General features: G+C 31.7%; 3 protein-coding genes and 1 non-coding gene across 4 annotated transcripts in view; 2 read left to right on the top strand and 2 right to left on the bottom strand.

The window, feature by feature from the left end:
- LOC18031701 (leucine-rich repeat receptor-like tyrosine-protein kinase PXC3) overlaps nucleotides 1–1310 on the bottom strand; it is a 3366-nt gene extending 2056 nt beyond the window's left edge. Inside the window, exon 1 of the mRNA XM_006421348.2 lies at nucleotides 2–1310. Within this exon, the coding sequence (XP_006421411.2) occupies nucleotides 2–1090 (1089 nt within the window). The 5' untranslated portion in view covers nucleotides 1091–1310. The remainder of the gene's footprint in view (nucleotide 1) is intronic.
- Nucleotides 1311–22444: 21134 nt separating this feature from the next.
- LOC18031342 lies at nucleotides 22445–24685 on the bottom strand. The gene is made up of 3 exons (XM_006421346.2): nucleotides 24538–24685; nucleotides 23938–24435; nucleotides 22445–23212 (listed from the first exon to the last, which is right to left on the bottom strand). Exons 1-3 carry the CDS (start codon nucleotides 24638–24640, stop codon nucleotides 22692–22694), a joined length of 1122 nt encoding a protein of 373 aa, XP_006421409.1. The 5' UTR covers nucleotides 24641–24685; the 3' UTR covers nucleotides 22445–22691.
- Nucleotides 24686–28525: 3840 nt separating this feature from the next.
- LOC112100092 (L10-interacting MYB domain-containing protein-like) lies at nucleotides 28526–29555 on the top strand. The gene is made up of 3 exons (XM_024187940.1): nucleotides 28526–28828; nucleotides 28965–29225; nucleotides 29328–29555. Exons 1-3 carry the CDS (start codon nucleotides 28526–28528, stop codon nucleotides 29553–29555), a joined length of 792 nt encoding a protein of 263 aa, XP_024043708.1.
- A 15295-nt stretch (nucleotides 29556–44850) lies between these two features.
- On the top strand, nucleotides 44851–44957 carry LOC112095512. Its single transcript, XR_002903888.1, has one exon. It is a non-coding gene; the product is annotated as a small nucleolar RNA R71 (small nucleolar RNA).
- The last annotated feature ends 24121 nt before the right edge of the window (nucleotides 44958–69078 follow it).

Below are 69078 nucleotides of genomic sequence, written 5' to 3'. Positions count from 1 at the left end.
CATTGAATCTGTTATTACTTAGATCAAGCTTGTTCAGATTCTTGCATGCAAGAATAGATTTTGGAATCTCACCAAACAAGCTGTTTTCATAAAGGATCAGCTCTTGTAGATTTATTAGTTGCCCAAGCTCCGGAGGAATTACACCAGTAAACCCGTTTGAAGCTAGATTTAGGAGAGTGAGATTGGAACACTGAGAAAACTCCGGCACAATCTCACCTGAGAGATTGTTATTGTCTGCTTCAAAGTATGTAAGGCCGCTAACATTTCCAATAGCCCTGGGAATAACTCCGACGAGATCATTGTTCCCAATCCGTATATTGGAAAGGCCTTTGCAATGACCAACTAATTCAGGAATATCACCAGTAAGTCTGTTCTGAGTGAGAACCAAAACTTCAAGCTTCCCTGAAGCAAAAATGCTCTTTGGAATTGGCCCTTCGAGCTGGTTCGAATGAAGGTTCAGCAATTCAAGTTCAGAAATAGAACCTAGATTATCCGGAATTTCACCAACCACTTGATTTTCATAGGCGGTAAACACTCTCAAATTGGTCAAATTACCCACCCAAAAAGGAATAGAACCATTCAGCTTATTGCTAGAAACTTGAAAATCCTCCAACTTTTCAAGACTCTTAAGCTCATCAGGTATCTCTCCCCCCAGCAAATTATTGGAGAGATTAAAAAATCTAAGGTTTTTGAGACTACCCAATTCTCTAGGGATGACACCTCCAAACTTATTCAATGACAAATCAAGAAACTCAAGCTCAGATAAGTTCCCAAAAGCAGATGGTATTGTACCAGAAAAGGCATTGTTAGAAAGATCAAGCCGCTTCAATGCTTTAAGCTCAGAGACTAAAGTGATGTTACCTCGAAGCTGAAGTCTGGAAAGATCAAGCTTCACCACAAAAGCTTGATTCAAGTCACAATCAATGCCCTTCCAGCTGCAGAAGTTTGTGCCGTTGACACCCCAACCAGGTACAACAAGCTCCTTGTTGATTGCCAGCAATGTAGGTTCATCATTTAACTGAGCAAACACAAGCTGAGATTTTGATAAAACCCCAAGGAGTAAAATAGACAAGAAGCATAAAAATGCCATTATTGAATGTCTTTTTGCGGCTGGGATGATTATACTACTTCAAGGCAGAGAGCTCAAAGGGCCATAACGACCCTTCAATTTTGTTTATTTGATCAAAGAATCAGAAGTTCATACCAAATCACTCAAGTTTGGTCACAAAACACATTTCAGATTTCTAAACCAATCCCTTAATTGCAACCCCATTAAAGATTTTGATCAGAAGACAGAGAGACCCACGTCAAAGGAAGAGAAAATAAGAAGCAAAGAAACAAGAAAAAACAAACAAAAGAGCCCACAAAAAATGAGTGCATTACAGAACATGGGTGGTTGCATATTTGCATGCAGACAAATCAGCCATCTTTTTAATGAGACACAACAACAGCAAGAAGAAGAAGAATGACTCACAAAGGCAGGACTTGAGTAATGTGACTGAATGAATGAATAGGGGTAACACTGTGACAGAGAGCAAAAGAAAGTGAAGCTAAAGAAAAGGGAAAAAGCAAAAGAAAAATAAAAACAGTACAAATAGTACTCAGTGTCTGTGGATGTATGCGTGATGTTGAGTTGGTGTAACACAGATGCTGTTGATTGGTGGGTCTGAAAAAGAATGAGGGAGAATTCTGGTTTTGTAAAGGCTGTTCACGAGAAATGTGCAGTGATGAGTGAATGAAGTGAAGCCAAGCCCTGCACTACGCACTCACTGCATCAAATTCTCTCTCTCTCTCTTTCTAATGAGACTGCAAAGTTTTTATGATGTATATAAAAAATGGTACTCCCAAGAATACTAATATGCTTTTAAAAGTATTCACACCAAAAAAAAAAATAGCATTCAAGGACCGTCCCCACAATTTTTGGTACCATAATAGTGGGCATAATTAGAGGACGAGAGAAAAAAAGAAAAAAAAAATCATGGCATGAGTAATAAATTGAGTTTGAATAGCTCAACATTACTTTAAGAGCATGTTGTGAGTTGTTCACTGAGTTGTTACTACATTACCATACTCCCACAGCTTTGACACTGTTGGATAATAATCAGGTATTATTCACTTTTTAATTATACGACGATGTTTAGATAGTGAGATACATAATTTTATAAGTTATCATAATTAAATCCTTAAAAACATTCATATTTTGCACCGTATCCTATGCACATAATATTTATTGAACAAAGCAAATTTTATTACTCTAAATATTTAAAAAAAATTCTTAAAAAATCTAAACATAAGAAAAAAAAATTACATTTTAGTTTTATTTTTTAGCTTAATCATAATTTTATAGACAGTCCCAAAAAGAAATTTTACTAGTAAAACCTTTTTTTGATTAAGAGCATAGTTTCCACGCTTTTTTTTCTGTAGTTATTTTTTTTTCTCAAAAGATGACCAAGGTGAACAAAATATAAATTAATTTTTTTTTTTTAAATATGAACAAGGTGACAATTTTCCTAATTTTTTAAAGCCAGTCCCCCTAGAAATAATGCCCACAAGCTATTACATTCATAGAATCATATCAATCCATTGTAAAAATTTATTAGTATTTGGACCATCTTCAATCTTTCCCTCACAATAACTTGATTCAGAAACAGAACAATTTATCCCCACAGATGCAGTTACCAAGGGTATGTACATAAAAACCTAGGATTCCTTCTATTGTGGGGTACATGGGCAGATGTTATTACATATGATGATGTATTATTTTGCAATAAAAATATCTTTCTCTTTTTTCTTTTTTTCTTTTTTGTTTTTTTAAATTTTTGAATCTATTTTTATAATATAATGATAAGTTGATAACCATCAATTCTTATATGAATCAAATTTTCTATTAATAGCGAATACAAATATTATAAACTTTCCAGACAAAACTAAACCAGCTTGCTAATTAAATGGCAGAATTTCTGGGATATGCCTTTTTCTTTTTTCCCTGAGCTGTCACATTCAGAGAAGGTCCTTGTGCAAGAAAATTAAAAAGATCTTGCTCCCAAAAAAATAAATAAATAAAAACAAAATAAAGCAAGATGATTAGATACATCCTGGTTTTATCTCTAATTTTCGGACAAATAACTATTTGTTGGTCTTAATCTGTCGATATTTTGTACGTTGCTTAATTAACTTGTCATTGTGTGATGTAAAGAGATATATGTTAGCTTTATGTACAAGGTGATAGCCGCCACATATCCTTATTCTTGTCTTATGATGTTATGCAAAACGTATACTTGTATTTATGTATCATAACGATACATATGTGTGTGTGTGTATAATTCAAAGAAAAAAAATCATATATATAAAATTAAGCATCAACTTGTAACAAAAGAAATATGTTAATGATGGACAGCTAGACCTTCAATTAACTTACAATTTAATCTTACAATGCAAGCGTTTATCTATTCTCTGTTAAATTGTCAAAATGAGTTAAAAAAATGACACAATTATTATCTATAACAAAAAAAAAAAATCATAATTTATATCAAATTAGTATTCTTCAAGAGCTGTTTCAATATATGTAAATTGATACTCAGATAATATCATGTAAACTGACACCCATATAATGTTATATAGCGGTCACTCAATTATCAAAATTTTATATTCGAGAAAATTGAGAAATATTTTTTTACCAGCTTTGTATTGTGTTTAATTATAACTACTTATTAATTGGATGGTTCTCGCCTCTTCATTTTAAATGAGAATTAGATATTAGAATCTCTTTACGAGACAATCAAGGTATTTCTTTCAATACAAAGGAGTAGACAAAAAATAGATCATCTAAGCTTAGAAATTTGGACTCCATACATTTTAGTTTGGGCTCATTCTACTAAATGGTATAAACTTAACACAAACGTTATGTATTCAAATCGATACACACAAAATCACACTCAAAAATCAAAAATAGAGAGTTTAGTGGTTTCCAGCACATCTTCAGAAATTTGAAGTCCTTATCTCACAGCCACAATACAATACTGGTCATTAATCTCGGGGCACAGGGCTTAAACTATCAAAGCACATATTGGGAAAAGACAGTACTTAAAATAAAAGGGAGGCAGAAAAGCTATAGTAAAAACAATACCCAAAATGACAGGACACTCCAAAATATACACAATGGAGGAACAGCAGAGAGTTACACAATGCTGAGTGGCAGAGTCTTGTGTATACCTCCATGTATATATTACTTAAGGTTGTTTTAATCTCTTTTGCAGAATCTTGTCGCCCTAGAAGTGCTAATTTGTTTGGCTCTGTGTCCTAATTTTTAAAGCTCTCTTGGAATGCACACTTTGTCCTTTAATTGTTCTTCCCCTTTTACTCTTTCCATTATTATTTAATTTAAGATTATATATAGTAATGTTATTGTGTGGTATCTTTCTTTAACTTTAAATGGATTATCAAGTTTTCTACTCTCGTCAAGTCAAAAAAGGACCTGAATAATAATAATAATAATAATACGATATAATAAATTAGGAGAATGCCTTTCAATGTATTGTGTATCATTTTTATGGTGAATATGATTTCATTTATGCATTTATGCGCATCTCTCAATTTTCTTTTGAAATATTAACTTACAACGTTTATAACTAATTATATTGTAAATAAGAATGTGATGGTGTAATTTAAATATTTAAACTAAAAAAAGTTGGATCTACCTCCATACTTACCATAACAATTCAATAGAAAAAGTGCAATTCACCATGAGTATCCAATACCTTTCATAATTATGGGCTAAAAGTTCAAAGATATCTTTCAAAGTTTTTTTAATAATTCCAAATAAAAGATGTTCACCCTATTTTCAAAGGAAAGAAATGTCCATTTCTAGAATAAAATTCATTATATGAAATTATTAAAACTTCATAACATCCTTATTATTATTTCGAATAAATTTTTATCTTTCCCTTAAGTTTTCTTACAAATGTCGTCCGATTCATAGAATCGCTTTTCTTTTTCGTCACTTTAATTAAAACAATTTCTACTCTGATTACTTCTAGCAAAAAGAAAAGAAAAAAAAATCATATCTAGCATCTATTTTCCATAAGATCATAAAAATTGAAAAATTCTCATCACCATGAGCAAAAATAACCCAATAATTGAAACAAGAATTTCCATCAAATGTGACTTCATTTGTTACTTAGTGAATTATTGAAGAACTCATGTCTCCAGTCTTCACATCTTGAAGTCCTTTCCTTTGCTTAAACGGAGGAAAAAAAAACAATGAAAAGGGAACCAAAATTGAATTATTTCATATGGTCTGTAGGACCCTCAGTAATGGGTAATGCTTGTGGCTTCTCACAGACAAGTAGGGTCTGGACTGGATATGTCTGTGTGACAGTCAACTGACCCCCACCATATTCTTCAAGAATATATCATATAAAAATATAAAAATTATAATAATATTAAATATATAGAATGTTTATATTATTCACATTCAATTTTGAAAAATACTTCATCTATAAGGACTTTTAGTTAAAAAAGAACAAAGACAACATTATGAATGATTGAATGCCTTAGCACCTTTCACTTATGACTAGAATGAAAGCATTGCATACAACAATACTTGATGAATTGATCAATCTAACAAAAGGAAAAAAAGAGCTCAATTTTCAAATATGGAGATAATGATTGTAATTGACTTTCCAATTTTACTTTGCACTAACTTTAATCTTTACGTAATAACCAATTTAAATCTTATTAATTAAATTAGAGTAAAAAAATAAACTGATGAGGCAGAAATTATGCAGGAATTCAAGGATTTTGATGGATAGGTGGAGTACAATCATGTTGCATTCCATTACAATGTGGCATCAATTCGAAACACTGAAGGATTCCAATGATAAAAATTTTTGAGTTGCGTGAGAATTTAACAATATCTTCAGACAAGAAAACTTTTTTATTAGCCGACCGTCTTACAAATTTATGTCAAAATTTTAAATAAAGATAATCTTACTTTTGTGCCAGTTTATCTTCTATTTTTAAATATAAAAGATAAGTATTGTTAAATTTTATTTATTTATTTTATAATATTTTAAGAGCGAAAAAAATAAAACAAACACCTTGAGGGAGTAGATTCTTTTTAAGAAACAATAAATATAAAAATTTTAGTATGTTCATGGGTTTTGAGAATTATAAGTATATGAATAATGATCTTTTTTTTTTTATCTAAGCAAATAGGGATGACATTGGGGAGGGAAGGGGAGGGGCCCAACATCCCCGTACCCATCCTGATGTTTTGGATATGTCCTTATTCCCTCCTTGTCTTCGTCAGAATTGCTTGAGAGGATTCTCGTCTCCTCCGTGAATAATAACAAGAGATCCTTGAGGATCCCCGACACCCGAATAATTAATATCTTTTTAGTTTTCAAACTTAATTTAATCATATTAACTTAAAAATATATGAAATAAAATGAGAATGATCTTGAATGAGCCTTATTTCATTCTACTCCTTCAAACTTTTGGTATGTATATATAATATTCAAATAATGATTTTCAAAACAAAAATCAAATAATGTGATTTTTATACAATATTGACGTGATTGTCATCCACGAGTAATGATACCTGCTAATCATCGACTATGGCGCAACAAAGCTGCATGTGTGGTTACTAGTTGACATTGCGATGAGATAGGCTACTTGACCATTGACAACGTGACGTACTACTGGGCTATGATAAGATGAAGACGAGTTGGGTACTTGCTACTGCACGGATAATTTGGAAAGGACGAGTAAGACTGTGAGAGAGTGATTTGCAGTTTGATTTATGAGTTATGAGCTTGTGTGATTGTAGTTAAGTATAAATTATATTAAACATTTTATATTAATTAATATTTATATTATTTGTATAAATATTTTGATATTTTTTATTTACACCAATATTTAATATTTTATAGTTTAAAACTTATTATTTATTCACTAATAATTATAGAAAAATAAAATAAAAAATTAAAATTAAAATAGGGAAATGGAGAGGGGATGGAGATTCCACTTCATCCCCATCCCTTCCCCAAATAAGTAATTGGGTAAAAAATCACCATCATCACTTTCCCGAATAAGAAATTTGGGTATAAAATCGTCCTTGTATCCTCCCCAAATGGAAAAAATCTCTGTCCCCATAGGAATTTCTGTCATTCCTATAAGCAAATCTAAATTTTACAAGATATTTTCATACATATGGCGTATGTATTTTTCTCAGTATATTAACAGAATTTTCTAAATGTTTTTATTTTCGTTTATGAACCACTAACTATATGATTGTATTCATTTAAATAAGATGTCAAATATCATGAGAATCCTGACCCGTATAGTAAAGCGAAGCTCGAATTTAACATGTTTTTTGTTGGTTGGCTTGATTTTAATATAGATTAGAGAAAATATTCATTTCTTAATAATGCTCTGATTAGGTTAGGATGCTATGCCATTGCCACCTAAAGTAACAGTGAAAGTTGATAAAGGAGAAATGAATGCAAGTGATGATAGCATCATTAGTATCATTTTCAACATTGACTGCGCAGAAAAGGCTCAAAGGGAATTGCCTGTTTGTAAAGCCAATCCCTCCAACTATGCAACAACAATAAACAACTAAGCTACTAATTAAAGTTAAGTACTGTTGTCAATACCCACCAACCATTGTGATTACTGAATTAATTAGGTTGATGATATCTTGATTACTATGCTGCTTTTTTTTCTTAGGAGAAAATAATATGAACTATATAACATGACTAATATTAAAAGAATTAATTTGTATAAATTTCAACAATGTATGTAATTATACAAGAGATTCGAGATGAATTAGAATGAAATTAATTAAAAGGGGGTCTCTTTGTCTTTGACAATATTAAGTGAAATGGCACCTTCATTCCATCGATAAGATCCTGCAATTGTACTAAATAAGATCCAAAACCCACATTGAGACTTTCCTTTAACTTTATTTTAACTTTCCAAAGACATGACTCCACTCTCCCACACTCAACCAATGGCATGTGGATGGGTGATGGTTGTGGGGAAGCCACTTTTGGTGATTGTCATCCTTGTAACCACAAAAAAGAAAAGAATAGAAAGTTAAATGACTGAAAGAAGCTAATTTGAAAAATTGAATAAAAAAAGGAAAAAGGAGGGAATTTTGACTGTAGAATCTCTATTGATTGTGATTGGGTTCTCTCTTTACTAGACATGCATCATGAGCCTTGTATCATGTATTGTCTCACCTGTAACTGGCATCGAGGGGCCTTTCTCTCTAGCCTTTGTATTTTCTTCTCTTATAACTTTTTTTTTCTTTCTTTAAAAGATTTTTATTTTTTCTCTTTCCACAAATCACCTGTTTCATGTGATATGATATCTTGTGTACAACGTGAAACTCTTCATAAATAATTTCAAATTAGACGTTTGATGAAAAATATTGAAATATCATTGTTCCTTTTCTTACATCAGAACTCTTTTATCAAACATAAACACTTTACTTTCTATCATTGTGTAACATTTGTGTTTAGTTGTGTTATGGATGAACGTGGCGACGAAAATGACCCTTTAAACTGTGAGTATTAGGGATTGTCAAAACGTATGGGCGGGCTTATATGTTTGGGGCTAGACCAGGCTGGGCCTAGTCAATGGGCTTAATTTTTTAATTCCTTTTTCTAAATACACCCATTATTAATTCTAAATGCACTCTTGTAAGCTAAAATCATAAGATTTAATGTAAAAATTAAAAAAAAAGTTAAATTTATTCTGTTCCTCTAACAAATTATTAAAACATTTAAATTTTATTTATAAAATCTGTGCTTATAAAATGCCTGGCTCGGCTCATCTGCCATTGAGTATTGCTATTAATTGTATAGACCAGCAGTAGCCCAGGCCCATTTATATTTGTTCTCCTAAAACCAAAAGGACAGCCTGCACCAACTTTATTTTTATTACAAAAGTTAGAGCATTGTCAACTCGAGCCGCATGTGTGTTTGTGTTTCTACATACATACATACACATGTACATAATCCTTCTCTAATTTATTTTGTTAAGGTGAGAATGCATACTAATATTAAAAAATATAAATTTTAATAAATTAGAGACAATAATTTTTTTTTTTATCTTCTAGTGACATCCTATCTTTATTAAAATAAGGATACTCACTAAAGAATTATAATTAATATATATATATCCCACTTAAGACCACTTAATTCCATAAATACCCTTATAATAATTAATCATATCGAAAATATATCAGTTTTGCTTTGCTGGTCTCTCTGTTCCTGGTTCCTCTATTAACTCTTTGATTAGTTTGATATCGAAAATCAAACAGCTAGAATACAATGTTATACTCCCAATAGAAAAAGAAATGTGAAAATTAGCTCTTTCAACAGACTTCCTTGACAATAAATGAATTGAAGGCCTTCCCTTGGTGCCATATCTTAGATATGCACCAATGAGTAATGTGATTAATGCTATGCTTGCAAATTAGAATAAGTTTAGAAACAAGGTCTTTATCCTAAATGACGTGGCACTTGTAGTAATCATATAAATGATCTTATAAATCAAGTGTACGTCGTAGTGGTAGTTATTAATTTGTGAATATAATTTTGTATTGAAACTTTTCATGCGTAGCATCATTGTAATGTCAATAATTTGAAAATAAAAACACAAAAACTACATAATATTAACAATAATTTGAACCACAAACTATTAAATTTGAAGATAATGAAATTAACGAAAATATATGTCGTAAGTAACAAAAATATATCATAATAATTTAGACTATATAAAATAGCATGTATAAAATAGCTGGATCTCTTATTTTCATTTGAGGCATTATGTATTAATATTTGTTTCTTATTTGCCACATCTGATTTTTTTTCTTTATGTATTTTAAGTTTTTCAAAAGGTAGGAGTGAGCAAAGTTTAAATCATTTTTTTTTTTAAATTCTCTACTTTCCTATGATTTGAATTTGGATGACTAGCCAAATAAAAGTACTTGAAATCTATTCAACTAAACCCCTAAGGTCTTGTCACATCTAAAATTGGCTTATCCTTCTTAATTTACTAATTTTATCACTGAAAAAGTAGAATATGGTGGTAACTAGATGATTCATGGGATCGTATATAATAGGGTAATTTTTACCCCGCACCCAAATGTTTTGACATACAGCACAGCGCACCCAATTCTTTTGCCTATGAGCACCGCGCACCTATTTCTGTTTATTTTTCAGTTAACTGTAACGGATTAGGGTAAAATTGGAATAACGCATGAAAATTTTAAAGTAAAAAAATAGATAAACTCGTTGTTTGCGCCAAAATAATTTCACATCATTGAGCTTATGTTCACTGCGTTTGCGTGTGAGACCAAGAAGCATGGCCACACCTCCATTGATGCCAAAATCGAGGAGGTGGGTGAAGAAGGATTGGCGCGAAAATCATTCACATATGATGTACAAGGAAATTATTTCAGCCTTTAAATACTTTTTTATTATAGCAGCGTCAACTATTGCTCTGTTTCGAAGATCTGCTCAATTTCTAAGACAATAGTTGGTTTGAGAGTTTAAGGAAAGTGAATCTACTGAGCGTGCTATTGAAGAAGTGGAGGTCAGTTTAATTTCTTGCTCAATTATTTTAATTTATTCCATTTTGTTTGCATGTCAATTATTTAGACATTTTTAGCTGGATTTTGCTTATCTATAAAACTTGAATCATTGTTAATCAAATCAGCTATAATTTATGCCTCAATGTGGTTTGTGAGTTTAAGTTATGTTGCCTTATACCTGAATAATGTGGTGTTTGCGTTATTGATTTCAATTTCTATTGATGATTTTGAGTATACATATTAGTGGATGAAAGTTTTTAATTAGGATGATTGGTCACGCATATATGTCATAGCAACTGTATTTTTTTGGGTTATGATTGTACTGTAGATCAGTAGTAGTAGTGATTTTTAGGTTTATATTAGTGATTTGGATATAAACGGTAGTGCTTTTGTTGTAAATGATAGTGATGAAGATCCAGTGTTACTGAATTTGATGTAAAAGTTAGTGGTTTTTGGCTAAATATCTTAGATAAATATGATGCTTATGCAATCAAATCCAATACTTATGCAATTTACACCATGTTTATGATAAGTAATTAAAAAATAAATGACTATTCCAGGTGAAAAATGGATGATGATGATATTACAACTGTTCTTTGTACATTCAAGGGCAAGACATATAATGTTGGTGTAATTGATCCAGATAAGTTTAGTAAAGTTTCTGTAATTAACAAGGTTTTGGTTAGAGTGTATGGAAGAAAGATGAGGCCTGATGAGAAGTTTACACTAAGTGTTTGGGTACCATGGGTCTATAAGGAAGTAGAGATTATGTCTGATCATGACTTAATATTCCAGTTGAGAGAGCATAATAAGATGTCGTTCTATTGCATGCAATTGTTTATTGAAGAAATCCATGTACTTCATGAGTTTATACCTAGAAGGGCTTTGTTTCAGCACTCACTAGAAGGAAGCTTACAAGGGTATGCTGAAACAAACTTTCCAGCCACTACTGACCTGAACAAACCTTATACACATGCTACATCCACCAACACAAATCCTTATGAAAATGACAGTAATGACCATTCAAACCATGAAACTCCTGTGAAGAACACCAGAAACATAATGATGCATAACGTTGCACTTGATAGCATCCAATCACAGACTAAACCACATGTACCAGCATATCAGTCCACACCAAAATTTGTTACCAAACCAGATACCAACCCTGACCTATATCAAGACTTTTTGGATACCTATTTCAGATCATCACCACAACAGAAAACACCATCAGCTGCCCAAACCAATGCCGAAAATAGTGATAGTGATAACATATCTTCATTTGGTACAGATAAGACTCCTACTGAGCAGCTTCAACAAAACTTTGCCATCTCTTCTGAGTTGTCCCCTTTTTTGCACCAACATGGTTCAATCCAGCAACATGGACAGAATGCATCCCAAAATGAACCTATACCTTTTTCACCAACCTGAGTTCTCATCTCAACCAATAACTCAAAACCCTCAGTCACAAGTTACTATAGAAGGCCAAAACATAACAAAGAACCAGCAGACTGAATCTAACAAAAGCAAGATTGGCAATCAAGCAGGGCCATCAGGAGCAAATGAAGTCATTGGCAAGAGCATGAATGAGGTCATATCTGTAGCTCCATGGGTGGGTGAACAGGGAAGAAAAGTAATGTCAGCCGCTGGATTAACCTTCAGCAGAGAGGATGAAGTCGGCAACTATACTGGAAAAAAGCATTTGGATAAAGGGAAGGCACCAGCCTTCCCTTTGTAAAGGGTAAAATTATAGTTTTCTATTGATATAAATTAATATTGGTTTTGGAAATGGTATTTATAATTTGTAACTTGTTTTGTAGTGATTCTTTTACTATGATGGAAACATTGGCAGCAAACTTATTAACAAATAGTGGAGGCAACATTATCACTTTTTGACACCTTCTACAATGCCACATCAACCCTTCCAGCCACAAGGTTAAGGTTATTTAGATGCTGATTTCATCAGGATGAAGTGGCCAAGTAATGACCAGGCATGTCGTCGTTTTCTTTTTCTTTTTTATTTTGGAGCTGAAATTGGTGGAAGTTTGTTGGACATTAAGCTTGGGCATTATATAGCTGGAAGTCGTGATGACCTACTATAAGTATGATTGGAAGGGTTTATGACATTTTGAAAGTTGTTGGGATTAAGATACATATAGGACTGATATCAACCAAACCAACACTTTTTTTTTTGTTTTTTGGTCACATGTATGTAAACACCAGACTTGATGTTACTAACATTGTAAGTTGCTGCCAATATGCATTTATAGATAAAATAACTTATTGCTATTATTGATATCATATTTGATTAAATGTTACATGTCAAGAAACGAATGCATTTTGTTGATTATAAGATTAATATTGGCCATTGTTCTAGCATTCCTTACAGTACAATACAAGCAATACAAGTATAGTTATCACTATAATGGTGATTTGATACTTCTTATTTTTATGAAGTAAACCTTCAATGTTGATGAACCTGTTGTGGAAGTCCTCAATGTTAAATTGTTGAATCTCACTTGCACTGTCTACAGCTTCTTCTTCAAACCTTTGTAATTCTGCTTGAATTTCTATAGCCTCATCTGTAGATGGTTTCCATCATCTAAAGAAACCACAAGATGGATCATTAGGCACGTGTAATATAGTTTGTTGGGGTTTGTTTTTTATTCTGACACTTTGATTTCTGCCCTTCTTCGACAGTAGCATACTGTGTTATAGAACTTGATGATGCCCCCATTGATTTTAGGTAAATTCCTTCTTCTGTTATAGATTGATGAACTTGATGCATTCCTTGAAGTGAACATTTTCTTCAAATTTCCAATGTCGTGTCCGTTATATTCTTTTTGAAATACAGCACAACGTATCTGAACTTCAAGTTGTTGTGCTTGTTTTGTGTGTGAATGAAGCTGCTGTTGAAGTTGTATTGTTTCGGTGGGTAAAACCAAATGTTGTACTACTGTAAGTTGTTGCTGAGTAAAAAAAATGATGGAGTTTCCAGGTGAGTCAATGAAAATCACTGAGGTGTGAAGATGGTGGGTATTTATGTGTGTTAAACATCACAGCTTGTGGTGATGCATCAGCTCAAATTTATCAATTTTTTTTATTGCTCTTGTAACCATATAGCCGTTATTATTGTTGCTCAGATTTTATAGCCGTTGGCTTTTTGATGTGCATGGTAATAAACCAATATGCTAAGGGCAGTATAGTCAATATAATTTAACAGTTATTCAAAGCCTTCATGTGTAAACACACCTTTAAATAATGGCCAGTGGTAAATTTCTTAGTTCAATGACTCAACTGGATGCATTTGAATTCAACGCAAGGGTATATTTGTCATTTAATCAAAATATAGACTGATCCATTACAGTTAACTGAAAAATAAACAGAAATGGGTGCGCGGTGCTCATAGGCAAAAGAATTGGGTGCGTTGTGCTGTATGTCAAAACATTTGAGTGCGGGGTAAAAATTACCCTATATAATATTGAACTGATAAGGGTGGGAATACTTTCATCTCACAATTTGTTGTCAATCCATCCCATTCCTAAAAATGTATTATTTTTCAAAATTGAAAATACAGAAAAAGTTTAAACAAGTAATCAATTAGATCCTCTTCTTTATATAAGTCACTTGACCGATGATGATCACTACTATTGTTTTAACCTAATTTTAAGTTGACATTTTAGCTTTATCACAAAAGATGACTAAAAGTAAATTTTTTTTTAAAATTTATCAAACATAAAAATTAGCTTTTAACTTTTCAAAATTACTTTTGAACCTCACAAAAGTAATTTCAAACAAGCCCTCAGAATTCTATTGGGATTCCAAACTTTATAAGGGCTAGTTTGTTAATGTTGTAGTTCTTAAAATAATTATTGTTAGTTGTGCTAAGAAATAATCAGTTGTGAAGAGAATTTATTAAGTGTCTGATAAGTTTTATTTCTAAAAGTGCCTTGAGTTTTAAAATTAATTATATGTGTTTGGTAAATTTTATCATTAAATTATTGCTAGAATACAAATGATTAAAATAGATATAATATCAAGTGAAATTTACTTCAAAAATATGCAAACATGTATACTTAATATTTTTATATGTATCTATAACATTTGATATCTTAAAAATTAGTACTTTTACTTTATTATTTTTCTTCTCAAATGAATTCATCCTCATCCTCATCATCATCATCATCATCATCATCATCATCATCATCATCATCATCATCATCATCATCATCATCATCATCATCATCATCATCATCATAATAATAATAATAATAATAATAATAATAATAATAATAATAATAATAATAATAATAATAATAATAATAATAAAACAACTTCTACCATTAAATAACATCAATTTTGTATAATTATAGTTTAATGAGACGATCCTTTGAAAATCATGAAAAAGTATATTGATAAGGTTCATCATAATTTTTTTTGAATATTTATAAATCAAAGAACAAAAAAATGAAACAAATATTAACCTAACTGGTGATCTTGCAGTGGTGGTATTTGTAGTGTTAGAGGAGTTTTGATGGAACATAAAATAAGAAGACGAAGACTTGGGTTAAAGAGCATGCATAAAGATAAATACATCAAACTAAATATAAATTTGGGTTATATAAAATATGTAAGGATTGTTGTACAAATTTTATTGTATTCGCAAGCGCACTAATCTATTGTAAAATAGATTTTGTGGTGACGAGTGTCGATCCCACGAGGAAGTAGATTTAATTATGAGTAGGGTTAATTTTTTAGGTGTAAATGTGAGTTGGTTGGAAGTGAGTTTGTTTTTTTTCTTAAGATTTAAAATAAAATAGTGGGAATGAATTAAAGATAAAAACAATGCAAATGAAATGCTTGAGTTTTTGGATTCACACTCAACATTCATCATGAGCTTAATATTTCTTTTTCAGTTTCGATTAATTCATAAGAGAGATATGTTCACTCGTCATAATCCTCACTTTAATAAATATGGTATCAAGCGCTCAGTATACCAGAGATAATGATCTTCTACTAAGTGTGGTGTCAAGAATACGATGTGCCATACGATAATAATCCTTTTGTTGATAAGGTGGTGAGACTATCAACTAAATAGCTTAGATATATTCTCTATCGACATTGAATCAAGACGACCCACAAAATACTGAAGGTGAATTTTCTCTCGAATTAATATGGTACTAAGTACTCAATGTGCCAGACAATAATGATCCTTCACTAGGGAGCCGGTATACTGTGCAAAATCTAGACATGATACCACTTGTCTGTCAATAATGAGTTCAAAACATGCACACAAATCAGAGAGGATAAGAAAATAAACTTACCTAATTAAGTCCATGGATCATGTGAGGCTTCACTTTCAACCTAAGCTAGCCACTCATAATTGAATTAGGGGTAAAATGATAATTTTACTAAAATAAGTAAAAAATACAAGATGGAGTGAGAATTACAAAAAAGACCTCTAAAATGGATTCAGGGGTCTCAAATTAAGGGGGAGGGAGTCCTCTATTTATAGATACAATAAATAAATTATGGTCATTGGATGAAAATAATTTGGACGCTCAGGATTGCGCCATGTGGCAAGTTTCGATTGGTTGGAACACATCATCAATCAACACCACTTCAGCATTTCGGTCTAATAAGATGCTGCCACGTCATCGGCTAATGCCACATCATTAGTTAACGCCATATAATTAGTCAATGCCACATCATTAGTCCAAGAGGATGCTACCACGTCATTGGTCAATACCACATTATCGTACTATATATGTGAACAGTGCCATATTTGTGAACAGTACCAAATTCCCTTTTATGCTCCTCTTAAAGTTTTCGACTGTCCTGAGTTAAAAAATGCCATTTGTTTCACTATTTGACTTCTAATTAGTCGTAAAATGGTCAAAATACCCATGAAATACATAAAATCTATAAATTATAAAAAAAACATACCTAATAAAAGCTTAGAAGATTTTAACACGTGAATGTGAAAATGTTAGTGAGACTTGGAGCATAAAATGACAATTTTACCTTGTACAAATATGCATTCTCCAATAGTCAACAAGGATAAATGTGGAATTGTATTAAAATAAAACTAATTCTCAAAGTAAATTTTGAAAAGTTACCCACTCTCTCTACTTTTCAAAATTTGCTTAACAACATTTGATAATAAATATACCCTTATTTCACATTTTATGAAAAGGGAAAAAGCCTCAAAGGGGCTCAAATTGGTGCCTATTGATAGCATCATGCATCCGTGGCTTGACTATAACACTTATAAAAATTTTTATATAGAAGTGAAATAATAAAATGATTAGTAATCTTTTGTCATCAGATTATATATTTGTTTTAATTCCTACGAATATATCAATTTATCAATTTTAAATTAATTTATTTGTTTTACTTTTTATTTTCAAATCTTATGTTCGATGTCTAAAATTTATATTTTATTTTGTACTTAATGTTAATTTACTAATTTTATGTATATTTGTAGGTTTTTGTTTTATTTACCACTAATGCATTAATTTACTAATTGTTTTATTAATTTACTTATTTTACTTTCCATTTACAAGTCTTATACTTTATTTTCAATTTTATGTATTATTTTACAATTATTGTTAATTTACAAGTTTTATATTAAATTTACAAATCTTATGTTTCATGTACAGAATTTATGTTTAATTAAGGCATTTTTATCATGGCATCACACACACACACACACATCACACACACCCGTATATATTTTTGCAAAATTGACAGTCGGAGGAAAATTTATTTCGAAAATATAGGTGTATAAAGCTTCCTCGTTAATTAAGAAAGTTCACAGAAGAAGTTTTGATTCCTCATTAAGAAAGCTTATAGATGTTTGGTTTCATCATGAATTCATGATAACTTTACATGGAGATGGAGATGGAGTCGTTTGATCTCTTATCTTAATTTGAGGTATCATGCATTAATATTTGTTTACTATTTGTCACGTCTGACTTTTTATTTAATGTATTTAAGTTTTTTGAAAGTTGGAGGGTGAACAAAGCTTAAACTAATTTTTTTAACCTTCTACTTCCTCAGGATTCGTGTTTGGATGACCCACCAAATAAAACTGCTTGCAAATCACTCAACCAAGGCCTTAAGGGCTTGTCATAAATGATATTGGCTTCTCTTGCTTTACTACTTGAGATATTTTAATGATACCATTAGAAATTTAGAATATAGTGGTAACCACATGATTCATAGGGGAAAAAAATATTGAACTGAAAAAGGTGGGAATATTTTCATTGCACAATTTTATACATTCAATCCCATTTAAAAAATGTATTTATTAAAGATTCACAATATTATTTTCTAAATTAAAATTTAAAATAAAAAAATTTAAATGATTAATCAACTAGACCCTCTTCTTTATATAATTCACTTGACAATTGTTGATCACTAGTCTTGTTAACCTAATTTTAATTTTACTTTTTACCTTGATCACATAAATTGACTAAATTACCCAAAATATGTGCTTTTGTGTCCTATGTTTAAACAATTAACAGGAATTTAATTTATTAATTATTTAAATTTCTTCTTTATTTGAAATTATAAAAAATAATGTGAATTTTTTATTAATTCTTTTTTTTAAAGTGAGGTGTGTTTATAAAAAATTGTGTTTAAATTTTTCATAAACACACCTCAAATTGTGTAAACACAATTTCTAAAGGGAGGTATGTTTACGAAGAAGAACTTTTTTTTTTTTAAAGTTAGATGTGTTATAAATTTTTTCTTTTTTCAATTGAATTATGTTTAGCCTCTAATATTTATGTCAATACATTCAGTGGACTAACGTGTGCATGCATGTGAACCTAAAAGAGACCATATTATCACAGACCACTCAAATTTGCCACTAACGGAGGCTAAATTGGCGCACATGGGTATGCTCAATAAAAGTTCACCTAAAGGCAGAGTGTGCTTAGAAGTAAGGAGTGCTCAACAATGGGTCACCTCATACAATTAGCGAGTTGTGGTGCATTCAGCAATCGGACAACCCAAAGTGAATAATCTTGGCTCGATTCTAGAATTTTCTACAACTCGTAACTATCTTGATAAATCTACAGATATGTATTCTAGAACCTAGGTGATATTTAGGCAACTTGCATGGAAGACTCTAGAACTAGGCAAGCCTCTCTATAAATAGGCCATGGCACTTGCCATTTTACTCAACACCACACCACACACAACACACACCAAGCACAAGCAACTCAAACACTTGTAAACTCTCTAGTATTCTCTCTTGCGAGTAATAAAATTTACTTTGGCTACATTACTCGCTTCTCTTTAGCTTTCTCACAAGCATCTTTACTTAGCTAGCTTGAGAAGTTCACTAGGCTTACTTATCAACTTTTGTGCTAGAAGTTGTCTAAGTGCCACACGAGTTGCTACACAATAAACTCATCCTGTGATAATATGCTAACACATCGAAATGATGGAATTCAACTATAAAATTATATCTAAGGACCATTTGTAGTCTAGTAGGATAGTTGTAGCTATTGTTTTAGATACAGCTCTAATGTCTTTAATAAACACTTACTACTGCAATTTAAAGGTAAGTTAATTTTGTCCCACATTTATATGATAAAAAACTTATAATATTTTATTATTTTATAAAAATTATTATTTAAAAGTTATATTTACCATACATTATCAATTTTTATTTAATAATTACAGTTTTTTCTGATGGTAGTTGTAACTTAAAAACCACAGCACCTCGTGCCAAACAGGATCTTAAAAGATTTGTTGCTTATATTTGCATCGAATAATGGTTTTGATAATTGTATATTTGATGGTTTTGATTCTTGATAATTGTGTATTTTACGACCATCTTGATCAATGACATAAGTGCACAAATGATTTTTATCCTTGCTATCTACATATCACGTAATGATCTAATTCCTTTCATATACGCATCGTATCCTTGCCATATATATATATATATATATATATATGTATATATGAATGTCCATATGTCAAAATGAAATTTATTGGTAAGAGCCTTCACGTGATTCTTTATCTTTAGACGCTTCCAATAGTCGTGCAAACTGCTAAGGAAGAGGAAGCTAATAATAGCGTTTTCCTAATAATGCTATCCATTTCCGTGATTTAATTTATTTTTCTTTCTAAATATTAATCTTGTGGTGTGTTGATATATTTAGATATTGCTACTTTGCAGTATAAGTTTTACTTTTGACTTCGTTCAAATTGAATTAATTTTCAATGGCATGTATTTCTTTTTAATTTTAAAGTTTAATGTTGAAAACTTAAAAAATGTATTAAACGGTATAGTCGCGTACAATAGATAACCGTTTCGTGCCTAGCACTCTAGACTATAAAATTTGAAACAACCTTTTTAGGAGCATCAAGATATATCTTTTTTCTGAAAATAAATAAATAAATAAGGCCGATATTAAGACTAAACTTATAAATAGCTGACAGAATTTGAAACTATCTCAGCATGTTAAAATGATGTGCCTTTAAAACTAGTCATTTTAAATGTATGAATCCTCTTAGCATCAAATTTGAGTGTCCCATCAAGCGAATTCTTTAGACCTATCAATTGACACGTCATAATTGGTCGCAAACATGCTAACTAACATAAGTTTTTTTTTTTTTTTTAATATTTTAAACGCTCATTCGTTCTTTAGTTAAAGAAATTGTGGTTTCTTTTTTTCTTTTTTTTTTCAAATCTCTTCTTTTTCTTTTTTCTTTTTTCCTTTTTGGTCAAAATGTACTTTGTTTACCAAAACAATGTTGTTAATTTAAATCTGGAACTAGCTACGTTACAGAAACTGTACGTAACAGAAACTGAATGACAAGCGAATAAATTAGATTCTGCCACGTGTAGGTATGCGTGACATTTTGACCAGTAATGATCCGGTTAAAAGAAAACCACCGAACTTCTAATACTTGGGTAAGGATTAATTTCAAATTTACCCCAATTATTATTATTAATCAGTAGCACACACTTGCTTTAATGTAAGCCATCAACCCCACCCCGAAATAGTCAAATTGTTGTCCTACGCGGTTAAGTTCAATTACTGGCCATTTCTAACTAGCTCAAAAACATTATTGCCCTTAATTAAACATTAGGTCAATGAAAAAAAATAAACATAGATTTATTTTTATAAAAACTAAGATTTATGCAAATAGATAGAAATTTATTTTTTAAACTAAAATTTAGACAAATTAGTAGTGTAATTAATGAATAAAATTATATTTTATGTCATATGAATATAGGGGTAAATTTTATTGCATGCTCAAATATACCGATTACTGTTAATCAACTCTTGGTAAAACATTTTTCTTTTATTTTCATTCCTCTTTTTATGCTTCTTTTTTTAATTTCTTCTTCAACTCTTTAAGGCATTTTTTTCGATTAATCTCTCGAAAAACCACTTTGGTGTTCAAATTAGAATAATACACTCATATCAGAGATGTTTTTTTTCAACTCTAATAGTGGTGGGTAGAGGTTTCAATAGCACTATAACGGTGATTTTTGTGCAGGTTTTACAAGGAAAAGTTTTGTAGGGTGACTTGTTATTGGGGAATTTTTTTTCTTGTCTACTTGTTTTTATTTTTTGTTGTTTTTATGATAGCTTCGGGCGTTCATAAGGGAAATTATTTGAATTATATTGATTTTGGTGAAGAAGTTGCCTTGTGTTTTGGCTTATAGCTTACTAGTAAAATTGATTTATCTTCATTAATTGTTAAGTCGGATTCGTTATTTGTGATGTGTCAAAGTAGGATTTTCAAGTTCATTGTGTCTCAAGAATTTAACATTGTACTTTGAGTAGTTCAAATTCTTTTGTAAGGATGTAAGATTTTTCATTCAACTTGTAATCTTTAAGTTTTTTAATGATATAAATTGTAATGTTTCCATTAAAAAAAAACTCTTGGTAATTCAAAACCCATGAAAAATATTTTTGATATACCATGTATGCAATTATAAGAAACTATTTTATTTGTAAATTTGAATTAGATTTCTCTCATCAACTATCATATTTTTCAATATCAAACTAAAAAATTCACGCTAGTTTAAATAAATGGATGCTGAAATATGAAGTATTTTTAATACTGACATATTTATATAAGTAATACTATCAAAGGATATTTTAGAGAAAAAAATATGTTGACTAAAAATAAACTCTAGTGGGTTAGTAAACAAGTTCATTTTTTTAAATAGTAAATGAGTTAAATTTGATTTTAGAACTTTTTTGTTAAAAAAAATCTTACAACTAAATAAAAATAAATTTGATTTCACTAAATAAAAAAATTTGATTATTGAATAAAAAATTAATTTGATTACTAAATGAAAAACAAAATTGATTTTACTAAATATTAGTATATATTTTATTGTAAAAATTGACAAGTTATAAGAGATATTTTACCTGATCAATTTAATTTTATTGAGGCATGATAGTTTTAATTCAATAGTAGAAAAGTTAACGGGTTGGGTATGCGGTTTTAAATAAAAAGTTAATGGGTGCATATTTATATTTGTCAAAATATTTGGGGGTTCATGGAAATGAACCCTTCTAAATGTTAAAAACGGTTGCCGGTGATTAACTTCTATTCTGGCCTTTAATCCCAACCATCCAATTTCAGTGTCTAGATCTAACGAATCAAAAATGCATCGCTGTTACGTACAGTTTCTGTAACGTAGCCAGCTCCTTTAAATCTACTTTCTAAGGTGGGCGGAAAAAGAACCCCGAGGCAGGTTTGCATAAAGAAACCAGAGTAGATCTATTTTCAATTCATTCTCACTATCAAAGAGACAAAGGGAATCACTTCTATAGAATTAAATTGTAACCCAGCAAATAAATAAATCCATTACATTTCATTGATTCTTCTCTATATATTATCATTTATTATTATTCACCAATATTAATGTGTTGCCACACAGCACCGTCAAGAAAGAAGAATATTTAAATTGAAGACTCACATGGCCTCTTTTTTCCAGGAGGTTAGATCCCCATTTTTCTCCGTTGCACACACAAACTTACAAAACACTTCAACTCAAAGATTTTTTGTGTAATAAATTATCTAATAACCAAATTAAAATCTATCGGAGAGGAAGAACACTAACATCATCCAAAACAGGTCCACACATATGCCCATAATCATTCAACTTGGTGTGATAATTAGAACTGTAGAAAGTAATCCTTGTCCTGGAAGTTAGAGCCTGGAATGTGAGACTTGCATTCTTGGATCCTCCTTTTCCTACAGAATTATAAGGAACTTTTATGGTTTTATCCGCAGCGAATGCTTCGACAACCATCGAGCCGTGGCAACCGTTCTTGGCCTCTCCAATGATGAATGTAAGCTCGTAAGATTTGTGAGGAATTGTTCGGATGATTTGAGCAATGGCACTTTCTCTTCCTGCAACAAGCTCAATGGCTGAGAATCCCGAGGGAACAAAGAAGTGCTTCTTGTCAATGTATTTTACGGGCTTCAGGGATTCGATGATCCATCCTGGAAGTGGTGAGATTAGATCTTCTTGCTTTGGCGGGAGAAGGACACCAGTTGAATAGTTCTTGAATGTGTGAGGGCCAGTTTCAAAGCCTCCATTTTTGACTAGGTTACCTGCACATGAATATGGACAAAATTATTCTACTGTACATGAGTTTGATGTATATACTAAATTATATCAATATATCACCAAAAAAAAGTTATCAACATTATCTTTTTAAAAATTTAAACAATATTCTCATGTGTTTTAGATGTAGATTAATTTGAAAAACTCTATAATTCATAAATATCAACCTTTTTATCATACATCATCAATAATGAGAAAAAATGATCAAAATCCATCTTCAAGAATATATTTAGATTCAATACTGAGCCATACTTTGTGTTGAGTTATTTATAATATTGTGATCGTTTGTTATTGGATAAGAATTAATATACAGTTAAGTCTTAACTATACACTATTATAAATACACATGAGATAGAAGAATATTAAAAATTAGCACAACTCAAACTCAACATTAGATCCAAAATTTTCATTATTACAAATTTTAACTTTTTATTTATTTTTATTTATCCGTCATGTTGAAGGAAAAAAAAAATCTAATATTGATCAATAAAATATTCTAGCTTAAATTAGTGAAGAGACGACAACGATTGAATGTTAAGCATTGCTTATGGATTTTGATGCATTTTAAAACATGAAGGAGGAAATGATATATTTTGACAAATAAAACAAGGGTTCTAATCATTTAAAAAATAATGCACACACGTTGCATGACCTTTTAAAATCTTAGGCGAGCTCAAATGAGGAGAATTTAATTGCAAAGAAATAAACTCACCTTTGGTATACTTAAGAGGCAAAATCTCTTTGATGGCAACGGCATCCAAGAGAGGTCCACAAGTGGGATCCTCCTGAATACCAGGATTATGAAACGTCACCTTGACAACATCAGAAGTTGCCTTAAAAGCCCATGCATACGTGTCGCCTCCATTGCTGCTAAAAACAGTCTGAACTGAGAGGTCACCCGACTGACCGGGAACCGAGACTCTAAGCACTTCGTCCTGGGCACAAGTCCTAGTGGTTCCAAACGTGAGGGAGTAGATTGAGCCCCGCTTCACCCTCACATTCTGAGAAATGGAAGCCTCATTGCCTAGCCTCACTGCATGAACACCGCGAGGGACGGCAAAATAGAAGCCGCCGGGCTGCGGCCCGCCTGAGATGTACTCCACCAAGCCGCTGATTTCCCACTTGGGAAGTGAGTACTTTCCGATTATCACTGTTTTGTTGAGGTTTGATTTCTTCGGTGAGAGTTCAAAGTTTCCATTTGGAAGAAGTGCTGCAGATAAAAATAAATGTTACTATTTAGTACAAATAATGTGACAAAATAATATTTATTAAATGAAAATATAAAATGATAAAAATCGGAGTGATTGCTTACTATCAAGCCACCGAGATGGACGAGTTCCTGGAGTAGTAGCAGAGCCACCGTTGCCTAGTGATGAGAAAATGAGTGCAAAGCAAAGAGAGAGAAACCAAGGCATCTTTTCTATATTGATGAAGCAACTAGGATGAATACAGTATTTATAGAATGAAAACACTCAACGGGAGCATGTACGTGTATGATTTTTTTATATATTAAAGTGGGAGACAAAAAGAAAGGAAGAAAGAAGATAAGGAGCCACGTTATAGGGCCACCAAATTAGCCGTGAGATGTGCCACTTGGTCTCCCCATTTCCCATAATTTCAATTAATTCTTGTTTTTCCACTCGAAGGTCTTCGATTCAAGTGTTGGAGGAGCCCCACATGAAGCTTCATTGGTTGCCGTGATTTGCTCCTATAGTCTTAGTTCTACAATTTTTCTAGGTACAAAACTTAATCAAGACTCTGTTGTTACATATGAATCATACTTGTACGGACATGTTAGTACTAATCATTCATTCTCATTATGAATCCAATAAGTACAAGTTCGTGCTAATGTTGACTTCCATTGATAGGGCATGTGATATGCTCAATCTCATATAAAGTTTTGATATTGAATGATGAAGGAAGTATTACATGGCTTGTTGGATTTGGCGAAAATATTTACATTTGAAATTGACGAGGAGACCAAGAAAGAGAGGTGCCATGCGTTGAATCCTAAGATTGGAATTTAGATTATTATCATTTTTTATTATACTTAAATGGTTTTATCTTAAGAGATTATTAATATTTATAATGATCAATCTATTTAAAGGAACATAAATCAATTTTATTATGCTACAACTTAAATTTTATTCTCATCTTAAGATATATCTATCCCATTAAAACACACACACATGTTTATTTATTTATAAATGAGTCTGGATATATAAAATATAGAAATTTTCAAACTATTCAAGACTAATTAACCTACACATATAAATATTCTTAAAGCAAATATGGAAGCGATCAACAATAATCACGAAGAACGACGGTTATTTATTTCCACCTAAGGACTTTTATATTTCTAGAATTTGATATTTCTAGTCTTGGGACTAGGGATGACAACTGGATCGCTCCATAATGGATATCCACAATATCCATCCAAAATTTTTTGGATCTTGAAATGGATATTTTAAAATTATATCCAGATGGATATGGATAATTATTTTTACCCAATGGATATCTGTTTAACCCAACACAAGTTTAAAAAGTTTTAATTTTATAAAATTAAAAATAAAAATATAATAAACAAAAAATTGTAAAAATATTAAAAATAAATAAATACAAAATTGTCCTCAACTAAAATATTTATTGTCAAATATACCCCCACAGCAAAATTATAGAAAAATATTTTAAGTTTTGAAAATTTAGAAAAATTCACAGTTGACATTGTTCCACCGCCGGAACCACCGTTATTCCGTCGCCGGCAGTAAAACTTCATCCAATGTTGACACCGCTGACATAAAAATATTGGAAACTACATGATCTATACAAATATGGAAGCGATCAACAGTAATCACGAAGAACGACGGTGCACGCGCTGCAAACGTGCGACGACCATGTGGTGGCCGCGGATCTTTGCGATGCGCGTGCGCCTCCATCATTTGTTATTTTCTAAATCAAACACCACCTTTAGATAGATTGTTGAATTTCCGATCTGTTGGTGTGGGATGTGTCGACTAACAGTGACTTTATGGTGGCGACGCCGGAAAAGACAACGGCGCTGGCGACGGACTGAGTTGCAATTTTTTTTCAAATTTTCTAAAATAATTTTAATTAACTTTTAAAATTAATGATTTTAGGAAATGGAAAATAAAAAAAGATTTTTTAATGTAATAAATTATTAATTACTTTTTACTTTATTATTATGTTATATTATTTTTTAAAATTTAAAAATACCAATTTAATATTTATAGATATCCATGGACATCCATGAATATCCATATTTTTGTAGATAAAATCCATATCCATATCCAATATTTAAATATTGGATATGGATATGGACAAATCTATCATGGATAATCATGGATTTATACATGGGTGGACAATATCCATATCCAACTGGATATTTGCCATCCTACTTGGGACCATATCCTTGTCTAAGTGATGGGACAATTTGTTGACAACATAAAAAAAACATAGTCAATTATTCAAACTATTCAGAATCCACTACATTTTAGTAATTTTTTTAAGGAAATTTTCTATTATTGACTTGACTAAAAAAAGAATAATATAATTACTGTGTTCTTGTTATTATATAAACTCTCATTCAATTTTTCATGGGTTCTTATTATTTATTTTATTAGTTTTTATAATTATGCTGAAATATCAAATTTAAGATATTTTATCTGGAAAACAAAACGACTTGATATGTATTTTCAAACATGGAATAAAAAATATTTTATAAATTTATACATTAGACTTATTTAAATGCCCCCAAAGTCGTAGTCTGAGTAGTTTTCAAACTTTACTTGATTGGCCACCTAAGTGTTTGTTTGATATAATTTATTTAATGGTCATAAGTGCTTATTTAATCTCATAAGTACTTTTTAAAATTTTTTATGGTGTTTGGTTATTTTTTTAGTAGAGGTTTTTAGCTTAAATAAGCTAATTTACCTCTACTAGAAAAAACTCAAAATTTGAGGTTTTGGGAGTAGAGGTTAGAGATCTTTTCTAAAAAATATGTAATATAAAAATATCCTTAAAATATTTCATTAATTAGATAATACCCTATTTTGTATAAAACTTGCCCAACGGAAATTGTTGCCGCCATATAAACATATTGCTGCCACCACTTCACTTTCTCTCTCTCTCTCTCTCTCTCTCTCTCTCTCTTTTAAATAGCCAGCAATTTAATTTTGCAAACCCTACACATACCCAATACTTGAGAGAGCAATCAAAGTGATTTTTGGTGAGGAGCATGCCAGGTAATGCTTCCTGCTACTTTTTCATTTTTGTCTTTATTATATTATTCAATATGTGGTACCGTTTCATGTTTCTTTTAAATATGGTCTTAGTTTCATCTTTGTCCTTATTATATTATTCAAACGTTTTCCATGTGAGTCATTGCATCCAAAGAAATTATAGAACACTGTCTTATTTTTTGTCACCACCTATAATATAATTTTAGTTATGATTTCTTTATAAACAATTAATTGATCATGCACTTGATATGTATTTAAAACTCATGACCAATTTATTATAATATTCAATATGTTTATTGCCATTTTTCATCTTTTTTTAGTATATTATTCAATATTATTCATGCCACACTTGCTACTCTTTTATCTTTTTTTAAGGAAAATTATCCACTGTTCACCCGTTTTTTCACAGTTTTTCAAAAATACATGGATCCTTTTTTTTTTTTTTTTTTTGCAGCTCTCCACCTGAAGTTAATATTTTTTCTCATTGGTCCACTCTCGTTATAACACCAGTAGAACTTTGTTGACATCATAAGGGTAAAATTATCATTTCACAACGACACAATGGTGGAAATGTGCAAAACAATATAACTTCAAGTGGAGTTCAGCAAAAAAAAATAAATTAAGAATTGTGTATTTTTGAAGAAATACGAAAAAACAGGTGGTCGGTGGATAATTTATCTTTTACATTTGAGGGTAAAAAAGTCATTTACACAATATTCCATTAGTTTTCTTAACGATCACTAAACGAAAGTGGAAAAGTGAAAAGAATGTAACTTCAGTGGATTCCAGCAAAAAAAAAAAAAAGAATTATGTATTTTTGAAGAAGTTAGAAAAAATGGGCGGGCATTGGATAATTTCCCTTCTTTTTATTATATTATTCATTGTAAATTATTGGCACCATTTGCTACTATTTCATCTTTCTTTTTATTGTATTATTCAATAATACAAGCCAATTATTATTTTACATTTGAAATTCATTTCATCTTTGTTTTATTTGTGCGTTATTTTTTTAATAATATTATTAGATTTCCTTTGTCTAGAATGGCAACTACTACAGAAGACAAGAGAAAAAAATTAAAGGCATATTGGGATGATGTTACCAGCGATGCTTTTGTTAAGATCTGCGTGAATGAAACTTTGGCTGGGAATCGACTAAATAGTCACTTTAATAAGATTGGGTGGAAAAATATTATTGCTAAGTTTCATTCAATGACCGATAGAGATTATGAACAAAAACAATTGAAAAACAAGTGGGATATCCTAAAAAAAGATTGGCAACTTTGGACAAACTTGTTGAGAAATGAAACTGGTTTAGGATGGGATCCTGTAAAACATCAATTACTGGTAGTGATGAATGGAGGGAGAGAAAATTAAAGGTGCAAATTTCTAATATTTTATTTTATTTTATAGCGTAATAAGAAATGATTTTGAGAGCAACTTAGACACACTTTTAACATATAATGCTTTTGCATTATTACAGGAGATACCTGAAGCAATTAAATTTCGTTCTAAAGGCTTGAAAAATGTTGACCAACTAGAAATTTTGTTCAAATATGTTGCTGCTGCAGGGGAAGGATCATGGGCGCCATCTATTGGTTTTGTACCAAATGATGGTGAGGGTGGACCATTTAATGAATATGTTGGTGAAGATAATAATATGTATTTTCAAGAAGAGAATGTCAATATTGAACCAAATAATTTTGGTGGACTAGAAAATATTGAGACTGACATTAATACTCTTGTAATATCTACACATGATAATGGAAGGAAACGAAAATTACCAATTCGAAAGCGAGATGGAGCTGCAATTAGATTGTCTAAACAATTGGATCACTAATGTCAGGCAGTAGAGAGTGGACCATCTATAGCTATAAGAAATGGTGAAAATGGTTGTAGCATTGCAGAAGTAATGGAAGTGCTACATAGTATGCCTGAAATTAAGATAAAAAGTGAGCTATATTTGAATGCCACTAAAATTTTTCTTAAGAAGGAGAATAGGGAGATGTTTGTTGCAATCAAGAATCGCGATGTTCAAATTGAGTGGTTGAAGTTCATGAAAGACTCTTCCTAGTTTTATTTTATGGCATGTTCTTATATTCAAGACTAATGTTTACTTTATCTTATTTTATCTATGCTCTTATATTAAGAATTTTATTTTGAATTAACTGGGTTATTTTTATTTTATTTGGTTTTGAGCTACGTTAGATTTATTTTTATTTTTTCTTTTCTTTTCAAATAATGATGATTTTTAATATATATGTGTTTACAGATATGGAATTATCAGAAAATGATGATGATGGTGAGCATAATACATTGATGAAAGTGATGCTGAGTACAAATTATTGCAAAAGGTACAAACTAGAGTTGCATTGTATGTCAATCATTTTATTAAGTATAGTTTAAAGGAACCATGTAGAACATCCCATCATTTAGGTCATTCTTTTGTACTAGAGGTGCTAAATGGACATAAAGATAAATGTCACCAACAAGTTAGAATGGAAAAACATGTATTTATAAAATTATGTCAAGTTTTGAGTAAATCATATGGTCTTAAAAGAGGCAAGAATATATTTATAATTGAGTCAATAGCTATGTTTTTTATTACATTAGGTTATGCATTTAGGAATAGAATGGTTCAAGAAAGATTTCAACATTGAGGTGAAACTATATTGAGGTTGTTTGGAATAGTGTTAGATGCTGTTTGTCATATGGCCATTGATTTTTTGAAACCATCAGACCCACAATTTAAAAAAATTCCCAAAAAAATTAGGAATGATGAACGATATTAGCCATATTTTAAAGATTGTATTAGGGCAATTGATGGGACACATATACCAGTCATAGTGCCTATATCGAAGCAAATACCGTATATTGGAAGAAAAAGGATTCCTACCGAAAATGTGATGGCTGCATATGAATTTAATATGTGTTTTACATTTGCATGGGCTGTATGGGAAGACACTACCCATGATACTCGTATATTTTTAAAGGCCTTATGCGGAAAGAATTTGCACTTTCCTCATCCACCTACATGTTAGTTATAATATATTATTTATGATACATTTCTATATAAGTTTGTTTAATTTTTTTTCAATTATAGAATTTCTATTTTGCAAGTAAGTATTACCTAGTAGATTCTGGATACCCTCACATGATAGGTTATTTAGGTCCTTATAAAGGTGAACGATATAATCTTCTAGATTTTCGACGTGGAAGTCAACTAAGAGGAAAAAAAGAAATATTTAATTATGCCCACTCTTCCTTGAGATGCACAATTGAGAGGAATTTTGGTGTTCAGAAAAATAGATGGAAAATTTTGCGACAAATGCCTAGTTTCCTTTTTAGTAAGCAATTGAAAATTGTGATTACTTCAATGGTTCTTCACAATTTTATAAGGAAATATGCAAATAATGACCAAGAATTTCAACCTTTTGATAATGATGACGAATTGCTTCCAACAAGTAAAAGTGAGAATCAAAGTGAAGAGAATAATGAAGAACAAAGTACAAGTTCATTCAACATACGGGAAATGGACCAAGAACGTGATCAAATTGTGAGACTTCTCATGTTCCGTTAACATTTCAGTTATATTATTGATTATCATTTTAGTTTGGATAGTATTATTTGTTTGGGAGAATATATCAATGATGTAATTTTTAATTTTGAAAATTGAAGAAATGATTGAACTAATGTTTTCTTATTAATTGATAGCTTGGATGCATTTTGTTATATTTTATATATAATTATGAATACATATCCTTTTTGGTAATTTAATTAAATAAAAGCACTTTTAGTTTTACACAACCAAATAGTTTAATGGTTTAAAAGAATTTTTTTAATTGACAACCAAACACCCAATGACTTTTTCTCCAAAAGTTCTATTTGTTTAAGCTCTATTGGTATAAGCTCTATTGGTATAAACTCTACTGCTATAAACTTTATTTAATAAGTTGTACCAAATGAAGTCTAAGACCAAATCCTAGGAAAAGTAAGGATTTAAAAAAAAATTGGGCTTTATCCCTTATACTTATATATATATATATATATATAGAATAGAAAAAGTGAACTTTTATAACTTTTATTTGATATTTCCTAAATCATAAAATATAATCCCTTTATTCATTTTTTTATTCATTTTGACTTATAAGGAAATAAATATCAAATAATTATATTTAAATTTTTTTATTCATAAAAAAATAAGATACCACTTATATTCATTTATTAAAAAAAATTATTTAGATATTTGTATTCAGACGTTAGCTAATTTTGAATCCATTTAGATTTAAGAAAAAAAAACAAATGCTATGTAAGTATTACCTACTTTGGTCATTTGGTCCGTTTGACACAATCAAAAATTTTTGAGGGCCAAGTAATAAACAACCCTTAAAATAATTGAACTTTTCAAAGACCATATTAACAAGTTAAGGCAAGTAGTACCACAAATAATTTCAATTGTTAATAAGTTGTGTGGTTTGAAATTTTTTTCTCTTGCTTCTCTTTCCTCTCTTCCATAGTATCATAGTTAAGTTCAAATTCATATTATATTTTTTACTCTCATCTTAGAGCTAGATATTAATGCTTTGCTATCACCAATTTCATTTGATGTCCACAAAAGTTTTTAGCTTTTGATTGTCTATCATGGCATGATCCAGCAGTTGAACTATTTTATAGGCTTCTACATTATTTATTAGGTTTAAGGTTTTGGATGTATTTTGTTACAATAGTGCTCTCTAAATTCAAGCTCTTTTTACGTCTCCATTTTTAGTCTAAAGGGGAGTGCTGAAAGAAATCAAGATGGAGTTATTTGGTTGCTAAGAAAATATTTCAAAACATTCCAAAATTCTTATTACTGAGCTTATTACAAAATGTTCAATTACATTCAATTTATATACTATGCTTAAGATTACAACTGTAACTAATTCATAACCAACTAAAGTGATTAACACAAGCTAAGTATGCACATAGTGTTTGTAAATGATTTCAACAACTTAAGCTGAGCTGGTAGTTGAGCAGTCACTTTGCTTACAATCATCTAACGTCATGTGCTTGTTACTTTTCTCAGCTTAAGCTTCCATTTCTTCTTCTTTATACAATGAGCCTCCTTAGCAGCCTCTTCAAACTCAAAGGACAAAGATGAATATTGAGTTTGGCTCTTAAGTAGTTGAATTGTATGAAAGAAAGAGGCGTGGTCATTATGTCTGCAACTTGTTTTGTGCTTGGTAGATAGTAAATGTTGAGCTCCTCTACAAGGACTTTGTTGTGGATAAAATATATATCTATTTCAATATGCTTTGTACTTGAATGCTAAACAAGATTCCCAGTTGATTCCGTTGCACTGGCATTATCACACTAGATTGTAGGTCTTTGTGTGTAATATATCCAAATTTCAGTGAACAAAAATTTGTAGCTAAATCAACTGTGCACTAGCTGAAGCCAAGGATCAATATTCACTTTCTGCACTTGATCTAATTATGAGAGACTGCCTTTTAGAAGACCAAGATATCATATTATTACCTAGATATATGCAATATACACCAACTAATTTCTTATAATCTAAGTCACGTGCCCAATTAGCATCTGTAAAACCAATAAACTTTAAGTTGCCTTCTTTGATGAATTCCAAACCATAGTTTTAAGTGAATTTTAAGTATCTCAAAACTCTTTTACAAGCCATGAGATGTTATAGTGTAGGTGAAGAAACATATTGGCTGAGTTTATTTACAACAAATGCAATTTTAGGCCTTGTTAAAATCAGATTTTGCATTCTCCAATACTCTTATAGTTGATTGGATCATCAAGGAAATAACCAAGTTTTTCTTGTACATTTTTCTATAATTTCAAGCCTATTGTTGTGGACCGCCCAAGTTCCTACGCCAAGTGCCCACAATTTTAGGCCAAGAGCCCAAGTCTAGGCCAAGAGTGTTAGCCTAAAGGGTTACACATAATGTAATTTTGATGATAACAAAGACATGTATTAAGTGATTTAATAAATATTATAATTCACATTTTAACTAGTTTTTAAGGGCAATATTTATGCAAGTGAATCAAGTGAAATCAAGCTCAAGACACTCAACGAACAACAACGAAATCAATAATAAAGTTTAGAGCTCAACGGACGAATTAGTGCGATAAATTCTTGTAAAGCTGGTATGATTTAATTGATGCATGATTTAGCATTTGAGAAGGTCAAGAGATTAATTTAATTAATTACTTCTCATAAACTAAAAGGTTTTATTTTTATAAGATAAAGTATTTTGTAGTTTTGAGTATTTTAGACTTAAATGGAAAGTTTTGCAATCTTTGTTTTTAATAAGTATTATCTTGAATTCCAGAGTTGGACCTTTTTGCAAATATGCGAAATGATTTAGGCCATACTATAATTTGTGAACATTTTGGACTAAAGTGAAAAGTTGTGAGAACTTTGAAAAATATGGGTATTATGTTAAATTTTGAAAAAGGACCCCTTTGAGAAATAATAATATATTTGGAGCCATATCATAATTTCAAAAGTTTTGGAAAGACAATTATCATTAAGAAATTATGAAATTAGACTTATTTGCAAAGTTTTATGACATTTTGGGCCATAAAAGATTTCTATAAAGTTGTGGGCCAAAGTAGAATTTTAGTGAACAATGTTACTATAGCAAAATTCAAAAATAACGGTAATATCACTGTTACAAGCGGCTAGCTGGATAAATTAAGCAGCTAACCGCTTAGGTGCTAGAATTTGACTATAACGGCTAGTTTTCAGGTTCTAACTAAAAAAACTCAACTCCAACTTCATTTTAAGAACCAATGCAAGCAAATATAGGATCATATAACATATATTGAGCTTCCAAAATGCAAACCATCATAAATTGAATCATTGTTGAGCTATTATTTCCATATCTACTCTTAAAGAGAGTTTTTGTTGTAAATTTCATTTCTTATCAAATTGTGAATGTACAAGTGTGAGAAACACTTGGGGTGAAGAGATTGAGGAGATAATCTCTTGATTGTAAAGGTTCATTGACACCTTGAAAGTTAATTGTAAGAACTTGAAGCCTTGGGAGGCTTGGATAGTGAAATCCTTGAGCGTGGTTGGCTTAGAGGCGTGGACATAGGAGGGGATTGCCGAACCCCATAAAAATTCGTGTGTTTTTTTTCTCTTCCCTTACTCTTTTATTTTTATGCTTGTTTGAATTTATTATTTTCTATTTCATTAAGGCATTAGATTACTTTGTTGTGCTAATTGTATTGCATAATTTTTAAAAACCCAATTTACCCCCCTCTTGGGTTGCGTAACTTGCATTTCATTTGGTATTAGAGCTTGGTTCTCTTATTAGAACTTAACCGTCTAGAGTAAAAGATCCATGGCAACCCAAAATGATTCATCCTTTAGAGAAGGACAATCTACAACCAGACCACCGTTCTTTGACGGAAATGACTATCCATATTCGAAAATTAGGATGAGAATTTATTTACAAGCACTAAATTATGAAATTTGGGAAGTTGTATGTGATGGACCATTTATGCCCTTGTTAAAAATGAAGTCGGGAAAGATATTCCAAAACCTTCACAGGAATGGAATGAATTGGAAAAGAGAAAAGCTTCTCTAAATTCCAAAGCTATGAATGCTTTGTTTTGTGCACTAGATAAGAAAGAGTTTCATAGAGTATCTAGTTGTGAAAGTGCTAATGAAATTTGGCACAAAATTGAAGTTGTTTATGAAGGCACGAATCAAGTAAAAGAGTCCAAAATTAGTAGGTACACGCGACAATATGAATTGTTCCAAATGAAACAAAATGAAAGTGTTACGGACATAGTAAACACTCTAGGAGCCCTAGGAAAGACCTTCTCAAATAGCGAGAAAGTTAAGAAAATCATTAGGTCGCTACCTAAGGAATGGAGACTAAAACGAACTGCCATTGAGGAAGCCAAAGATTTGAATATCTTACCTATTGATGATTTAATTGGTTCTCTTATTTCTTATGAGGAAGATTTGGCGGCTGAAAGAGGAAATGAGGAAAATAAGAAAAGCATTGCTCTCAAAGCCACAAAATATGAGAGTGATGGAGAAAGTGAGTCGAATGATGAGAAATTGGCTATGCTAGCAAGGAGGTTCAGAAAATTCTTAAAGAAAACCGGTGACCAAAGAAAATTTAGAAATCTCAAGAACCAAAAGGAGAAGAAATAGGTAATCATATGCTATGAATGTAAAAAGTCTGGCCATATAAGATCGGAATGCCCACTTTTCAACAAACTTAAGAAGAAAGCCATGGTTGCTACTTAGGATGATAGTGATGAAGATTCAAGTGATGAAGAAGAGTTGCAAGAAGTATCAAACTTGGCACTTATGGCAATAGAAGATGATGATGATCTCAATGAGGTAAGTGATCTAACCTATGATGAATTGTATGATGCTTTCAAATAAATATATAATGAGTTGATGAAAATTGGTAAAAAGAATGCATACCTTAAAAAGAAATTGCCAGAACTTACAAATGAAAAGGATGACATGCAAAAATGCAATAATTCATTAAATGAGAAGATTAAATGATTAGAATTAGAGAATAAAACTTTGCATAATAGAATTGCATTATCAAATGAGAAACCAAGTACTTCACATGAGCATTTAAAGCCGCATGTAGATGATTTGAAAAAGAAAAATGAAATACTTAAGAAAAAGAACATTGAACTTAGTGATGTTGTGATTAAATTCACAAATGGGCAAAAGATGTTGGATAACATGCTTAACTTTCAAAAATGTGTATTTGATAAAGGATGACTTAGGTATAAGCCTAATTTGAAGCAAGAGTATTATAAGAATTATTTTGTTAAAGCTACCTCCACAAGTGATTATAAAATTATTTTTTATTATTGCAATCAAAATGGTCACATGAAATATAGATGTCCCGTGAAAACAAATGCATATTATGGTATCAAATGCATTTGGGTTCCAAAAGGAACCGTTGCTAACACTCAAGGACCCAAAAATGTTTTGGCACCTAAGATATAAGATTTTCCTTGCAGGGCTTAAAGAAGAAGAAAAATAAATGGTACTTGGATAGCAGTTGTTCTAGGCATATGACCGGAAACTATGCATGGTTCTCAAGTTTCACCAAAATCGAAAATGGTGGAGATGTATCCTTTGGAGACAACTCAAAAGGAAAAATTCTCAGAATTGGTAATGTTGGTAAAGTTTCCTCAACTCTAATTGAAAATGTGTGTTTGGTTGAGAATTTGAAACACAATTTGATTAGCATTAGTTAATTGTGTGACAAGGGTTATAAAGTTGTTTTTGATAAATCAAGATGTGTTATTGAGAATGCATGTGATGGGAAAATTTTGTTTATTGAAAATAGATATGGTAATGTTTACACAATTAATATAGAATGTGCATCTACTCATGATAAATGTTTTTCAGCATTGCATAATGATGGTTGGTTATGGCATAGAATACTAGGACATGCAAGCATGGATTTGATTTCAAAAATTTCAAAAAATGATTTAGTTAAAGGTCTTCCAAAAATCAGTTTCCAAAATGATAGAATTTGTGAAGCTTGTCAATTTGGAAAACAAATCAAAACTTTTTTAAAAAACAAGAATCATATCTCTACTTCAAAACCACTTCAATTACTTTACATAGATTTGTTTAGACCTTCTAGATATGCTAGTTTAAGAGGTAAATATTATGTATTTGTAATTGTAGATGATTATTCTAGATACACATGGGTATTATTCTTAGCTAATAAGGATGATGTCATTGATGCATTTAAAATTTTCTCTAAAAAGGTTTAAAATCAAAAATGTTATTCTATTACTTGTATTAGAAGTGATCATGGTGGAGAATTTAAAAATCATGCATTTGAAATTTTTTTTAATGATTTTGGCATTGAGCATCAATTTTCATCACCTAGGACTCCACAACAAAATGGAGTTGTTGAGAGAAAAAATAGGTCTATTCAAGAAATGGATTGGACCATGTTGAATGAAAATGCATTACCAAAATATTTTTGGACCGAAGCCATCAACACCGCTTATTATGTTTTAAATCGGGTGTTGATTAGATCTCATCTCAATAAAACTCCCTATGAGCTTTGGAAAGATAGAAAACCCAACATTGGTTATTTCAAAGTTTTTGGATGCAAATATTTTATTTTGAACACAAAAGATAATCTTGGTAAATTTGATCCAAAATCTGATGTTGGCATCTTTCTCAGGTATTCAAACTCAAGCAAAGCTTATAGAGTTTATAACAAAAGAACTTTAGTTGTGGAAGAATCCATGCATGTTACATTTGATGAATCTAACCCCACCTCTGTAGAGAAATGAGTTGTTAATGATGATGCAGATGGAGAGTTACAAGAAGAATCATCAAAATATAAACAAGAGAATGCACCACAAGAAAATCAAGAGGGTATACAAGAAGAACAAACAAATATGGAGCAACAACAAGGTATTTCTCAAACACTCCCCAAAGAGTGGAGGTATGTTTCCTCTCATCCTAAGGATTTAATTTTAGGTGATCCTTCAAGAGGAATTACAACTAGATCATCACTTAGAAACACATGTGAGCATGTTGTATGTTTTCTCAGATTGAACCAAAATCTTTTGCGGATGCGGAAAATGATAAGTCTTGGATTATAGCAATGCAAGAGTAGTTAAATCAATTTGAAGGAAATAAAGTGTGGGAATTGGTTCCTAAACCAGAACATCAATCCATTATAGGCACTAAATGAGTATTTAGAAATAAAATGGATGAATCCAGTGTGGTTGTAAGAAATAAAGCTAGATTAGTGGCTCAAGGATACAACCAAGAAGAAGGAATCGATTTTGTTGAAACCTTTGCACCTGTAGCTAGATTAGAATCCATTAGGATGTTGTTAGCATTTGCATGTCATAAAGATTTTATTTTATTTCAAATGGATGTCAAAAGTGCTTTCTTAAATGATTATATTATGGAGGAAGTTTATGTGAAACAACCCCCTGGTTTCGAAAATGAAAAATTTCCAAATCATGTTTATAAGTTATCAAAAGTATTGTATGGATTAAAACAAGTACCTAGAGCATGGTATGATCAGCTTAAAAATTTCTTGTTGGATAACGGTTTTTCGATGGGAAAAGCGGATACTACCCTTTTTATTAAGAATTAAAATCAAGATATACTTGTTGTTCAAATTTATATTGATGATATTATTTTTGGTTCTTCTAATGAATCTTTGTGCAAAGAGTTTTCCTCTTGTGTGAGTAAGGAATTTGAGATGAGCATGATGGGAGAATTGAAGTATTTCCTTGAACTTCAAATCAAACAAAACAATGAGGGGATCTTTATCAACCAAGCTAAGTATGTCAAAGACTTGCTAAAGAGATTTTGTATTGATAAATCAATACCAAGAATACTCCAATGAGCACAACAATCAAGTTTGATACAGATGAAAAAGGTAAAGAGGTTGATATTAAAAAGTATCGAGGTATGATCGTATCTTTATTTTACTTAAACGCAAGTAGACCCGATATCATGTTTAGTGTATGTTTGTGTGCAAGATTTCAATCTTGTCCCAAGGAATCTCATTTGCTTGCTGTTAAAAGAATTTTTTGTTATTTGAGTGGAACCATATATCTTGGCCTTTGGTATCTTAGAGGAACTCATATAGATTTAACTTGTTATTTGGATGCCGATTTTGTCGGTTACAAGGTCAATAGGAAAAGTACTAGTGGAACTTGCCATTTTCTTGGTCATTCACTTGTTCCATGGTTTAGCAAGAAACAAAATTCAGTTGCATTCTCTAATACTGAGGCAGAATATATTGCCGTAGGTAGTTGTTGTGCACAAGCACTTTGGATGAAATAAACACTTAGAGATTATGGTATTAATCTTGAACAAATTCCTATCAAGTGTAATAATACTAGCGCCATAAATCTTTCAAAGAATCAAAGAATCCCATTCAGCACTCTAAAACCAAACATATAGAGATTAGACATTATTTCTTGAGAGATCATGTACAAAAGGGTGATATTGCATTAGAATTTATCTCTACAGAAAAATAATTTGCCGATATTTTTACAAAATCCTTTGTGAAGAACAATTTTCAAAAATTCGGCATGAACTTGAGATGATGAAATTTTCATATTAACATCTCTATTTATGTTATTGAATCTATTAAAATTGTTTGCTTGATGATTGTTGATGTTTATGAAGTGTTTGAGCATGTTAGATATATGAGGTGTTTGATTTATTAATTTTTGAATGCTTATGTGCTTCATGAATATATGCTTGTTGGATGGATTATTTGTTTGAATTAATCATCTTTTGAATGTTTAAAATCATGATTCATGCATTAAATTGGCTCTTGAGATGTTTCTGGATCACAAAATGATCACGAAATTGATCAAAACTAGCCGGAAAGCAACTATTGTGCAGATGGACAGCAACCGGGCAGCTAGCCGCCTATTCCAAGCGACTAGCCGCTTGGAGACTGTCCCAAACCCGAGAGCAAGCGGTTAGCGGCTTGGTCATGGGTTTTATGCTTTTTCTTCTTTGTTTGTTATTTTTCTACACTTGTTATTCTTTTCTCATCAAAACCGTGAAACACCTCTCCGTTTTCACTCATTTTTTCTTCATTTCTCACCCATTTCTATGCCCAAATCAATCATTCAAACTAATACCCATGCATTTAACCTTCACTAAACACTTCTAATCATCATTTTCTCACTTGTTCTTCATCATTTCATTATCATCTCTCTCATGCGTGGATAGTGCTTCTCCATTTTCTTTCTCAAATCTCTTCATTTTTCACTCATTTTCTTGTTAAAATCAATCACTCAAATTATTATTCATCCATTACTCCTTCAATTTTCACTCTCAAAACAATATTTCATCAACTCTCCACATAAAACTCAAAATCAAATCTCACTCTACTCGTTTCTCTCTCTTCATTTTCAAGCTTCCTTTAGCCCATTTTTAATTCAATCTACATCATAAATTAGCTTCATTCATTTCTACAATTGATATTCTTGCCTCAAATAAATCCATTTCACTCAAATTTTTTAAAACCCGAAATTGTATTTTTAAGCTTATTTTTCTTTTAACAATGGCGGGTGGTGACAAATCCAAGGGAAAACACGTGGCCAAGAAGCGTAAGGAAGATCATGGGGACTATTTAGAGTTTATTTTGACTCATTTTCCATGACCCCTGCTTCGGAAACGTTTTCTCGTCAATTTCATGCCAAGGTCGGTCATTACTCCTTTTTTTGTCAATCTCAGTAATATGGAGAATTTAGAAATTTGTGATAAATCTCTTAAAGATTTCCTTATTACTGTGGGATGGAAGAATGTGGTGGTTGTTGTTTGTTCTAAATTCTTGGCTTGCTATAATATTTTAGTTACTGCGTGCTTAATTTATATATGTCTCTTTATTAATTATCAAGATGTTCCTTTTTGATATAAGCATGGATTTATGGTAGTTTTGATGATGAAGCGGGAGAAGTCATGTGTTTTTGAATTCAGAGATAGGTAATACGTATTTTTATCTTGAAATTTTTGTGCATATTTTTGAAATATTCAGGAGGAGTTTTTGTTTTGAATTTGATTTATATCTTTAATTATATATGCCATGTATTAAGGGGGAGTATAAATATCAAAATACATGAGATGTTTGTCATCATCGAAAAGGAGGAGATTGTTAGCCTAAAGGGCTACACATAATATAATTTTGATGATAACAAACATATGTATTAAGTGATTTAATAAATATTGTATTTTAAAATTTTACTAGTTTTTTAAGGGTAATATTTATGCAAGTGAATCAAGTGAAATCAAGCTCAAGACAATCAACGGACAACGGCGAAATTAAAAATAAAGTTTAGAGCTCAATGAACGAATTAGTGCGATAAATTCTTGTAAAGCCTGTATGATTTAATTGATGCATGATTTAACATTTGAGAACCTCAAGAGATTAATTTAATTAATTACTTTTCATAAACTAAAAAGTTTTATTTTTATAAGATAAAATATTTTGTGGTTTTGAGTATTTTGGACTTAAATGGAAAGTTTTGCAATTTTTATTTTTAATAAGTATTATCTTGAATTCTGGAGTTAGACTTTTTTGTAAATATATGAAATGTTTTAGGCCATACTATAATTTGTGAACATTTTGGACTAAACTGAAAAGTTGTGAGAACTTTGAAAAATATGGGTACTATGTTAAATTTTGAAAAAGAACCTCTTTGAGAAATAAAATATATTTGGGGCCATAGCATAATTTAAGAAAGTTTTGGAAAGAAAACTATTATTAGGAAATTCTAAAATTGGACTTATTTGTAAATTTTTATGATATTTTGGGCTATAGTAGAATTATAGAAAGTTGTGGGCCAAAGTGTTACTGTGGCAATTAAAAAATAATGGTAATATCACTGTTACAAGAGGCTAGCCGGATAATCAAGCAGTTAACCACTTGGTCGCTGGAATTTGACTATAACGACTAGTTTTCGGGCTCCAACTATAAAAACTCAACTCCAACTTCATTTTAAGAACCAATGAAAGCAAATATAAGATCATATAACATATATTGAACTTCCAAAATGCAAATAATTATAGATTAAATCATTGTTGAGCTATTATTTGCATATCCACTCTTAAAGAGGGTTTTTGTTGTAATATTTATTTCTAATCAAATTGTGAGTGTACAAGTTTGAGAAAAACTTGGGATGAAGAGATTGGGGAGATAATCTCTTGATTGTAAAGGTTCATTGACACCTTGAAAGTCAATTGTAAGAACTTGAAGCCTTGGGAGGTTTGGATAATGAAATCCTCGAGCTTGGTTGGCTTGGAAGCATGGACATAGGCGGGGATTGTCAAACCACGTAAATATCCGTGTGTTTTTTTTCTCTTCCCTTACTCTTTTATTTTTATGCTTGTTTGAATTTATTGTTTTCTATTCCATTAAGGCATTAGATTAATTTGTTGTGCGAATTGTATTGCATAATTTTTAAAAACCCAATTCACCTCCTCTTGGGTTGCGTAACTTGCATTTCAAAGACTGCTAACTTGGAGCGATTCTAGAATTTTCTAGTTAACTCTAGCACATCTCAAGCTTGTACATATCTAGAATTCTCTACACATTGATGCGTAAATGAGTAAGTGTACTAGTCGGCACAAGTAATATAATGAAGAATATAGGATTGTCCCACAAAAATTGTATATTTTATTAGCTACCAAAATTATTCTAACCCTAATTTATTTGAACAATCGAGTAGGTGAATTTATATTAAAAATTAAAATAAAATAAAATAACTAAAAATTAAATAAATATGCAGGCAGTAATCGAAATCGCCAAGAGATTAAAACACTAGGACATTTGATTTCACCATAACCAATCCAATTTAACCCTCCATCTATGCTATTAAAATTTATTACCCATATTGACAGTAAATTTCCCTAATCTATTCAATATGCTCTCTCGAGTAATATCAAAATTCCCTTCATATATCAACCCACTATATCTTTATATGAATTTAAATATGTAAAGATTTATTAAGCTCTATGGAAATTCTTAGAAAAACTGCACGAATCACGTTGCCACATCTTAGTCTTTTGTTCAATTCATGACATCCATTACACAGAGCAAAAGTACATAAATCTCCTCTCGCTCTCATTATGTATCCCCAAATCATTCAAATATTGGCCGGATATTTAAAAGCATTAAACAAAATAATGAACACTCAACCATGAAATAATAAACTAAAAGTAATATAAATTTATGGAATTAAGTCTTCATAGTTAGGCTACATCGTAGCCTTAGCAAAATAAATTAGTTCATGGGAATATAAAGAGAATCCATGAATTTAATTGGAAACATTTAAGCAAGACAATATAGAAGAGGGAAAGAAAAACTCAAGAATTAATTTTAGTGTCTTCTTCCTCTTCTAAATTGTTCTGGCTACCCTTGGCTTTTGCTTAAGACTTGCAGCTACTGCTCTATTCTTTTTTTTTTCCCTCTTGGCTCTAATTTTGTGCGGCTGCCCTCTTCACTTTTCTTTTTATATTGTTGCGCCACCTCCAAATCCTTAAATGAAAAGGATTTAAAACAAGCCAAGCTTAACCAATTTTAAGCCCATGCCCGTGCTTGCCATTTAAATTGCCAATTAGTTCTATAGTGCTCCCCATGTGCATGCATTCTTAAAATTGGTTAATTAAATCTTCCTTGATTTGATTTTTGATTTCTTTCCTTTTTTTCTTCTGCAATCGGCAATTATTTCCATTATGCTCCAATTTATTTACTCTTTTCGCTTCCTTTCACTTAAATATTCTCAATATTCCTAGAATGATAAAATATAAAAATTAAGATAAAAATTAATGTAATAAAATATAATTTAACATAAAATTAAGTTATGGAAGCATTAAAATAATATGAAAATTATTAGCGCATCAAATACCCCCAAACTTAATGTTTTGCTAGTTCTCGAGCAAAAATTAAAATAAAAGTACGAAAAGAAAATCCTAATTAAACCACTTTCGCGGTGATCGCGATTGCATTTAGTGTATGCAACAAGCGTTTAAACCCCTAGGCGGCCCTAGTGGATGAGTTATAGTCTCGTAAGGGTTTCCAGCGATGACACCCACAAACATCATTAAAAAAAAGCCTAAAAAATTGCATAAAGTATATAGCTCAAAGAATATTAAAAATATTGGCAAAATTCTAACTTCAATTCAATAGTCAGCCTCATCACATTGAATTCCTGTGTTGTGTGTGAATCAATTCAATCAAAACTCATCTCAAAATTTTTAATATCAACAGCTCCTGTTTAGAATAATAAACATAGTAGGTCACACTAACCTTATCATCTTGATTTTTTTCTTACTTTTTTCATAGCCATAAATTTGCATTTTCTTTTGATTTTTCTTAAAGCACATTTTTTTTCTTTGTCCATAGTTAGGAGCTTTCACTCTACCCCTTAAGGTAGTCTTCTTCTCATGGTATATTATTCTCTACATACTAGTGGTACATAGGCCCAAATTATTCAAGGATAACTTCACTCTTAAGGGTTATAGGTAGCTATTTTTTATTATGGTGCCTGGGTAAACTTAAGTAATGTAGAATTAAGGTAAACAATCATTTACTCAATCTAAAATTCTCAACTTGTTACGAATTGCAGTTATCTATACGTAAGTAGTGACCACATCAACATTATGGACTCCTGTAGCTCTCTTTGATATTGGTCGCTCCGAAGACCACTGGTAATTATTAGAGGCCATCTCCTCTAATAATTCATAAGCTACTTCTGGTGTTTTTCTCATTAACGTTCCTTTGGCTGCAGCATCAATCATTGTTCTGGTATTGGATCCCAAACTATTATAAAATGTATGTACCTGAAGCCAAACTGGTAGACCATGATATGGGCATTTTTTTAGTACGTCTTTGTATCTCTCCTATGCTTCATATAGTGACTCCATCTCGAATTGAGCAAAGGTTGTGATGTCATTCCTTAACTTGGTTGTTTTTGCTGGAGGAAAGTACTTTTCTAAAAACTTCTACGCTAAACCATCCCATGTAGTGACTGTTCCAATAGGGAGTGAGTTCAACCACTCTTTTGCTTTATCCCCTCAGTGAGAACGGAAAAAGCCTTAGCTTGATAGCATTGTCTGAAATACCATTTTGCTTAAATGTGTCACAAATTTCCAAGAAATTTACAATATGAGCATTTCGATCATCATTTGGCATCCCAGCAAATTGTACTGACGTATGGATCATCTAGATTATGATTGGTTTAAACCGCACGGCATGCAATACTTGGGCGAGCACTATTAACTGTAGGCACAACATAATCTCTTAAAGGTCTCTCATCCTCATTTGCATGTAATGCTTCGTCAGCCATGATTAGTTGTTGCTCCTGTAAAGCTTCTCTCCTTTCGCTATTGAGCCTTTTACAAGTGTGTTCAATCTGTGGATCAAAAGGCAATAAATCAAAACTTCTTGAACGTCTCATAAAACTAAACAATAAAAAAGAAAATTAAAATTAAACTAAGGTTAGTTGATATCGATACTAATCCAAACAATTCTCGGCAACAGCACCAAAATCTTAATGCGTAAATTAGCAAGTGTATTAGTCAGCACAAGTAATATAATGAAGAGTAGAGTATCGTCCTATAGAGATTGTATATCTTATTAGCTACCGAAATTATGTTAACCCTAATTTATTTGAACAATCGAGTAGGCGAATTTAGATTACAAATTAAAATAAAATAAAATAACTAAAAATTAAATCAATATGCAGGCAGGAATCGAAATCACCAAGAGATTAAAACACTAGGACATATAATTTCACCATAACCAATCCAATTTAATCCTCCATCTATGCTATTAAAATTTATTACCCATATTGACAGTGAATTTCCCTAATCTATTCAATATGCTCTCTCGAGTAATATCAAAATTCCCTTCATATATCAACCCACTGTATCTTTATATGAATTTAAATATGTAAAGATTTATTAAGCTCTATGGAAATTCTTAGAAAAATTGCACGAATCACGTTGCCACATCTCAGTCTTTCGTTCAATTAATGACATCCATTACATAGAGCAAAAGTACATAAATCTCCTCTCGCTCTCATTATGTATTCTCAAATCATTCAAATATTGGCCGGATATTTAAAAGCATTAAACAAAATAATGAACACTCAACCATGAAATAATAAACTAAAAGTAATATAGATTTATGGAATTAAGTCTTTATAGTTAGGCTACATTGTAGCCCTAGCAAAATAAATTAGTTCATGGGAATATAAAGAGAATCCATGAATTTAATTGGAAATATTCAAGCAAGACAATATAGAAGAGAGAAAGAAAAACTTAAGAATTAATCTTAGTGTCTTCTTCCTCCTCTAAATTGTTATGGCTACTCTCAGCTTTGGCTTAAGACTTGCGGCTGCTGCTCTATTCTTTTTTTTTCCTCTTGGATCCAATTTGATCCAATTTCGCGCGGCTGCCCTCTTCACTTTTCTTTTTATATTGTTGCGCCACCTCCAAATCCTTAAATGAAAAATGATTTAAAACAATCCAAGCTTAACCAATTTTAAGCCCATCCACGTGCTTGCCATTTAAATTGCCAATTAGTTCTATAATGCTCCCCACGTGCATGCATGCTTAAAATTGGTTAATAATTGAATCTTCCTTGATTTAGTTTTTATTTCTTTCCTTTTTTTTCTTCCATAGTCCGCAACTATTTTCATTAAGCTCCAATTTGTTTTCTCTTTTCGCTTTCTTTCACTTAAATATTCCCAATATTCCTACAATGATAAAATATAAAAATTAAGATAAAAATTAATGTAATAGAATATAATTTAACATAAAATTAAGTTATGGAAGCATTAAAATAATATGAAAATTATTAGCACATCACACATCTTTAGCACATGTAAATATCTAGATATCTAGACAAGTTGGTATAATTCTCTAGAACTCTAGAGCTTGGCAGCCTCCCTATAAATAGGGCATGACATTTGGCATCTAAACAATCAAGCTTTGAGCAAGCGACTCAAATACTCTTGTAAGCTCTCTTATAATCTCTCTTGTAAGTAATATAATTTCCCTTCTTCGGCTCCATTGCTCTCTTCTCTCTATCTCTTTCGAAGACTTCTAGGCTTAACTAGTCGACGAGCTCAAAGGCTTAATTAGCAACTTTTGACAAGAGTTGTCTAAGTGCCGCACAAGTTCGTTGCGCAAAACACTCATCTTGTGACAAGTGGTATCAGACCAAAGGTTTTCACCCACACAGGCTAGTCCGTCAGCAATGGCCAACCCTCCAAACCCAGCACAAGAGGGCGTTGTTGGTGTGGATGTTCCACCAGAGCCATCCCACGGTCGGGAAGATGGACGCACTCAAGGCAAGTCCTGCAGTAAGTCCAAGGCTCCATCTGTTGATACCTCGGAGCTTTGCATGGCTACACTTGAAATGGCTATGACCACCACTCAAGAAACCCTTGAAGGATTGGAGGAAATTATGGATGGTCTCGAGGGAGAGTATGCCAACTTCACTGTTGCAACCAAGGCTCTCATCCAAGACCAAGCCAACACCCTCCGAGGGGAGTTTCGAGTCTTTCACAAAAAGTTGCTGAAACTCTGCAGTTTCGTTCAAGAGGAGCTACGAGCTGTCCGTGCGGAAGTAGAGGAAGTCTACTCAGACTGGGTATGGCACAAACGCACACTCTCCGCTAGCCCAACATCCACAAGTATGAGTGATGCGCGACGCATCAACGTGCCAAAGCCCGACACTTATGATGACACACACAATGCCACTGTCGTGGACAACTTTCTCTTCTGTCCGACAAGGACTCTCTTTTCTACTTCCAAGATGGACTCAAGGATCGGGCCAAGACGGAGCTTAATAGGCGGGGTGTTCAAACACTTGTCGATACAATTACTGTTGCGGAATCACTCGCCGAATACTCCACCCAATCCAAAGATATAAATCATTATATAATGTGAATCTTTTATACTTAATTTTTAGAAGTGAGTTGGATTTACAGAACTTTTATGGTGAAAATATCACCACCCTATACTTAATTTTTAGAAGTGAGATGAATTTACAGAATTTCTGTAGCGAAAATATCAATGCTCTATAAAATATTATACACAAAAATTCAGTGTCAAAGTGTCAATCAATTGCATGCATATTCTTGTTAAGATTTTTGTTTTTTAATTTTTGCATGGGCCATCACGAGAGCAGGGGTTGCCTTTTTTTTTTTTTTAATTCACTTCATTTCATTTTTTTTCCCGATTTCACATAAACATTGCAGACGCATTTACTGGGCCGCCGCGTCCTAGTTCTCCCATTCTCACAACAACATCAACTCGGCCACCACGTCCTTCTTGTTCCCTCAATCAACATCAACCGTTGACTGAATAATACTTTAAATCCTGTGGTTATTATTTTCCTCCATATATTTAATTCCACGCGGTCTATCAATGGAATTGGTGCACGGCAGTCGTAGCCTTCAAAATCTATGGCAAAAGCAAAAAGCCAAAAGAAAAAAGCATTGATATCCGGCAGGCTCTAGCGTTAGGGTCACACGCGGGTAATTTTGCAGGCAAAAGGTACCGGCCAAGAAAGACCCAATCTTTTATGTGATGTAACCAATCGGATGGTGAAAAGTCATGGCGAGTAAAAAGACTCAGCCCTGCCGTATTGGTCAAACTGCAGCTTCATCATTTCCTATCCACGTGCATAAGTGAGACCCATTCTGGGGCGGTTTTTGGCCCCTAGCCGATTTCCATCGCCATCGCCCGCTGCCCTATGATCGATCATCAATTCACATTCACAAGCCAAGCGCATGATGTTTTTTTTCCTCGTGTTCATACGTAGCTCTAAACCCAGCGGTTTCACATGTTAAAATTTTATACAAATCACGGTGCGTATTATTAACACATTCATGGTAGAAGCTAATGACCAAGCTTATGTTAGAAGCTGGGTGATCAACATTGTGGTTAGAAAGTGACTTCATGGTAGTCATTTGTCCCATTCGTTAATTAGCCGGACCACTTTCTTAATAAATCTTCATCTGGATGAACTGTCATCAGCTGTTGGCTTCCCAAAATTATTTTGATAAGTTGACACAATTTATTTTATTTAATAGGTTTCCCAAATAATTGCCCGTAACAGTCTTCCTTATGATAACGTACATGCTGTCATGCTGATGCTTGTTCTTGTCTTGGTTGAGTGAGGAGCATTGGGCCGAGTAGTGTGCGCTTTTACTGTAGGGTCACCAGCCCATACAGAAATGATATGACCGCCACACGTGTTAAGATTATTGGATCTATTTTGATAGATTTTATTGCATTATTGGGCAAGGGCCGATATATGAACAAACGTTACGGGTTAGAAATGGGCCACCAATGTTTTACTTTTCTTATCTTAATATAATTTTTCTATATATTATTTCACGAGAACCCAGTCAAAGAACGCATTCTCATTTTCGGTGTTTGTTGCCCTTTTTAACCAAGCTGATAGTTATTATTGCGACCTAACTCATATACCAATTGAAAGTTTTTTAGCTCAAGATTTTTTTCTTAATTGCTGTAGGATAATTTCTTTAATATCATCTATCATTGTTGAAAGGATCTTTTTGCATGTGCGTTCATTTTCGCGCAAAAATATAGTTGGAGCCTCACTCATGTCATGAATTTAACTCGGATACTATATAAAAGTCTGTAGGCATATCTCATACTGAATAACTAAGTCCAAAATTGATGTTCGCCACAAGATTATATAAGTTCTCAGCTGATATGTGAAAACATATAACAAAATAATCAATTTACCAATATACAATAATATTCATATAATAGTTACTTCTAAATTAATTAATGCATATAAATTAATTTCTATATATAGCTTGTTCCTTTTAAGAATTTAACATCAAAGCATACCATCAAACAAACATAAGTGAAATGATAATGAAATGACTTAACATATTTGTTTGTCTTAACCATTTTCGGTGACAATAATTGATGGCCTCTCACATACATGAGTAAAGACTCGTCTAATTTCTATATTTTAAGGTAAGTATCCGTTTAATCTCTGTATTTTTAAAATACCTCAAAACATCTCCCTATTAAATTCTTGATACCCATTTCGTTACTTTCGTTCCTTTTGATTTGTTTTTACAATAATAGTATTTTCTTGGATATTAATAAAAAAATAAATTATCAATTTAATTCCAAATAATAAAATAGAAACAAAAAGATTGTATATTTTTTTTTCTTGAAAACTCTGCTGAGGAATTAATATATTAATTTTTTATTAATGCGAACAAAGAGTTAGTAATTTAATTTTTTTGGACATATGAGATCTTCCAAAAAATTAATATATAGTCATTTTTTACTTTATTTTTGGGATTAAATTCATAATTTATTTTTTTATTAATGTGCAAAAAAAAGAAATATTTTTGCAAGAGGGAAATATTGTAAAAGTAAGCAAAAAATAATAAAAATAAACAACATGAGTCTCAATAATTTAACGGCATTGAAGTTTTGATGTATTTTTAAAAATAAAGGGACTAAAATGGGCATTAACCTTAAAATATAGGGATTAAATGAGTTTTTACTTCATATAGATTGATCAAACTTTTGGTTAAGATCCTATTGGTCACAAGCTAAGATATAACAATATGTTGGCCACAAGCAAGATTCAAGAAGCTAAAACATTTTGTTGTTGGAAGCACTTGGTGGTTTTCAATTTAACTTCAAATTAAATTAATCCACTATTTGCATCCATAAATGATTAGTCCAATTCAAATTTAGAAGGATCTAGGATATTTGATTTGGTTGATCAGAAAAGTCATACAGGAACAAATTGATAAACATTAAAAATGGTTAACATCTGATCATTAGAGTCCAAGAATTTATTCTAGATCTCTAACTCTTTTGATTGGCACCAATGCTAATTTGCATTATAAAAATAAGAAAAAAGATGGATTAAGATCCTCTCTTGATCTGAACTTCTCTTAAGTAAAAATTTATGTGTTGATTGGCGATTAATAAATTTACAATATAAAGAAATTAACTTATATTCATAAACTATTATTACATTACATATGGCATAAAATCGTTAAAACCTTAATGGTACTCAAATTAGGAGAGGTTCCTAATCCAAAAAAGATTCAGTAACGATATTATCATATGACAATTTATAGTTGACAGTTCACTATGCCAAAAACAAAAAGTTACAGCTTACAGTGTCATAATAAGTGTGCATTTGCTCACAATAAAATAATAAGCAAGATTCAATAATTACAATATGGATGTCTATCTTCAAGGGTAGGCCTGAATCCCAATATTTTAAGAAAGCCTATTTTTGAGTATTTTCTTAATAATTTTCTAATTAATAGATATATTTTTTAAACTATTTATTGTAGGAAAGCCTATTAAACATCTTTCTAATTAATAATTATTCTATAATTAATTTTTTTTTTTGGTAAAAATTTTGTAGTCGGTAACCTTAGTGTTAAAAGGAAATGATTAATGATATTGTCTTCTTTTAAAAAAAAAATGATGTTGTCTTTTTAATTTCCTAAAAAAATAATTATGTAACATTAGAATCTTTGACTTTTAATATTATCTTTAATTTCTATTAAAAAGATTTTAATTTAAAAAATTAGTAGATGGAAAAAATTTCTTACTCCCTTCTTGACAAAGAAAATTATTACATTCCTTGATTCATTAAAAAAAAATACTAGTTTTTTGAAATACAAATAACATGTAAATTATTTGATTATCAATTCATCATCTCAACTTTCTATGTGCTACCATTCTAAATATTCTATTTGAAAATAGTATGTTCAAATTTATTTGTTTGTTTGTTTTTGTAATAATTCTAATGGAAGTAAAAAGAAAAAAAAACTTATTGACTAATTTTTTGGATTTTATTTTTGAAAATTTTTATGACCTTTTTTTATTGTTGTCAAAATTCAAGAATTAAAAACAAAATAAATTTTAAATTCTTTTATATTTCTTTAAGTATTGAAATTACATAATAAGAAGAGGGCCGAAAAAAAGAAAAAATTCTCCTAATGCCCCAAATTCTCTAAAACTAACCGTTCTATCTTTGCCATCAAATTCTAGAACAAATAATTGTTTCTGCTTTGGCTTCTAAAGAGAATTAAGCACCTAAATGAGAATCAGCTTTGCAATCACCTCAATTTGAAAGATTCAACTTACTGTTTGCATTGAGCACAACTGCACAAGCATACGAAAGGCGTTTATTTATTTATGGGGTGATGTGCTCACCTATCGCCCACTCATATTACTTACCCTGTTTATGAAGTGTGGCAAGTGCAAACACATCTTGTCATTTGAAAACAACACAAGAGCTACCACACCCCCGAATTATTCTCATGTCCTTTGCTCATTGTTTTAATTTGAGAGAAAGAGAAAGGAGGGTCACAGATATGATTATGAATATGATGTGACCTATAGCGAGTACATAAACGGAAGACATGGCCGTGTTTACATGGAATATTTCACTAAAATCTAGTGTTAAATTTGAAATATTTCTCTAAAATCTAGTGTTAACATGGGATGTTCCGAGATTGAGTAAAAGAATGTGATTGGTGAGATCTGTTATGTATAGAGTTTATATTTTACTGAGCAGAGGCAGTGCAAATACAAGCAATGTATGTATATACATGCACCCTAACGTTGAACGGGACTAATCTTTCAAATACTTCTACAATCCATCTTCAGTTTTCATTTGTGTGTATGTATACACAGATAGAGATTAGGTCTCTCACATTTCTTTTCTCTTAAGTGCATGTAATTGTCGTTTGTGTGTATGTAAAACTACATGTACTAATAAATTTAACTAGTCAAAATCTTATGGGAGACACAAGAGGACTTGCCAAGATTATTTTATTAACACGAATGAAGAGGGGTTAGGGATGAATTTCTATTATACATAAAACTAATATAAAGAACAACTCAAAAGAGAAACTAATATAAAGAACAATCCAAAAGATAAATTGACCTAAAGTCACTCTTTAATTAGGGTTTATAGAATTAAACAGATAGGGCAATGCATCTAAAACCTAAAGCTCAAACCCAAAAGAGAAATTTGCCTAAAAATATTTAACTGCAACCTCCGCTAGAGATCAGTACGATCAGTGAAATATAAATCGATTATCTTCTTTAAGATTGAGGAAGCCATTACATTAATTGAACTGATGTAAATTACAGTAATAATTGAGAGCTAAATGTTGCAAGAATTCCCTGGATTATACAACTTACAAGAGGCAAATACTGCTAATCCTCGGAGATAAAGAATTGCGTTCTTGACTTCGAAGTTGATGGAATGCCTTTGCCTGTTTGCTATCATGCCCATGCAACCATGGCATAGACATGGTAACAGCAATCCCTAATCACAATTCCTTCGTCCTTTTATGCAGAGTTTTTGTATTGGAAAATGGAATAAATGATGCCATGTACGTGAATATTTCAATGCAAAAAGCTCACGGCCCTCGGCGAAACCTGAAGGTTAATTTATTGGTGATAGTTATATTAGTAGACCGGTCACAGCACAGGTACTCATTTATGAGCAGTGAAAGATCTATTAATTTATTAACACAGTTATAAAATTACCGGAGAGTGGAGAGGTAGCTAGCTACAGCTAAGCTATAGCCAAAGCACTAGTCACTTCATCTCTCTCTCTCTCTCTCTCTCTCTCTCACTGATCATCAGTTTCTCAATTTTTGGGGTTCAAAAGTTTGAAAAGATTGCTCAAGAGTCCCTACCGTTGCTTGTGCTGCTCGCACATTTACTGGAACAAAACAATTTTAACATCATTGTTCTTTTTAATAAATATACGCATCACCCACTTTCTTTCTTTTGGCAGCTCTGTATCTCAATTTTGCTCTAAATGTCAATGAATGTATAATTAAAGAAATACGCAGCTTTCTATCTCCAGTGTGCACAGACCATTTTAGGGCTAGCTTTCATAATCAATCACAATTCTTTCTCGTCTCCAATTCTTTCTTTGGCCACACAAGATGCAGCCCTAAATCTTTACTTCAATTAACGAAATAGCTAGCTGCGGATCCAATGGGTAAAACCACTTTCATTGGTCCAATAGTTTTTCTTGCCTAAAATTTTCATTATTGAGAGGCTATAGCAGTATAGCTAGGGTTTGTTTGTGTATTCACTCAAATTGCATAAATGTTTTCTTCAAACCCTAGCACTAGCTTCAACCCAAATGCAAACATCTTCTCTTCTAATAATTACCTTCATTGTCCACCTCTATTCGCTGGCTATGAAAACAACAACGTTTTGCTTGATCCACTCACAGGTTGGATCTTACCGGCAGCCAATCATCAGACTTTGACAAACATGGCATTTACTGGCAATGGCAGTGCAGTGGTGAATAGAGAACATTATGATCATCCTTCAAGTTTTATACGAAACGAGAAGCCGGTGCTAGTGAAGAGAGATCGGCACAGCAAAATTTGTACAGCTCAGGGTTTTAGAGATCGGAGAGTGAGACTGTCTATTGAAATCGCCCGCGAGTTCTTTGATCTACAGGACATGCTAGGGTTTGATAAAGCAAGCCAAACCCTTGAATGGCTGTTCAACAAGTCAAGAAAGGCTATTAAGGAACTGATAGAGCTGAAGAGGCCCCGCAATGGTACTAGTAAGCAATTAATGGAGAAGCTTTTAAAAAAGTCAAGAGATCAGGCAAGAGCAAGAGCAAGGCAAAGGACTCGAGCAAAAATGTTTAAAAAATTTGCTGACACAACTCCTCAAATCTCGACCGAAATCAAAGCTTGCCAAGAATCAAGTTCTTATGTTGTTTCTCATGATCAAGTCCAAGAACCTTGCTCTTCCACACTAGCCTGTCAAACGCAAGACAATGAAGCTCCGACAGATAGAAATCAGAACCCATCTTCAAATTTTGCTCATGATCAGCAAAATCTTGAAATTTCAAAGGATACAATTAGTTGCAATACAAGCAACTATAACTTCAATTTACCTCAAAACTGGGACATCGTTAGTGCAATGCCTCATCAGTACACAGTCTGTCGAGCAATTACCAAACATGAATCTCTCAACTGGTAATTAAAGTGCTATATTAGTCAGTATATTATATTCCATATAATCTCAAATTTCTTGATCATCAATATTCGCACTTCAGATGTTAACTTGTGTTGTGTCAATTTGCAGAAGTTCAAATGATTAATGGCAAAATTAACCAGCGGAAAGGCATGCAACAGTCTGTGTCAACACTAACAGATGCATGAGCATTGAAAAAACGTAAGCTGCAGTTATATATCTTGTTGTTTCTGTAGGAAATCAGAGCATATTTTTGAACGGTTTTATTTCAATTTTCGTGTCACTGAACTTCAGATGTGGAAATATAATGGACAAGTTTCTCTGTTATGACCTTATGCGTGTTTGTTCTAATGTAAGCAACCATATGATGATCTTATAGACATCTTATATGACAACCATATTAAGCTAGTCACAGCTAGCACTAATTGAGTCAGGTACACCTGAAGATCATATATAAGTTAGGAATTTAATTGTTACTGAAAATTTTGATATGATTCTCACAAAAAGATATTTTATTAATGCCATAACCTTCCTAGTATAAAGCATATGGTTGTGAAATAATTTGTAATTACTTCTACAATACATTAGAGGTAATATAACTAACTAATGCATTTCTTGTCAATATGAACTGAATTCATATGTTTTTGTCGTCTACATACGCATGCATACTGATCCAGCAGTATAGGAAAATTCAGTAGCAAAATCAAGAATTTTCCATAAGCCTAATGGGCTGCATGTATATCACCTCCAAACAAGATTAAGAATAAAGTCTTGTGGTACATAATTGACCATTCAATTTTGTGAGAACACATAGATTCTAATCTCAGAAGAGCGAACAGTCTAAAAATTGATGAAGAAAGAATTCAAGCATGAACCTCATGATTGTTCATGCATGCAGTGTGTTTTAACACATAACAACTCAACTTCAGATAATGTTAGGATAGTCTTCACAATGAATTGAACTCATTTCAGAGCTAATCATATATGTGTATAAATGTTTATGAACATATGTTTATATATTATCCATGCTCTTGCACACTATGTTTCCAAGAACCAGAGTACTCAGATTCATTCAATACTCTATGAACTAAAGAAGTATAACTGTTTATTTACCTTAAAGCCTCCATCTGCCTGGAATTTGTGTATGTTTAATGGTTGCGTTATAGCTTGAACTTTGGAACTTGGCTTGCCCATTATCAATAATTTGTGTTTCCTGTAACAATACAATTTGTTTTAAGCAATAATTTGATCAACTGAAAGCGTTATCAAGAATTACTTTATGAGCATTAGATAGATCAACTGAAATCATTTTCAAGGAGCTTGACAATACATTAGTATCTCTAAACCAGAGAGCTCTTGAAGAAAACCGCGAGAATTGTCATGACTTCAATTTATAGTGATACAAAAGAGACAATTAGCATAAGTTTGCGAATTCTCCTTCCAAAGATAGGATATTTAGTTATAGGTGAGTTGTTGATTGATTGGGAAATATTAAGACAGTTAATTTTACTGTATTTATTGCTATCTTTGCCATTATAGACAGTAAAATTAACTATTTTCAATTCGAGTTTAGAATAATATCTTGCTGAAAAAAGTTAACAAATCAGTTTCGGTCAACAGAATAGTAACACTGAATCCGTGAGATATAGCTTTTGCATTTTCCTATTGTTAGAATCCAATAATTACTAAAATAATGCAGGCCTGTATGTGCATAGATAAGCATGTATGCCTGCACCCACCCACCCCCGCGTGCACGTGTGCACACACACGAAAAATGTTCATAATTGACAACATTGTGAATAGCCTTTTACAATGTTGAAAACTGTTTGACAGTATTGTGAAACAATAAAAAATACAATTTATAACGTTGTAAATCTATCGAACCTAAGAGCAATTATATATGCATTTTTGTGTATAAGCATATATTTATATATGGAGTCATTTTTGGCCCTGTGATCGTAGATTTTATTAAAATATGGGATGAGTTGACAATGATATAAATGGATTTTCACAATATTGTTAAATAGTTTACACTATTGTAAAAGGTTGTTCGCATTGTTTTAAACTCTTCCTAGGTTAAAAGATGTTTCTATATCTATGAACTATGAATATAGGTATTCATGTATATACATTTGTGTGTGTATATGTAGGTGTAACGAAGGAGCAAGTTGAGGACTATTTTATGGCATAGGTCCTATTGGGATTGGGGTTTCAAACACTCTAAACAATTTATTTTATAAGTTTTGACAGAAATTGTGTTTGATAAATTTTTTAAAAGTCATTTATTTTATAATTTTCTCTATTTTGACATTAGCTTATAAAAGAAGGGAAGATGTTGCTTTTTATGAGCAGCTTATTAAATAGGCTACCACACTTATTTAAAATTCTTAATATAATCTTTCTATTTTAACAAAACGACAATTATTTCTTACTTTTTTCATAGCCCTAATATATAAATAAAACACAATTTAAACTTATGACTATTTTGGTCATTATTTAATAAATAACACTTTCATAATAAAATTTACCAAACACATATACTCTACATTTTAGAATCGAAGCAAACGCAACAATATAGTTTACCAAACGTCAAGCTACTTTTTTAGTCAGTAGCTTATGTTATCTGCATGGCAAAAACTGCTTATTTCATTAGTCATGAGAGTCCCAAATTGGCCCTTAATTAGTTTAATGTTATGAGTGTTTATCTTCTTCTAAATATTTAAAGATAGGATTGGATTATCATTTAGTTGATTTACCTAGTAAATATTTAATTGTAAACATTGGTAAATCATATTATAATGTAATCCAATGAAATGAAAAAAATAATAAAAAGGGACGAGCAACATTCAAGCCCCAAGGTAGGCAGGGACGGCGAAAACTTGACTTGACCCGAGCCTGAGTGTTTCGAGTAGGGCTTAGTAGGCTCTGTACATGTATACTAAATACTGAAGTTGGTTCAAAATTCACCTAAAAAGCCTCATGAGTTTGGCTCGAAATCTCAAAAAATGCTTTAAAATTTTTTAAAATATGAATTATTTTAATTAAAATACAACTTTTAACATATATTTAACCCACAAGACATATATTTAAATTTTTAAATCATTTAAACCCAACTTTTAAAGCCTCAATCTAACAAAAAATTAAATTTTCTATAATTTTATAGAACATAATAAGAAATTTAGAAAAATATAGGATATAAAATATAAAATGTTTGGACCGGCCTGAAAAAAACCCGACCTGACAGAAGATATGTTAAGGTCAGACTCGCCTTTGCTAAACCTATCTCGAGCACACATTTTGCCATCGTAAAAGTGGGAGAGTCATGGATGCCTCTTTCCATTACGGGGAAAGATTAATTCCTTCAATCAAAAGGACTATATGCAAAAATTTAAAAAAAAAAAAGAGACTAGTTGTGATTATGGAAAGACTAGGTGGAGTCTCTTGGCTGGAAAAATCGAAATGCATAGCTAGTGATGAGTGTCGTTTTCCATTCTTAATTTAGCAATGATGATGTGAAACTTGATTGATGCCCTGCCCATGGACACCCTTCTCCTTAGCTACTAGTGGGGTATGAGGCTTGCGAGGTTTATAAAACTTCTTTCAACTGCATTAGTTATGATCAATTAGATACGTTGTAAAATTAGTCGTTTTTGAATAAAAATAATTAATTAATTAAATTTAAACTATACACAAATCTTATTAGCATTCAAGAAGAATATATAATAATAATAATAATAATAATAATTATTATTATTATTATTATTATTATTATTTGTCCACCTGGCCTTGGTCGGGGAGATTTGGCTCTGGTATTTGAATTGTGGAAGAGATATGAGACAAAGAGTCTATTTAAACTTTTGCACACTCTTACATTTTGTTTATAAAAAAACAAAGGAAGAATATGTAAATTATTATTAATATTATTTGGGTGGGCTTTTCACACCCCACCATACCCATGCTTAAATAATTTTCCCTTAAAGGTTAATGTGAGGGGAATGGATTGTTTGTCCTATTGTTTCCACTTCAAAAGTCCAAATCATTTGGAATATTCTCAAATATCAAGGGTAGGTTACGCTCAAATCACTATCTTTAATTTGTAACATTCACCTCTTCTAAAATTTGAACTTAGGAACTCAAATAAATAAAATTATTTGAAAACTACTTGACCAATCCATTAAAAACAATAATTAGTTATTAATACAATAATAAATAATGTAAATACATTTTGATTAATATACATAAGATTTTTAAAACTCATAATACCCAAATCAAACGATATATACATAACAAATATATTATAAACACATGAAATTTATATTTGTAGCCTATAGAAAGCTTGTATGAGCATCATGGAAGACATAGGTGGATAGTGTGATACATGTTGCTAAAGCCTAAATTACTATATGGTATTTCATTGTGGAAGCTTTAGCTATCAAGGAAAGTTGATGAGTGTTTAACAAGAATAATGCTAGATATTTTAGCATTAAAATTCTTATTTGAGTCCCAACTCATGGGACACTATTAATCTATGGGATGATAAAATAATAGTTCTATGTTTATTATCCAATAAATAAGCGATACATAGCATTATGACTTAAGTTGAGATTCATATATTGGAATCTCTAATATTATTGGCTTAATAAACACCAATAGTTGTCAAGTAAACATTACCATTTTATTATTTTAGAACTTATTTTTCAATAAATAACTATGAAAAATAACGAATAATGCTATCAAATGTTTACTAAGCATTTGACAATTTTGATAGGATTGCAACCAAGTCTGGCCACTCAAGTTTAAATTCTCAAGAGGATAAAGTTTAGAATACATCAGAGACATCATATTAACAATACAACAAGTAAATTATGCTATGATATATGTACATTTATTAAGTTCCAAAAATAATAAAAAGGTAAAGTTTACTTGACAATTATTGACGTCTATTAAGCCAATAATATTAGGGATTTGTGCATTTATTTTAAAAAACAACCATAAAAGTTGATTGTATAATACATGTGAATTATATTAAATTCAGTTATACATCTAAGACATGCATTAGTTGAATATATTATCTCTTATGGTTCTATAATTCCTCCCTAGAGCTGATTACATAACCTTTAATGTGTTCTAGAATTCCTCCCTAAAAGAAAATGAACTAAAAAATTAATTTAAACTTTTTTTCCCTAAAGACTTGATCCAGTAGTTATCATGCAGTTTTCTTTAAGTAGGCAACAGTATTTAAATTTTGGGAATATAGAGGGTAAAAATTTATTTTTTTAAATAAATAAATAAATTAGCAGGTATGCCCTCAAAAGAGGAATACTGATGGAAACCATGGCCCCGGAGTCGCCAGTGGCTATATATTTGGGGGCCCTTAGTTAGCCCCTAGGATTTCAGCACAGTGGGCAGGACCGCTGATTGCTATTTAGCTTTTGAAAAAATTATGAAGGTAACAGAAACATTGCAATCGAAGCGAAAGAGGAAGAAAATCATCAGAAACTCAGCAACTTTTTCCCCCCTCTTTTTTCAATTTTATGGCCTCACGTTATACACGGCAGTTTTAAACAGACTCCGCTGAACAAATTGATTGAATTTAAGTACTTATTGCTGCTCATCAGAAAACAACCAACATAGGGCATTAACCTACAAAAACATCCTAAATGAAATGAACCCATCAGATTTAAGGCTATTAAAAGCTATCTAGCTCTCTTACGTAACATGGGTAATGCTTACCTGCTGAGATTTGAAGTAACCCCTTTGTGAACCTCAATCTCATATCCTTGCACTTCACAGCTGCCACATGCCACCATTAAAAAGCAGTAGCCTCACCAAACACTGCAGCTGAACTAGAAAGAAAATACACCCAGTAAGCCAGAACTACTCTAAATTGCTTCTATATTCTACAAAGAAATTAATGACAATATATACCAGTAGCTATTAGAGCTTTCATATGGAGACTAGACTAAACACAAAAAGCAAAAAAAATAAAAAATAAAAAAACCATTATGGTGAAGAAGCTGATGACCAAACCAAACATAAAACATTGTTTTTCATATAAACAAAACTCTCAGAGAGAGAGAGACAGAGAGACAGAGAGAATAATTTGCATTGTACCGATTGTTATCTTGCTGAGTGTATGATAGAAGTTCATTTGAAATTCTCTTGTCTGTGGTAGTTTCTAGGGTTATTTTACACAGCTTTACTGACAGACTTTCGACTTTCAAGAAGGGAAAGGGTTTTTATTAGAGAATTGTTTATTTTGTACAGTTTACTGTTACCAAAAGGCTGTCCTGAAAGGTCGAAACTAACAGTGACATATATTTATCTAATTTAAAATTCCTCAAATCTGCTGCCATTAACTGAAAGACCGATAAATGGTTACTATGAGTATGCAGCCCTTGCTTTCTATTTAGAGAAACAACGGCTGGCTACTAAATTCGGTAACTTCTTGACAAACAATAACAAGGACTCTGTTTCTTTTGTCTTAAAATTAGATTAGCAAGCTATCTGGCCCCTAAGATATATGACGAACAGTATGAAATGATATAATGGTACTTTTTTTTTTGAAAGGGATATAATGGTAATTTAAAACGCAAAAGCACATGCAAAATCCCAAGAGACATAATTAATGGCTAGTTATAGGGGTGTAGTCCTGGACAAAAGTCAAAAGGGCATGAAAGCAACAGGCACCTAAAATTATAAATAATTACCGTACACATTCAAAAAATCTCCGATTTAATTAGTAGCAGAAGCAGCTGATAGTTCTGCTGGATTGACTGGAAACAGTAACCAATTTATTGATGGTTCTCCCATAAATATCTTCGCTATCATATATGAAAGATCAGTTGGATCCCATTTTTTATTGCCATTTGTCGATATCGATATAACATCTCCAACAGTTGGTCGATCAGTTGGTCGCTTTCAAAAGCTCGAATTATTTTATATAAATTATTATTTATATATCCACTCTTAAAAAAAATTTTATTATAATTTTTATTTCTAATCAAATTATGAGTGTATAAGTATGAGAAACACTTAGAATGAAGAGATTGAGGAAATAATCTCTTGATTGTAAAGGTTCATTGATACTTTGGAAGTCAATTGTAAGAACTTGAAGTCTTGGGAGGCTTGGATAGTGAAATTCTCGAGCTTGGTTGGCTTGGAGGCGTGGACGTAGGCGGGAATTGCCGAATCACGTAAAAATCTGTGTTTTTTTTTTCTCTTCCCTTACTCTTTTATTTTTATGCTTGTTTGAATTTATTGTTTTCTATTCCATTAAGGCGTTAGATTAATTTATTGTGCGAATTGTATTGCATAATTTTTAAAAACTCAATTCACCCCCCTCTTGGGTTGCGTAACTTGCATTTCAAAGAGTGCTAACTTGAACCGATTCTAGAATTTTCTAGCTAACTCTAGCACATCTCAGGCTTGTACATATCTAGAATTCTCTACACATTGATGCGTAAATGAGCAAGTGTACTAGTCGGCACAAGTAATATAATAAAGAATATAGTATTGTCCCACAAAAATTGTATATCTTATTAGCTATCAAAATTATTCTAACTCTAATTTATTTGAACAATCGAGTAGGTGAATTTATATTAAAAATTAAAATAAAATAAAATAACTCAAGATTAAATAAATATGCAGGCAGTATCGAATCACCAAGAGATTAAGACACTAGCACATCCGATTTCACTATAACCAATCTAATTTAATCCTCCATCTATACTGTTAAAAATTTATTCCCATGTTGACAATGAATTTTCCTAATTGATTCAATATGCTCTCTTGAATAATATCAAAAATACCTTTACATATCAACCCACTATATCTCTATATGAATTTAAATATTTAAAGATTTATTAAGCTCTATGGAAATTCTTAGAAAAACGTCACGAATCACGTTGTCACATCTCAGTCTTTCGTTCAATTCGTGACATCCATTACACAGAGCAAAAGTACATAAATCTCCTCTTGGTCTCATTATTTATTCTCAAATCATTCAAATATTGGCCAGATATTTAAAAACATTAAACAAAATAATGAACACTCAACCATAAAATAATAAACTAAAAGTAACATAGATTTATAGAATTAAATCTTCATAGTTAGGCTACATTGTAACCCTAGCAAAATAAATTAGTTCATGGGAATATAAAGAGAATCAATGAATTTAATTGGGAACACTCAAGCAAGACAATATAAAAGAGGGAAAGAAAAACTCAAGAATTAATCTTAATGTCTTCTTCCTCTTCTAAATTGTTCTGGCTACCCTCGACTTTTGCTTAAGACTTGCAGCTACTGCTCTATTCTTTTTTTTTTCCCTCTTGGCTCCAATATTGCGCGGCTGCCCTCTTCACCTTTCTTTTTCTATTGTTGCGCCACCTCCAAATCCTTAAATATTTAAAACAAGCCAAGCTTAACCAATTTTAAGCCCATGCACGTGCTTGCCATTTAAATAGCCAATTAGTTCTATAATGCTCCCCATGTGTATGCATGCTTAAAATTGGTTAATTAAATCTTCCTTGATTTGGTTTTTTATTTCTTTCCTTTTTTTCTTCCGCAATCGGCAATTATTTCCATTAAGCTCCAATTTGTTTCCTCTTTTCGCTTCCTTTCACTTAAATATTCCCAATATTCCTAGAATGATAAAATATAAAAATTAAGATAAAAATTAATGTAATAAAATATAATTTAACATAAAATTAAGTTATGGAAGCATTAGCATAATATGAAAATTATTAGCATATCAAATACCCCAAAACTTAACATTTTGTTAGTTCTCGAGCAAAAATTAAAATAAAAGTACGAAAAGAAAATCCTAATTAAACCACTTTTGCGGTGATTGCGATTGCATTTAGCCTATGCAGCAAGCCTTTAAACCCCTAGGTGGCCCTAGTGGATGAGTTATAGTCTCGTAAGGGTTTCCAGCGATGACACCCATAAATATCATTAAAAAAATGCCTCAAAAATTACATAAAGTATATAGCTCAAAGAATATTAAAAATATTGGCAAAGTTCTAACTTCAATTCAATAGTCAGCCTCATCACATTGAATTCCTTTGTTGTGTGTGAATCAATTCAATCAAAAATCATCTCAAAATTTTTAATATCAACAGCCCCTGTCTAGAATAATAAACAAAGTAGGTCACACTAACCTTATCATCTTGATTTTTTTTCATGCTTTTTTCACAGGCAAAAATTTGCATTTTCTTTTGATTTTTCTTAAAGCACATTTTTTTTCTTTGTCCATAGTCAGGAGCTTTCACTCTACCCCTTAAGGTAGCCTTCTTCTCATGGTAGATTATTCTCTATATACTGGTGGTACATAGGCCCAAATTATTCAAGGATAACTTCACTCTTAAGGGTTATAGGTAGCTATTTCTGACTATGTTGCCTGGGTAAACTTAAGTAATGTAGAATCAAGGTAAACAGTCATTTACTCAATCTAAAATTCTCAACTCAGGTTGTATCAATCTCAAATCTTAAGTCAAAATTCTGAAAGAATCGATATAAGTGCGCAAAATATCTAAAAAATCACAATCAAGACGAAACTAACTCAAGAATCAAGTATAAACTAAGACAATATTCATTCCTTTCTAAGAACTATATTATTTTCAACCATATACTCATCATAAGCATTGAAATCTTTTTTTTCTATTTTAATTTTTTTTAGAAAAAAATGAAAGCAAATATTCCCATCCCCAAACTTAAAATAAACATTGTCCTCAATGTAAAGAAAAAGGAAAGGAAAAGAGAAACTCCCCCAGTTTTGCACTTGAAGATGTAAACTTGTAGTTGAGTCGTTAAAAGACATGTGAAAAGTTAATGTTCATCGACCCCCAAAGTTATGCAAAATCCTAAAACAAAATAAAATAAGTAGAAGAAAAGACAAAAGAAATAAGGAAAGATAAAAACAAATGATAATAATAAAGTTTAGAAAGCTTGGGTTGGGGTTGCCTCCCAAGAAGCGCTAAATTTATAGTCATTAGCCTCACTGTCTTTGAAGAGATCGTTTAAGGAGGGTCGTGGATGCAAGGAGATGATCTGGATGGACCTTGCCTAAGTTTCTTGCAATTAGGCCTCTTCCCACGAAATTGAGGTGATGGATCTTCATTAATAGACTACTTATGTATTGTATAAATAAGTAGGCCTCTTATTACTGAGCTCATTACAAAATGTTCAATTACATTCAATTTATATACTCTGCTTAAGCATTACAATAGTAACTAATTCATAACTAAGTAAAGTGATTAACACGAGCTCAGTATGCACACATTGTTTGTAACTGATTTTAACAACTTAGGATGAGCTAGTAGGTACAGTGTCACTTTGCTTACTATCACGTGCTTGTTACACTTTCTCAGCTTAAGCTTCCATTTCTTCTTCTCTGTACAGTGAGCTTCCTTAACATACAATAAAACAAACAATTATCATGCAATCATTCTATAATCACACCAAAATGACAGTTTTGCAGTCTTCAAAACTTTTTAATTGAGCATATATTTAATTTTATTACTCAAGTGAAATAAAAATTTCTTTTCTTAATCGAACATGGCATAAAGGTCTTATTTTCAAAATAATATTTCCATCATCTTTGATATCAAAGATTTCATTTAACTCTCACAACTTTTACCGTGTTGTTTACTATTAATTTAACCATTAAAACTCTCCTTATATGGTTTTGCTTTTCCTGGAGTTTAGCTCCCCATATTCTATCATAAACACTTATAAAATAAAAATAAAACTAAAGATGACAAAAATTCCCAAGGGAGTTGGTCCTCAAGGATTCTTCCCATATGGAGAGGAGATGGATAGAAGTTAATACTTAATTTCTTATTTGGGAAGGAATGAAGATAATGTATGTATATAAATAAAATAACGATCTTAATATTTATGAAATAATATAGAAAAGAAATAATTTGAAGGGTAAGGCTATTTGCACTTAAAAATATGCTTTTAAAGTATGCTTTGAATACTCATGTTTTAATTACAAAATTATTACAAATATTCCCCTAATGAAATTTACAATTAAGAACAATTAAATGTAAGTGAATAAATAATATTACTTGGAACACTTATTTTACTATACATCCATCTAACACAAAATTATCTTTCTCTAAACCCAAAATTTCTTCCTCAATATGACTTTGATGAAGGATAATTTTGGAATTTACAAGAATGCGTATGGTAAAAATTAATTTTTTTTTTAAATGAATGTAGTAAAAAGTGCTCAAATTATATTTTCAAGTGCAGATACCCTCACTCTAATATAAAAACTTAATAAAGGTTGTCAATGCATCAATTCCATACAGAAATAAAACTTTGTTTTGTTGTAATATTGACTATACTAACTTAGTTTGATATGAACGTTTTAATTTAAAATAATTTATTTTGATAATTTTGTGTTGATAATATAATTTATACTTTTATTGTAATATGATTATATCAAATTTAGAAAATAAAATTGTCAATTTTTTTGAAAATGGGTGCCCTCAAGAACCCATATCTCTTCCCCTCAAGTAATTATAATGGGATAGGAAGCGTATAGGGACTTAAGCAAAATGTTGGGGACCGGTATAGTCCCCTTTGCCATCCTTAAAAAAAAATTGAAATAGAAATCATTATTTATTTAAATTGGAGAGGTGGATAAAGTTCAAACAAGTTTTTTTTTTTATTAAAAGGGGCTCAAAAGAACGAGCTAAATTGGAATAAAATGGGGTTGAGTAACCCTAAACATGTCTTGCATCATAATTGAATAAATACCCACAGGCGGATAGGGATGGCAAAACATCGGGTCGGGCTCGGGCTTGGCCAAACCCAACCTGACCCGATCAACAAAGAATTAAAGCCCGACCCTAAAAAACGGGCCAACATCAGGTCGGGCTAGGCCTGACCCTACCGAAACCATTTTCCACCCACAATTCAATGTTAAAAAATCAACTTCTTCATTGCATATATAAGAATTCGAATGAGGCAATGAAGCATCTACCATTTAACTAATAAATAATTTATTTTTTTAAAACTATGATACACAAATATATATAAAATATTTTCAATACAATTAAATTAAAAACACACAATGCAATTAAATTAAAAATACACAATGTAATTCGACAACCATTTTATCCATACACAATTCAATTTAACAACCCAACATAAAAAATAAAAAATAAAAAACTCATATCTTATATAAATAAAAACACAATGCAATTAAATTAAAAACACACAATGTAATTCCACAACCATTTTAGTCATACACAATTCAATTCAACAACTCAATAAAAAAAATAAAAAATAAAAAATAAAAAATAAAAACTCATGTCTTATACAAATAAAAATACAATACAATTAAATTAAAAACACACAATGTGTGATGTTGTGAGGATGTGTTGTGTGCGAGTGTTAACTTGTGTTAGTTTTTTTTTTTTTTTAAATAGGGTCGGGTCGGGTAAAATCTTGGCCCTAACCCGACCCTAAACTTGAAAATTCAGGCCAAAGCCCTAAAAGTTAGGGTCGGGTCAATCGGGCCAAAAATAGGATCGGGCTAAATTGTTAAGCCTACAGGCGGGCTTGTAAATAGATGCAATCCATGAGGAACTGAATGAGCCTTGTTAGCCATGAAATCCACAGCTGAGTTCGCTTCACGAAAGATGTGTGTGATAGAAATTTTCCAATTTCTGGTTAAAAGATCTTGGACTGCAGCCACTATAATATAGAAAGTATTAGGCATGACCATCTGCTTAGAGATCATCTGTGAAACACAAAGACTATCCACTTCCACCAAAAGGTGTTTTATACCAGCATCCCACTCAAGGACTAAGCCTTGGTAAAGACCCCATAGCTCTGCCATAAGCACCGAGCACTCCCTAATATTCATACAAAAACCAAAAATCCAGTGCCCAATAAAATCACGAATAACACCACCAGCCCCTGCATCCCCAGAATTTCTACAAGATCCATCAGTATTTAATTTGCACCAAGGCCATGGGGGAGGTTGCCAGCCGATAAACATCTATTTTCTCCTCGGTTGCTGACTCATGTGAGACTTATTCACTCTATGAATTTCATTTGCTCTAGCCATAATATCCATATTAATTGTTGAGCTATCCACCAACTTTCCCTCTACCATGAAATGGTTTCTCCATAACCATAATCTCTAAACAGCCACATCGAAAACACACTCCCAAGGGGTATGGTTCACGAACCTTCTCTTATTCTGGAGGTTAAACATTATCCATTCCTGTAAATTATCGTGAAAAAAAAGGAATGCTCACCCTCTGGAACAAGACGAAACCAAACCCGTTTAATACAATGGCAGTCTCTCAAAGCATGAAGGATATCCTCAGACGAAGCCCCACACCTATTGCAAGCCATAGACACGGGTATATTACGCCGAGACAGCTCAACATGAGTCTTCAACTTCTCATGCATGATCTGCCATATGAAGAGTCAAATGGATTGAGGCCCCTTCCACGACCAAGCTAGGTTCCATGCTTCATCTTGAGTTGCTATGTTCTGATGGCAGATGGAGTCATAAGCTGAGCGAACAGTAAACACTCCTTTTGGATCCAAGCTCCAGTAAATCTTGTCAGCTCCTAATTGCAACGCAAGAGGCATAACTGAGGCAATTTGCATGAGGATATAACTTGGCAGCAAGTGTTCAAAACTCAGCCAATTCCAACCCCTGTGAACATTGATAAACTCACTCACAATAGCATTCACCATCTCATAAGGTATCGGCTGGAGGGCAAAATTTATCAAAGGATCTTGCTTCGTTACCCAACAGTCTAGCCAAAATGGAATTCTCATAACATCACAAACTGCCCAGCGGGCTCCTTGCATTGTGGCTGTGCACGTTCTTCTGACAGCCATCTAAATACGGGACCCTGGCTTCTCCAAGAGGGAATATGGTAGGTTTTCTGGGTCTAAATCGTACTTAGAGCAGAAGACCTTCACCTATAATTTATCCGAATTGGAGATAATTTCTCAGGCCAGCTTCATCAGCAGCGCATGA

This window comes from Citrus clementina, unplaced genomic scaffold (genome assembly GCF_000493195.1).
Source record: "Citrus clementina cultivar Clemenules unplaced genomic scaffold, Citrus_clementina_v1.0 scaffold_9, whole genome shotgun sequence".
NCBI classification, from domain to species: domain Eukaryota; kingdom Viridiplantae; phylum Streptophyta; class Magnoliopsida; order Sapindales; family Rutaceae; genus Citrus; species Citrus x clementina.
The sequence above is the reverse complement of the archived record's forward strand: the minus strand, read 5'-3'. Positions and strand labels throughout refer to the sequence as shown.

What these genes read in the sequence shown, in the direction of transcription:
- LOC18031342 (XM_006421346.2), bottom strand. Translation starts at nt 24,640, where the DNA reads ATGCCTTGGTTTCTCTCTCTTTGCTTTGCACTCATTTTCTCATCACTA. An exon ending in TCCATCTCGGTGGCTTGATA is followed by an intron (nt 24,436 to 24,537) that starts GTAAGCAATCAC and finishes TTTTATCTGCAG; the next exon opens with CACTTCTTCCAAATGGAAAC. An exon ending in GCCTCTTAAGTATACCAAAG is followed by an intron (nt 23,213 to 23,937) that starts GTGAGTTTATTT and finishes ATTCATGTGCAG; the next exon opens with GTAACCTAGTCAAAAATGGA.
- LOC112100092 (XM_024187940.1), top strand. Translation starts at nt 28,526, where the DNA reads ATGGCAACTACTACAGAAGACAAGAGAAAAAAATTAAAGGCATATTGG. An exon ending in CTGTAAAACATCAATTACTG is followed by an intron (nt 28,829 to 28,964) that starts GTAGTGATGAAT and finishes GCATTATTACAG; the next exon opens with GAGATACCTGAAGCAATTAA. An exon ending in AGACTGACATTAATACTCTT is followed by an intron (nt 29,226 to 29,327) that starts GTAATATCTACA and finishes CACTAATGTCAG; the next exon opens with GCAGTAGAGAGTGGACCATC.